The following is a 72089-nucleotide window of genomic DNA, read 5'->3' as shown; positions in this document are numbered from 1 at the left end:
TGTATTTCTTATCTTAGAGCTCAAAAGTTGATTTCCAAGGGTTTTCTATATCACTTAGTTTGGGTTAAGCATTCTAATTTTAAGAGTCCCTCGTTGCAATTCATCCCTATGGTCAATGAGTTCCTTGAAGTGTTTCTCGAGGATCCTCTTGGCATTCCTCCTAATAGGGAAAAAGACTTTGGGATTAATCTTCTATCGGATACTCGTCCTATTTTTATTCCTCCTTATAGAATGGCTCCTACAGAATGAAAGAGCTTATGGAGTAGTTGAAAGTTCTTCTTGATAAAGGGTTCATACGCCCTAGTGTTTCTCCATAAGGTAATCATATTATTTTATGCAAAAGAAAGATGGGTCTCTTCAGATATATATAGACTATCATTAGATGAATAAGATGACAATGAAGAATAAGTACCTTCTTTCTAGGATTGATAACCTTTTTGATTAGCTTTAGGGTTCTAGACGATTCTCTAAGATTTATCTTTGTTTGGGTTATCATCAGTTGAAGATTAGGGAGGTTGATATTCCTAGGAATAAATTCTAAACTTGATATGGGCATTACGAGATTTTGGTTATGTCTTTCAAATTGACTAATGCTCTAGCTGCTTTTATAGATCTTATGAATAGGGTGTTTAGCCAATTTTTGGATTTATTTATGATATGTTTATTGATGATTTTTGGTGTTTTCCTAGAGTTAGGAGGATCATGTCAATCACCTCTAAATTGTATAGCAGACTCTTAAGGGTCAGAAGTGGTATGCTAAATTTTCAAAATACAAGTTTTGGCTAAGTATTATGACTTTTCTTGGGCATGAAGTGTCTAGTGAGGTGATAAAGGTGGATCCCCAGGAAGTTAAGGCAGTTAAGAGATTACCTAAACCCACAACTCCAACTAAAATTAGGAGCTTCTAAGGCTTAGCTGGGTATTATAGGAGGTTTATGAGGAGTTTCTAGTCTATTGTTGCTCCATTGATAAGGTTGACTAAGAAGAAGGTTAAGTGTCTATGGTCTGATGCTTGTGAAGGTAGTTTAGAGAAGTTGAAGGGTAAGTTCACTTCTGTACCAGTTTTGACCCTGCCTAAGGATACAGATAATTTTGTGGTGTATTACGATGTGTCTCATCTAGGACAGGGTTGTGTTTTGATATATCATGGTAAGGTTATGGCCTATGCTTCTCGGCTGCTTAAGGTTCACAAGAGGAATTAACTAACTCACGACTTGGAATTGTTGACTATGGTTTTTTCTTTAAAGATTTGGTTCCATTATTTTTATGGGGTTCATGCAGACATTTACTCCGATCATAAGAGCTTGCATTATATGTTCACTCAAAAAGAATTGAATCTTAGATAGAGGTGATGGCTTGAATTGCTTAAGGATTATGACATGAGTCTTCATTACTATCCTAGAAAAGTTAAATTGTTGTTGATGCTCTTAGTATGTTATCTATAAGGAGTTTATCTCACATCGATAAGAAGAAGAGAAGATTAGTGAAGGACATTCATCGACTGGTTAACTTAGGTGTTTGTCTCCTAATATAGAGGAGTCATTATTCAAGAAGTGGTTAAATTATCTCTTAGTGCTAAGGTGAAGGAGAAGGAGACTTTGGATCCTATACTTATGCCAATTAAAGGTGATGTGGGTCAGCAAAAGGTTATGGCCTTTGAGATTGGTGGTGATGGAATATTGAGGTACCAAGGTAGGGTATGTGTTCTTGGTATTGATAGGATGTAGGAAAGTATTTCCTAAGTCTCATGAGTCCAAATTATGGTTTATCTCGGTTCGACGAAGATGTATCCTGACCTAAAGGAAATTTATAGATGGAATAATATAAAGAGGGATATGGAAAATTTTGTTACTATATGTATGGATTATCAAGAAGTTAAGGTTGAAAACTTAAGGCCCAGTGGCATATCTCAAGAGATAGATTTGCCCATATGGAAGTGGTAGGTGATCAACATAGATTTTATTATGGGTCTTCTGCAGTGTCGTAATCAGTATGATCTAATTTGTGTCATTATGGATAGGATGACTAAGTTTGCTTATTTCTTACCAATGAAAACTACCTACTCTGGTGTGGATTATACCAAGTTATTCATTGAGAAGATAATTAGATTGCACTGAGCACCAGTGTCTATCATTTCAGATTAAGGTACGTAATTCTCTTCAGATTACATGGAGCACTGATCTCCATTATTTCAAATCAAGGTATGAAATTCTCTACTCCTTTTTAGGATTTGTTTTAGAAAGTTTTAGGGACTAAGGTAAGCCTTATTACCATTTTCCACCACCCTCAAATGAATGGGAGAGTAGAATGGACTGTTTAGACTTTGAAGGATATGCTAAGGGCCTATGTGATTGACTTTAAGGGAAGTTTGGTGGATCACTTACCCCTTATTGAGTTTTCATATGATAATTGTTATCACTTGAGTATTTAGATAACTCCTTTTTAGGTTCTTTATGGTAGGAGGTATAGGTCTCCTATTGGGTGGATTGAGGTTGGTGGGGCTAGGTTGTTTAGTCCAGACTTGGTTCACTACACTATAGAGAAGGTGAAGGTAATTAGAGAAAGGCTTAAGACTGCTAAGAGTCATCAAAAGTCTTATGCATATGTAAGGAAAAGAGAATTGGAGTTTGATGTAGGTGATTGGGTTCTTTTACAGGTTTCTCCTATGAAGAACATAATAATGTTTGGGAAGAAAGGAAAGATCAGTCCTTGTTATGTCGGTCCATACCAAATTTTAGGGAAAGTTAGAAATATTGCCTATGAGTTAGAGTTGCCTGTGAGTTTGGGTTTCATTCATCCAGTGTTCCATGTGTGAATTTTGAAGAAGTGTTTGAGTTATCCTTCTTTGGTTGTTCCTTCAGAGGTATTGGTATTTTGGATTCATTGTCTTGTGACGAAGTCTTGGTTGAGATATTAGATAGGCAAGTCCATAGGATGAGGACTAAGGATGTGGCTTCGGTAAAGGTTCTTTGGAGAAATAAAAAGGTGGAAGATGCTACTTAGGATGGTGAAGAGATCATGAAGTCCAAATACTTATCCTTGTTTCCGGTGTTAGATGAAAATACGTAATGTACAAAACTTACTTCTCTTCATGTCATATTTAGAGTTTTCTTGTGTCCCTTTTTATGTACTTCTTTATATCGTTTTATGGGTATCATAATCACTCATTCAAAGATGAATGATTCTAAGGGGGTTAACGAATACCCCAGGTGTTATATAGTCTAAAAACTAGCTTAAGTAAGCCTACATAACCCCTATCTTGAGTGTGAAACACTTCAGAAAGAGTTTTGGTGCATTGGGGGAAGCACAACCAGGTACACTGGGGTTTGCCGTGGGCTTCGCACAACCTCCCTCCTTTTGTTAGTAGGACTTTGTTTTAAAAGTGCATTAAGGTTATTTTGGATCTTTTTACGTCCTATAACCCATTCAATCTTTATATAATCCATTTCTAAGCCTTAAAACTTTTGTATTCTCTCAAAAAGGGTAATTCTTCATTCTAAAGCTTAGGTTGAAAGTCAATGAGGTTAGGGTTTGACATTGGGGGTTCTTTCATTGCTATTTTCAAAGGGGATCTCTTCAATTAAGGCATGTATCTTGTCCCTAAATTTATTTTATGTAAAAATATGTATTTAATTATTATCCATGTGATTTAAATTATTGGATTTTGAAAATAGGTTGAGGGGTTTGGAATGGTTATTACATGAATTTAATTTCCTTGGTTTTGAATTGGTTGTTTATGCTTTAATTTCATAATTTTAAACTAATTAAATGCATGGGTGTGGGAATTGGAATAACGAACATGGGTTTCCCAAAAGTTTATGGTTTAATGGTTTAGAATTGGTTTTAACTAAACCCAACTTGTGAAATTGGTTTTGAAACATGGATATATACATACTTCACTTTTGAAGCCATGCATTGCATAAAAGGTTTATGGAATATAAATTTGTTTTGAAAGGCCTTGGTTGCCATGATTTGGTATTAGATTGGACACTTTGGAGTTAATTTGGTTAACTTACAAGCTTAACTTTATTTGGTATGACGATACCAATGATAAAAATGCCTTATTGAAAGATTCCTTGGTTAATGGATGTGAATGTGTGTAAATGGTTTTAATTTGGGTTTAACGAGGGTTATGTAGCTTGTTGTGGAAGGTGGAAGTCCTAGAGGTAGTAATACTAGAAACCACATTTGCCGGTGTAGGGTTTATATGACCATGTGCATGTGTCACACTATATATTTATATTTTGGAATGGTTGGAGCCTGGGGGGATTTGTCGCTTTCTCAGTTTTCTTTAATTTTTGAAGCTAACATGCACTGGGGCCCTTTAGGTGTGTAAGCTGGACCCATACAACCCATGGGTGTTTTTAGGATTGTTAGAGCTACACAGTCTAGGTTAATGGTTTTAAATCCCTTGCTTAAACCTTGTTCATTGTCCCAACATCTTATAACTATAAATGTGAACATGTCTATGTGGTTTGACTGATTTTGGGCATGACATTATTTTATCACTTTCACTTCCCTAAGTTACATGGTAGTGCTTACCTCACTACCCATCCCAAGAAGCTACACTAGTTTATATTGTAGGGTCTAAAGACACCTCTTTTACCCATGTGTAGCATTAGGTGAATTAGCACGTCTGTCAAGTTGCTTTGAAGTGGTTAGCTTCTAGTCATAAGAAGTCTCATTATTTCATAGTTTTTCCCTTATGATTTAGACAATCTTTGGATTCTTTTGGTCATGGTCGGGGGCATGTCCCGACCGATTTGGTATTCTGGTTTTAAAGGATATTATGGGAATATGTGGGTTAGTTTGGGTGTTGTTTGACTCTTAATTCATTCAAGTTATTTACGCATCTCTTTATTTTATTTTGAGTTGGATTCCGCACTATTATTATTATTGTAATTATTCTCTTGAGGTAAGGGAAGGGGGTGGTCTCCGGTCCATGGTGGGCTTGAGATACCTGTCATGGCCAGGGATTTAGTTTGTGACAAATAATTTATGAGATTTTGAAACTAAATATAATATTTTGGAAACTAGACCATGATTGATTTTGGTCTATGGTTTATCCACTATTTTACCACTACTATTTACTTCAATCAAGAGAGATTTCGACCCTTTAAATGATTTTATGTTGATTTAGTTTTGGAGTTCATCTTAGGTAATAAATTAAAAAACTTACTCTCTTTTAGTCATGGTTAGAGTCTGTGTACTTATTATATACATCTTTCTGGTACTAGATGGAGTAGATTGAAAATGATGATTAGTGAAAGTCCTAGATTGAAACCAGACAGTGTATATAAATATTCTCTAATCGCTTAGGGTCCCCTTCATCCATGAGCTGCAATGCTAGAGAAGAGAGATCGCCTCAGGTCCTGCCATTGTGAGCTGTTGAAATGACCGAGGGTATAAACTTGGTACCTTATGGTACTTTAGATTTACTTTACATTCATTAATTTATATGCATTGCTTGTCACCAGTAATTGTTTGGTGCTTATATTTATAAATCCTATGAGGGTTTTTAGGTTTAAGCTATACTTATTGTTTGTTGAGTGGTTGATTGAACCTTTCGGGACTATGGGGGCTTGGTTAGGTATTGTCTGTCTAGACTAGCCTGTTACTTTATGGTTGTTATTATGGTTAATTCATGCCAGGTTGATTATGGATTGTTATTCGAGCCCGTCAGATGTTTTTGAGCCCTTTTCCTTATTATAGTAAATTGCATTATGGGTGGTTTATTCATGGTGAGATACTTTGGTTAGAGGCACTGATCCTGTTAGCATTAGCTTTGCTACTTGTTTAGGATTTCCTAGAGATATTAGGTTGGCTACCTTAGGTTGTTACCTTTGGGTTGGTCATATATACCTATATATATGTATATGTATACTTAATATGGTATTACTGTATCCCTCTCTTCCCTTGTTTATTCATATTGTATACATATTCCTATGCCTTGTATACTTCTATATATCCTTCTTCCACTCTTTATTTGTATATTGGCTAGCGATATATGATATGGTACTTTAGTTTTTGAATACTACCAGAATAGGATAGTTTATCCTTTTGTTCCATTAGCCTTATTATGTATAGTTTTCTGGATGGTTGTTTGTAGTTTATATTCCTTTTTTACATGTTATTTATGCTAGCATTATCTTTTGGAGCTCAATCAGCCGATGCCTACTAAGTACAAAGTGTTTAGAACTCATAATACACTTCTATAACTATTCCTAATCTCCCTCGTACTGATTAGACTTACGTTTACTTTGTATTTTGAAGATGGTTTGTATATGTATATTTATTAAGTATCATACTTTGTACTCTAAGTTTAATAGAAGCTCTTATATTAATTTCACCAGGTCTTGGGGTTGCTTTACACACACACACACATATATATATCATTATCATATTTATTCCGCTATTTTCTTTCATTTCTTTAAATAGTCCATTACTAGCTATTCCAGACTATGAGTTGGTTTACCTATTGATAAGTCATAGTGGTGCCATCATGACATGAGAAATTAGGTCGTGACTAGTTGGTATCAGAGCCTAGGTTTATCTCTGTGTGTGTACAAGAGCTAAGTGTCTACTACAGTCTTGCGGATTGATACATATATGTTTGTATCCTATCTTCGAGAGGCTACAGGATATTCTTAGGAAATTCTATTCTTTACTCCTTGTCATGTGTTCGTATTCCTACAAACCTCCATTGCTTTTATTTTACTCCATTCTTTCTCAGACGGATGACATGAGGTTATCAGTCGATGAGATTGGGACTTCAGTGTGTGTTACCAGAGTTTCAGCTCAACGTCATCTTTGAGATTCAGGGATTGATATCATCAGCGTTGGCCAGAGGACTTAGGGATAGCCTAAGCTCTGGTAGAGTTGGTGACAACCTTAATATTTTAGAGTTTAGCATTAGGGATTCTGATCCTTTTTGTTGACACCTCATTGCCAGACATGATATTCGATACATCGAGAAATTATCAGACAAGAGTTAGCTTTGTTAGTGCTCAACAGGTTTCCTTGATGGTTTCAGAGTATAGATTGTTTTTTTGAGTTGTCCAGACATACTCTTATGCTATATTATTTAGAGCATAAGATGAGCCATGGATTTATTAGAGGATTAACTTTTCCACTCCATTTAACATCAGAGTAATTGATAGCGCCTGGGTCTTCTTTCTCCCAGATTGTTGATCATGTGAGGACCACATAGAGAGCATATATTAAGACTTATGGAGATTGTGGTAAGAGGTCATTTCATTAGTAAGTGTTATTGGTATTTCATTGACACACCCCAAACCAGGGCCTAGTCATGTCAGGTATCTCTGATGCATCCTGGAAACACGACACATTTGATGTCAAACAAAAAAGAATTTATGCTTACACTTAGGTTATTTTGGTGGATATGAGGTGATTGTTGCTTGATTGCAAGAAAAATAGGTAATATTTTTCTTACTCCAAAAGCGAAAAGAACCTCATATAATTGATTATACTATTAGAAAACACAAAGCACCTTGGAAGAAAATTACAATAAAAAGATCTAAGAAATGAAGTTTGTTCATTCTATGAGTCATCTTACAAGTCGTCAACACACCATACGACTTGTAGGTTTGCTCATAAGAAGAATAGTAACATAATATAAGTAGAGAAGCTAATAAAAGTTTGCCTAAAACTAGAGAATCAGACCGTATGTTGTGGATACAAGTCAGGAAGAGCAGTCGTTGAGAGAGTAGAAACCAATGTTGAAATTCAGACTAGAGTCACAGAAGAAAATGAGTTGTAAGACCTGAGTATGAATCATAATGATAAGTCGTGAAGAGACCATTGTCTAGAGAATTGAAAGAACAATGCCCATGTGGTAACGAGTAAAGTCCACGAGTCGTAAGTTATGTTAACAGCTCATAAGGATGAATCATAAGGATAAAAAGAACCAAAAGCGTTTGAAGATCAGTCACTAGAGTACTTAAGACAAGGACGGTACAACTCATAAGTCGAAAACACGAGTTGTACCTTATGCCGACGTACTTTTCCTTTTTAGTTTTAATCAGGATTTTTGGGTTATTTTGAGATACTATAAATACCTTGGAGCTATTCCTTCATTAGGTTACACATTTTTTGTATTACTTTTACTACTTTTAACATACTTTACTCATTGAGATTTTGTTCTTGATATTTTGGGTTTTATTCAATTGAAGACTTCTGATTTTCTTCCTCTTACTCTTGTGTAATTTATTACATGTATTATTTATTTACTATCATGGATTATTTCATGAATATGAGCAGTTAATTTCTTTAACTAGGGTTGTGGGAACCCTGGTGGATTAACTACGTAAAGGAAGTAGGAGATTCATCTATTCTATTGTGGTTGCATTTTTCTTAAGCTTTTTCATATCAATTGACCTCAGAGCTACTGCATAATCTTGAGGATTTCTTGTATTTGAAAACATCCCCATAAGGGAGTTTGAGATTAAGAAAAGGGATTAAGATAGTAATTTGGGATTCATGACCATTTCATAATTTTTCCATCTCCTCTAATCTACCTGAGACCCAAAAGGTTAAAGTTGAACTGAGGTTATAGGCAAGGAGCAATAAGGCGACACCTTGAAACTCACAAGGTAAAGAGTGAAATTTATCATCACGTTTACAAGACGGCTGATAAAGCATAGCTTCTCTGCTTTATGTGTAGAGAAAGAGAATAGGTGAGTTGAACACATGAAGTTGATGGAGTTGTGAATATAGGGACAACATAGTCCAAGTATTCTTCTTCTATTGTTTGCAAACCCAAAAAAGTTTGGTTACTACTTACTATTCACTTCAAGATCCACCCATTTACATTTTCGTATTGGTTATGGATTTTTTCAAGTGTGAGAGATTGTTCAATGTTTTTGCTCTGGGTTCGACCCCAACCTTGTTTTGGTTTCTATATTTGACAACGACTGCAGCATACTTCTTTGGAGGTTAGTTTTTGGGCGGCATCAAATTTTAGAGCTGTTGCTAGGGAAGATAGTGTGAATCATTTATTGAATTTGGTAAAGTTCGTGGGTTTTATTTTTGTTCTTGATTTGTCAAACGTCGGTGTATGTAAAACACTAGGATAAGAGGCAATCGTTTACTCCCTTTTGGTCTAGATCCTGAAAGAATTCTTTAAACACCGTAAAAGATGCTAGAGCATGTTCGTGATGGTGTTCCTACTGGGGTTAGATACCCTCAAATTGTACCCCCTTCTCAACCTGTTGATCCCTATGTAGCACTTCTCCATGATCCAAGAGATCCACAGAATATAACAGATAGAGAGATGAAGCACTTATTAGTGGAAGTAGCAGAGGAGGCATGTTTAGCTGAAAAAGCTAGGGTAGCGCAACAAGTAGAACTAGACAGACAAAGACTAGTAGTTGAGAGTCAAGTTAGAGTTCAAAGGGAAAGATCTCTAATTATTCCTGCCTATTATCATGTTCAGCCATATAATAAAGATGAGGAGATGGGATATGTTCAACCTACTGAGATAGGAGCCATCATTCCTCCTTCTCTACCCCCAATGTTAAATTTGACATTACTAGTGCAATGATACAATTGCTAAACATGAATGATGTGTTTTCGAGATCTGCAATAGATGATGTGAACATGTATCTCACTAATTTTACTAGGATCTATACGTATTATACTATTTTGAGGGTGAACTAGGAAACTTTGAGGTTGAGGTTATTCTTGTTTTCGCTGACTGGAGAAGCATCAATTTGGTTAAGGGAACTTCTGAGAGGTTCAATCACTACTTGGTATGAATTGCGTAGACAATTTTTGAATAGGTTCTTTCATCTTGCAAGGATATTATAGTTGAAAGATGATATCTATAATTTTAGACAGCTACCTACAGAATCTATGTATGAGGCATCGTTTAGGTTCCAAAACAAGCTGGGAATGGTACCTAATCATAGAATCAAAGGATCTAATCTGTTTGAAATCTTCTATAGATCACTAAATCTCAATTCCATAGCAATGGCAGATACGATTTCAGGAGATCCATTTATGAGTCCTTGGTGGGATGCTGCGCAAGAGAGGCTAGATGATATTTTTATGACCAATCGAGGTTGGTATACTAGAGATGCTGAGTTTGATACAGGTACATATTATATTAGAGTAGCTAATGATTATAGGGTTTGTTAGGATTTGGTAGCAAAATAGGTTGCATAACTTTAGACTTATATTGGGCTTCTCACAAAACAATTCGCAATAGTGGGTGCTGAGAAAGTAAATTCAGTAGGGGCACTGAATTCTACTTCTAGAACTTTAAAGACTATGTTTTAAAAGGAAGCAAAGTATCTTAGTCGCCAGTTAACGGATTTCTGAGCCTAAGGGCAAGGGAATCAAGGCCATAATTATTATAATGATAGATATAGAGACAGAAGCAAAGATCGAGATGGTGATTGGAGATGCAAAGATACCTACAAAGAGAAGAGTGACAAATATGAGAGATACTAAGTCTAAAATTGAGGAAATATTGTCAAAACTAGTGAAAGGACAAGAAATTCAAGAGAGTTATCTTAAGAAGATTAAGGTAGACTTGTTACGACTGAATCAGAAAGTTGAGTCATACGTTACCACAATCAAATAACTAGAGCAGTAGTATGGCTGGATGGCATCAATATTTAATTAAAGGCAACCTGGCACTCTTCTTATTAATATGGCGGTGAACCCAAAGAATGATACTCATTTCCATGCCATTACCACTTGGAGTGGTAAAACCATCATAGATCCACCTGTACCCACCTTGATTGATTCAATGAATAAAAATGATCATGCTAATATTGATAATAGTAGCGAGCAAAATAAAAGAAAGGTTAAGGTCACAAAACCTATTTTGATTTCTATCCTAAGACCTTAACCTCCTTTTCCTTAAAGATTGAAAAGAAGCAAAAAGATGGTAAGTATCAGAAATTTCTGTCAATGTTAAATGTGCTATCTATCAATATTCCACTAGTGGCGGCATTAAACCAAATTCCTAGTTATGTTATGTTTATAAAGGATCTAATCACTAAGAAGAGGCCAGTCAATTATGATCCAGCTAAAAATATTCATCACTATAGTGTTGTTGCTACTAGATCATTCATAGAGAAGAAAGAGAGTCCTAGTGCTTTCACCATTCCTTGTATCATTGGGTCTTTCAACTTCACTCAGGAACTATGTGATTTAGGAGAAAATATCAACCTCATGCCACAATCTATGTTCATATAATTGGGGTTAGGAGCTCCTAAAGTAACCACCATAAAACTAGTGATGATAGCTGGGATAGTGAAGAAGCCAACTGGTATTCTCTATGATGTATTGGTGAAGATGGTTTCTTTTATCTTCCTTACTGATTTTGTGATATTGGAGTGTGAAGTAGACTTCCAAGTTCTAATTATTTTACAAAAACCATTCTTGGCTACAGAAAGGATTTTGATTGATCTGGAGTTATGACATCTGATACTAAAGACTCAATGATGATCAGGTAATATTCAATGTATGAAAGTCTATGAGGAACCCAGATTGAGTTAAGGGTGATACTTTAGAGACAGTCTGTGCAGCTAATGGGACTACTGTTGAGGATGATGGGACCCAATCTGATGGCCCACATGATAATACAACAAGAGCTGGCACCTTGAGCGCCCAGGTATGTCCTCAATATTTTTATTACATTATTAGATGTACTAGGGACAGTATATAGGTTTTTAGTTAGTGGTGGGGGTGTATCAAGGTTTCCACGGCTTACACTTGTCGTGTTTCAAAACCCATAGGCCACAATCTGAAAAGTTTGTGAACCGACATGTTTTGTTATTATTTTTTTTGTTTTGTTGTTATTTTTTGGTGTGTTTTTGGATGCTGAAAATAGGAAGAAAATTAGCATTTCTGGTAGTAGACATGGTTTTGAATAACGATGTTGAACTTTTGTTATTTTAAGAATATTGATACCCTTCCTAAAATTTTGTTGATTGTGTGATGTGTATATGTGTGAGGTACGACCATGAATCTAATAATGGCATTAGAATTAGGGATAGAACAACTATGGCAAACAATTGTAACTGGATAAGTAGTAACTAGCAGTATGACCCTATACGAGGTGTGTGTGAGGCGTTACCTATTTCCCGGTGTGTCAAAATTTAGAACTTGCTCAGTTGCTCTTACTAGGGTTTAGGGTAGTCGATTTGGAGATGATCGTAGGCCATTTTTTTATTCCAGTCGAGCCTAAATTGCCTTACCTAATGATATATGAATCCCTTGATCCAAAAAGGTTGAGCCTAATTGACTTATTTTTTGTTGTTTACACAATACAATGAACCTGATTTGGCCCTGGTCCTCCTTGGACACTGTGCACCTCAACTCAGGTAAATCATCTAAGTTGAGGGTATATATTATAGGGGTAAATAGGAAAAAATGAGTATGAAGAAAAAAGTGTAGAAAGAAAAATAAAGGACTGGTGTGGTAAAAATAAAAATATAATAAAAGAAAAAAAAGAGAAAAAAGAAAAAGAAAAAGAAAAATACACCTTGCCTAACCTGAATTTGCTTTATAATAAAAAGGGAGAAACAAGGGGAGAAATAAATAAATAAAAATTTGGAAAATAAGAAGACCCCAAAAAAACCATAGTGACAAGGAGGCTTAGTCACTGAAAAATCCCAAAAAAAGATACCATACCATCCCTAAACCTACATTACAAGGTTAATAAAGTTCTATAGCGATCCTATCCCAACTATCTAAAAACTCAATAAGAGACCATATGGGCAAGCCTATGGTATTTGATATACACCGATTGATACTTTTTTGTGAGCGAGAGTGACTTTTGAAATGTCCTGGAATAAACACTATTGATCTAAACTATGTGAATGGGATATCTTTGATTGTGAGCGTACAAGGGCAATGCTGTTAGGTTGCTAGATGTTTGATTAGTGTGATTTGTATCTTTTCCTAGTTGTCTATTACTAATGTAATGCCATCATTTGATTCCTTTTTGTCACCCCGTGTACCAAATCGATATACATATTTGGGGTCTAAGTTAACACTAGGAGAGGGAATAAAAATGTTTAAAACTGAACTAAAAAGTCATGCCATAGGTATCTTAGGATCTTCTTGTTTAAGCATTGGTGTTGTGTTATAGTTTTGTTTTGTTTTTCTTGAGGACACACAAACTTTCTAAGATGAGGGTGTTGATGCGTGGTGGAAACACGACACATTCTATGTCTAACAATAAGGTATATATGCTTGCACTTAGGTTATTTTGGTGGATATGAGCTGTTCGTTGCTTGATTGTAGGAAAAATAGGTACGAAGCACCTTAGAAGAAAATTGAAAGAAAAAGATTTGAAAAAGATTAAGTCTGTTCATCCTATGAGTCAGCTCACAAGTCGTTAGCACACCATACAACTCGTAGCTTTTCTCGTAAGTAGGACAGTAATAAAAGACAAAAAGAGAAGCTAAGTGAAGTTTCGCTATGACTGGAGAATACAAACCATAAATTGTGGATACGAGTCAGGAGGAGTAGTCGTTGAGAGAGCAGAACCAAAGTTGAAATTCAGAGCTGAAGTCACAGAAGAAAATGAGTTGTAACACCTGAGTATGACTCGTAATTACAAGTCGTGAGATACCAGTGTCTATAGCATTGAAAGAACAACGCCCAAGTGGTAGCGAGTGAAAACCACAAGTCGTAAATTATGGTTACGACTTGTGAGGTTGAATCGTAAGGATAACAAAAACCTAAAGCCCTAGAAGATCAGTCACTAGAGTACTTACGACAAGCACAGTACGACTCTTAAGAAGACTATATGAGTGAACAACATGAGTCGTACGATATGCCGACAAACTTTTCTTATTCCATTTTAATTACGATTTATGAGTTATTTTGAGATACTATAAATACCTTAGGGTTATTACTTTATTAGGATATGCATTCTTTTGCGTTACTTTTACTACTTTTAACATACTTTACTCATTGAGATTTTGTTCTTAAGATTTTAGATTTTATTCAATTGATGACTTCAGATTTTCTTCCTCTTATTCTTGTGCAATTAATTACATGTAATATTTATTGATTATCATAGATTGTTCCATAAACATGACCGACTAATTTCCTTGACTAGGGTTATGGGAACCCTGGTGGATTAACTACGCAGAGGAAGTGGGAGATTCATTTATTCTATTGTGGTTGCATGTATCTTAATCTTTTTTATTTCAATTGACCTCAGAGCTACTGCAGAAGCTTGAGGATTGCCTGTATTCGAGAAAGTCCTCGCAATGGAGTTTAAGATTAGGAAAAGGGGATTAAGATAGTAATTCGGGATTTACATCAATATCATAATTCTACTATCTAATATAATCAACTTGAGACCCAAAGGGTGAAAGTTTTGGGTCTCAAGTTGAACTAAAGTTGTAGACAAGGAGAAATAAGGCGACACCCGGAAACTCACAGGGTAAAGGGTGAGATTTATCAACACGTTCACAAGATGGTTGATAATACAAATCTTGTCCACCTTGCATGTAGAGCGACAGAATAGGTATGGAGTTGAGAAGCCAGGGGGAACATAGTCCTAGTGTTCGTATTCTTCTATTTACAAACCCAAGAATTTAAGTTCGGTTAATGCATACTTTTTACTTCAAAATCCCACCATTTAATTTTCTGCATTGCTTGTGGATTTTGTTAGGTTTGAGAGATTGTTCAACGTTTACCCTGTGGGTTCGACCCCAATCTGGTTTGGTTTACAATATTTGACATTGATCGCATGATACTTCTTTGGAGGTTAGTTTATAGGGGATATCAATCTTAAGTCCAAATAGGATGGGAGACCGCCTCCAATATCCCACCGTTAACCACCCTATATCCCATGTCGGATTAATTCCAAACATATAACAAGATAAAGGAATAATAATTTAAAGACATTAGATGAATTTTATAGCCATAACCAAAAAACCACAACCAAATGTCCAACCAATACCAATAGCAATACCAATCCCAAGCCAATACCAATACCAAGGCTAACACTAATACCGACATTGCCCATGACCATAGTAGTCTGATAAAGCCTCTAACAAGAATAAAAGAACATCTATCGGGACATGCCCCTGACCATAGCCAAAATCATAACCAAAGTAATAATAATAATGAAAAGAAGTCCATATCATGAAATGGAGTCTTCCAGAGTATGGAAGCCCACCAATTAGATCTGACTCAAAGATGTCCCCGAATCCAAGTCACTGAGTTGGAGGAATGGTAGTATGGTCGGTTTCTGCATCGCGTAGGATACAACACTCAAATACGGTTAGCAGAGTGAACGTTAGCATGTAACTTAGGGATAAAGATAAAGTAATACAAATATTCAAAACCAAATCAAAATAACCATATGCAAACACATATATATACATAAATACCATGCTAGGGTAGGGAACCGGGTTTAGCATGTATTTAAATCCTTAAACCTGGACTATGTAGCTCTGTCGTTCTAAATGTCCAGCCACGGGCTATTTGGGTTCAGATCCCGTTGGTGAAAGGGCCCTGGTGTGTGTTAGCCGCATGAACTAGAGATAAACCTGGGATGACTAGTACATCCCCCAAAATATAAAGTGTGACATCATGCACACGGTTACCATGAACAAACCTTACATCGGCAAACATAAGTTTCCAATATCGATCCCCCTGGGACCTCCACTTTCTACGGCTTTGCTACACAACCCTCTTTAAGCCCATATTTGAACTAATTACATATTCCAACCATTTACAAAGGAGTATTTTAATTAGGCACTAACCGTTGGTATCGGCACACAAAAATTAGAGCTTGCAAGTCTATTACCTTATGACATATAAACCATTTAACCAAATTAGATACCATTATTTCCAATTAACCAAAACCATTTATAATAGAACCATGGAAACCAAGCCCTTTCCAAAACCAAATGAAACCAACCAAAACCTATTCTTGTTCCATCTACCATTAATGTAATGCGAGGACTCCAAGAATAATTAAACTATGTGACAAAACCATTCTCATTGACAATTCCATAAACAGGTTGAGAGCATGCCATTACCAAAGCCAAAACATATCAAATTTAGGTCTCAACTAAGACCCCTTCATTAAATCACCAATACTATGCCCCCTCATGTGCAAAACCATAATAAAAATATTTATAATCACAATTTAAACCATAGAAAGCAATATTCAATAATATGAATTCAAACCCCTTAACCTTGATTTCAAAACACCCATTAATGATCCATGAACAATGCTTTAAATATATGATTTTAGTAAATTAACAATGAGGGAAGAGTCACGTGACTTAGACACCAATGAATACAGAGAGATACCACCCTTGAAAGCCTTAATTAATTATCTTTAGAAAACCCTAGCCTTTGCTTAAACCAAGAGTTTGAGAAAGAAATAAGAGTGTTTGATTGAGAATAATATGTTAATGAACTCCCAAAAGGTTTTTTAAGTCATGGTGTCAAAGGGAGTTAAAAGTGGGAAATGTCCAAAATGTCCCCAACTTAAATCTACAAAAAGATTGTAGGTGGTTACGAGTCGACCCTGTGACTCATGATAACCACATATGACTAGTACCATTGAGTCATCACCAAGACAGTGAGTTGGAAACCCATACATTATCTAACATATGACTCCATGACTCCACTTGTGACCACACCATATGACTTGTATTGCCTTGTCGTAACTAAGGTAGAACCCAAGGGATTAGACACTGGATAACATACAACTAAAAAATACAACTGTTACCCTATCCTTTCGGCTCTTTGTGAGCCACTCATTCGTAGAGGCAAGTCAAGTCACTAAGTTTTTGATTTGATGAAGGATCGTCCTAATGACTCATTATACCACCTAAAAACAGACACTTAACCACCATTCACTGGATACCTAATGGATAGGGTCCCTTGACCCTTATCTACACCATAAGATTCATATGGTTAAGTCGTCAACAGGACAGTGAGGTCAATGCTCCAAAAATTTTCAAGGGCCAAAACCTAGGGCGTTTCAATTCTTTCTCACTTGGATAATTCATCCCCGAATGATGGGATAAGGGATTGACTAACATGATTAAACCCCAAACACCTCTAATTTTACCTATATCTAAGATAGAAAACAAAGATGTTAAGAATAACACATACCTTACGCATGATCTTCCAGAGTGAAAAACAAAAATGGATACTTGGACTTTAGTTCCATTTCAGCTTCCTAAGTAGTCTCTTCAACCTTGTGGTTCCTTCATAGAACTTTTACCGAAGATACATCCTTCATCCGCAATAAAAAAACTTGTTGATCCAAGATCTCAATAGGTACTTCCTCGTAAGACAAATAATTTAAATACCAATATACTTGATAGGAATAATTTGCAATGAATCACCCACACACTTCCTTAACATCGAGACCTAGAAAAGTTGGTGAATGGAGCTCAAACTAAAAAGCAACTCCAATTCATATGCAATATTTCCATCCCTTCCCAAAACCAAGTACGAATAACATACTGGGACTAAGCTTCCTCTTCTTCCTAAATTGCATCACTCTTTCATGGAAGACACCTTCAAGAACATCCTATCCCCAACCTCAAACTCTAAATCCCTGCATCTAACATCTTTATAGTATTTTTGGAAACTTTGAGTGGCATTTAAGCCTATCCTGAATCACCTTCACCTTCTCCATGGCCTGATGAACCAAATTCAGACCAAATATCTCAACATCACCAAGCTCAAACCCCCCAATAAGAGAGTTTTCCTCTTATAGAGTTTGCATATAACAATAACTACCACTTTATAAGAGGCAAATGCTCAACCCAACAACCACCATAGTCAATCACGCAAGATCTAAGCATATTTTCCAATATTTGAATAGCCCTTTCCGCTTGACCATCCGACTGTGAGTGGAAAGCAATACTAAGATGCATTTTTGTTCCCAAACCTTACTGAAACCAGCTTCAAAAGTATTATGAAAACTGCGTACCACAATTTGAGATGATAGAAACTGGTACCCCATGAAACTTTAAAATCTCTTGGATGTACAACCTCGTATAATTCTCTACTAAAAAATTAGTCCTAGCTGGCAAAAGTGAGCAGACTTTCATCCTATCAATGATGACCCAAACCAAATCAAACTAATTTTGATACCGAGAAAGGCTAGTAACAAAATCCATATTGATCACCACCCACTTCCATAAAGGCAAATTGATCTCTCGATACAATCCTTTGAGCCTCACGTGCTCAAATTTCACTTGCTGACACACCATGCACTTAGCTACAAAACAAGCCATATCCTACTTTATATTATTCCACCAATACATATCCTTATAGTTATGATACATTTTTACTTAACTAGGATGAATTGCGTGACGCAACTCATGAGCCTCATCTAAGATCCTCTCTCATTATCCATCTATATCTAGAACACATATCCTCTCTTAGTATGCAAGGTACCATTACCACTAATCTCAAAAGTCATTACATTTTGCCAACCTACATCACCCTTGATCTTTATCAGTATTGGATCTAACAATTTCTTCTCCTTTACCTCAAGACCCAAGGACGACTGGGCCACCTTCTTCACAAACACACCACCATACTCAGAGTCCAAGAGGCAAACTCTAAGGTCAGCCAAACAGTTAACATCTTTGACCAACTCCTACTTTTATTTATCCACATGAGCTAACCACTCTATGGATAACCTTCTAAAAGCATCAACAACTACGTTAGCTTTACCTAGATAGTAGTGAAGACTCATGTCATAATCGTTGAATAGCTTAAGCCATCTTCTTTGCCTAAAGTTCAGCTTTTTTTGAGTAAACACATATTATAGGTTTTTATGATTGGAAAAGATATCCACATGTACTTCATGCAAATAGTGACGCCAAATTTTCAAAACAAGCACCATGAACAAAATCTCCAAGTCATGAGTCAGATAATTCTTCTCATATACCTTCAATTGTCTAGAGGCATAAGCTATCACCCTGCCATGCTGCATTAAGATAAAACCAAACCCTACAAGGGATGCATCATAATTGACCACAAATACATCCATGCCTTTGGGCAAAGTAAGGACTAGAACTGAAGACAACTTATCATTTAGTTTCTCAAAACCACCCTCACAAGCATCAGACTACAATAACTTCACTTTCTTCTGGGTCAGCATAGTCAATGGGGCAGCTATAGAAGATAAACTTTCCATAAACCTTATATAATAACCAACAAAACCTAAGAATCTCTGAATATCGATTAGAGTTATAGGTCTAAGACACTTCTTAGCCACTGTAACTTTCTATGGATCAGCCATGATCCTTTCACTAGAAATGACATGACCTAGAAAAGTGACAGCATTTAACCAGAATTCATATTTCAAAAATTTGGTATACAACTGCTGATCTTTTAAGGTATGTAACATAATGCGAAGGTGATCGGCCTGATTTACCTCACTCTTAGAGTATACAGAAATATCATCTATGAATACAATAATGAATAAATGTAGAAACTAATGAAACACTCTATTCATTAAGTCCATGAATGTCATTGGGGCATTAGTCAACCTAGAAGACATAACTAAGAACTTGAAATGCCCATATCTAGTATTAAAGTTAGTCATAGGAATATTCCCTAATTTTTAACTGATGATACTCAAATCGAAGGTCGATCATGGAGAAAAATATAGCAACTTGAAGCTAATCAAACAAATCATCTATCCTTTGATAAGGGTATTTACTCTTTACTATTACCTTATTCAACTAATGGTAGCCAATACACATCCGAAGGGAACCATCCTTCTTAAGAACAAATAACACCGGTGCAACCTATGGTGACACACTAGGATGAAAGAAACCCTTGTATAACAGATCTTTTAGTTGTTCCTTAAGCTCATTTAACTCAGCTGGAGCCATTCTATATAAGGGAAAAGAAATAGGATGAGTGCTTAAAACAAGATCTACCCCAAAATCAATCTCTCTATCGAGAGAAACACCAGGAAGTTCATCAGGGAAGACCTTAGGAAAATCATTCACCACCGATCTAGAATGTAAAGAAGGACCCTCTAAGTTAGAATCCTTAACCCAGACCAGTTTATAGAGACACCATTTGGAGATTAATCTTTAATCCCTAAGATATGATATGAACCTCCCCTTAGGAGTTAGGGAACCACCCTTGCATTTAATAACTGACTCATTAGGGAATTTAAAAACGACCTTATGGGTTCAACAGTTTAAATATGTGTAGCATGAGTCCAACTAATCGATCCCTAATATGATATCAAAATCCACTATCCCTAACTCAAATAGATCCACCAGAGTCTCCCGACCACCCACAGATACTACATAACCTCTATAGACTCTTCTAGCCACCACAAAGTCACCCATGGGGTAAAAATATAAAAAGGGTATGAAATATACTTAGAACCAAAATCGAAATAGAATGCCACGAATGGGCTTACATAAGAGAGAGCGGACTCCAGATCAAGCAAATAGTACACATCACGAAAAAAAGTTTCAATATACCAGTAATAACATCAGGTGATGCCTCAGACTCCTAATGGGTAGTGAGAGCATAAATAGTTTCGACCAGCATCAGAGCCAAATGGTGCACCCTTTGGTGCCAGTGCTAAAGAAGAGGCTACTGGAACCTTATTTTCCCCAAAAGTAACCTTACCAATAGGACAGTTCCTAATTATGTGCCCTGGATGACCCAGTTGAAGAACTTGTCCTTTCTTTTATCACAATAAACCCGATGCAAACAACCATAAAATTTGTAGGGGGGATAGGATAGAGTTGATTAGGCCCCACTAGCCTGAGATTAGGCACTCAGTTCTCTATAATTATCGCCACTCTAAAAATGCCTTTCACCAAACAACTTTGGGTAAGAAGCACTAGTAATTGAGTAAGACCCAGAATTGCCTTACTTTTTTGGGGCCACTTTCCACCATTTCTACCACTCTATTATTGGCCACCACCCTACCCAGAAAATCTATAGTTTTTGTTCTACCTCTTCCGTATTTTATCTTACTTTTTTTTCTTTTTCTCAATTTGTTGCATATATATAACCAACCTGGATATATCTATGTCCTTATTTAACAAGGCAGCCTTACTCTCCAAATTAAGTCTAGGGATAATCAAAAGTGAACTTTCTCGTCTAGCCCCCATGCTAGAAACCAACTCTAGAGCATACCGCGATAACTAGTAAAAATTCAAGGCATACTCCTTGACTAATATCTTGCCTTGCTTAAGGTTAACAAACTCTTCTACCTTTGCTTCCCTTAGCTCCTAAGGAAAGAAGTGGTCTTCAAAAGTATTTAAAAAATCATCACACAAGGCTAACTTAGCATCATCATCCGTAGACTGTTCTTATTCCTCATACCATTTGTATGCTACATCTTTTAATTGATAGGCAGTAAATTTCACACCCTCCACCTTCATAGCATACATAACATGGAAGATCTTCTCTATATCATCAATAAAACCTTAAGGACCCTCCTTAATCTTAACACCAGTGAACACAGGAGGGTTCAACCTCATAAACTGGCCAACCGTTATGGCCTCAGAAGATGGAGTAACATAAAAACTATGCTCAGCCTAAGAAGCTACCAACTGAACCAACATATGAATAGATTGAGGAAACTCAGTATTCATCATATCAGCTTAAGGAGCTCGAGGAGGGCTGGAGGGAACCAGTGGAACTCTGGGAGGGAATTCTAGAACTGGGCCCCTAGACTAAGTATGGACCCTATAAGTAGGACAGGTCTTATTAATATTATGCTTGGGTGGGAAAAAGGGGTTCCCATGTTCTTTAGATCTTCCAAAAGGCTTGATCTAAAAAGCAAACAAATGGGTATTAGAGAAAATTTCAGGACGTTAGACTCTACATCTTGAAAACATAACATAAGAAAGGAAAATATTCCTAAATGCTTTGTAGCCTCTCCCTTATAAGTGTGGTGCGCTACACACCCTTAAAAGAGACTCTACTCAACACTGCTTTATCTGACACTCATTTGACCATGAACTTAGGGCTTTGATACTAATCTAACATGACCCAAACCAGGTCTTAGTTATGTCATACATCTTAACTACAATAAATATCAGAGACCACCCCTATTACCCCACTATTAACCATACTACATCCTATGTTGGATGAATTCTAAACATATAAGAAGATAGAACAATAATAATATAAATACATTAGATGAAGTCTATAACCATAACCAAAGAGCCACAACTAAATGTCCAACTAATACCAATCCCAATGCCAATACAAATACCAAGGCTAACACTAATACCAACATTGTCCATGCCCGAGTAGTCTGACAAAGTCTCTAACTAGAATCTATAGAACATCCGGTCAAGACACGTACGACCATAGCCAAAACTATAACCAAAGTAATAACAATAATGAAAAAAGTCCATAGCATAAAGTACAGTATTTTGGAGTATGGAAGCTTACCACTTCAATCTGAATTAAAGTTATCCCCGAATCCAAGTCACTAAGAAGGAGGAATGGTAGTAGGGCCGGTCTATGCATCGGATAGGGATACAGCTCTCAAAGATGTTTAGCAAAGTGAACGCTAGCATATAACTAAGGGATAAAGATAAAGTAATGCCATCAGTTAAAACCAACTCAAAATAACCATACACAAACACATATATATACATATATATATTTTTGGGGTAGGGAAGAAGGTTTAGCATGCATTTAAATCCTTAACCTAGACTATGTAGCTCTGCCATAAGAAATGTCCACCCACAGGCTATATGGGTTTAGGTTCCCTTACTGAAAGGGCCCTAGTGCATGTTAGCCGAACAAAATAGGGATAACCTAGGATGACTAGTACATCCTCTAAAATATAAAGTGTGATATCATGCGCATGGTCACCATAACCAAACCTCACATCGGCAAACATGAGTTCTAAGTATTAGTCCCCTCAGGACCTCTGCTTTCTATGGCTTCGCTACACAACCCCTTTTAAGACTATGTCAAAAACAATTACATATTCCAACCATTTACCAAGCTTTTAATTAGACATTAATCATTCGTATAATCATTAAAAAAATAGTGCTTGCAAGTCTATTACCTTATGCTATATAAACCATTTAACCAAATTAGACTCCACCATTCCAATTAACCAAAACCATTTATAATAAACCATCACCACCAAGGCCTTTCTAAAACTATATGAAACCAACCAAAACCAATTAATGTTCCATTTACCATTCATTCTATGCGAGGACTCAAATAATAATTAAACAATGTAACAAAATCATTCTCACTAACAATTTCATAAATAGGTTGTGGGCATGCCATTACCAAAGTCAAGATTTATCAAATTTGGGGCTCAACTAAGACCCCTTCATTAAATCACTTTTCCCATGCATCACATATGCAAAACCATAGTTAAAATATGCATAATCACAATTTAAACCATATAAAAAATATTCAATACTATGCTTTCAAACCCCTCAACCTTGATTTCAAAACCACCATTAATGATTTATGAACAGTGGTTTAAACATGTGTTTTAGTAAAATAACAATGAGGGAAGAGTATTATGCCTTAGACACTAAGGAATACAAAGAGAAACCACCCTTAAAAGCCTTAATTCATTATCTTGAAATGCTAGACTTTGCTTGAACCAAGAGTTTGAGAGAGATTTTAGGAGTGTTTGATTAAGAATAATATGTTAATAAAATCCCAAAAGGTATTTTAATTTGTGGTGTAAAATGGAGTTAAAAGTGGGAAATGTCCAGAATGCCCCAAACTTAAAACTGTAAAAAGATTGCACGTGGTTATTAGTCGACCTCGTGACTCGTAAAAACAAAATACGACTCATTCCATTATGTTATGACTAAGATAATGAGTTGGACACCCATACACTATCCACCAAATGACTCCATGACCCCACTCATGACCAGACCATATGACTCATACAGCCTAGTTATACCTAAGACAAAACCCAAGGGATTAGACAATGGACAAAATGCGACTAAAATATACCACTTGTACCCAATCTATATGGATCTTAGTGAGCCACTCGTACTCATATCCAAGGTAATTCACTAAGTTTCTGATTTAATGAAGGATCATCCTAATGACTCATCACACCACCTAAAGACTCATCACCACCAACCCATAACTACTATAGAAACCCGATCACCATTTACTGGACACCTAAAGACTAGGTTCCCTTGACCCATATCTATAACATACGACTCGTATGGTTAAGTCATTAATAGGATAGTTAGCTCATAGCTTAAAAAATTTCCAAGGGTCAAAACCCAGGGTGTTTTATTCACCCAGTAGTAGAGTTCCTCTAAGTAGAGGTCAACATTACTTGAGTCCTGTCATCTCCACACATATAGAATCTCAAATTATAGGTGGCTCTCAAATCAGTCATGGTGATCAAAATGGGTAGAGCTCTCTAAGACCTTGTAAAGATCTCTAAGACCTTGTGGATTGTTCTTTATAGATTTTTAGGCCATGGAAGACACTTTGGTTTAGCAAGACCTCAGCATATTCCAAGGGCTTATTTTGATTATAGCAAGATTGGATATTGATCCAGGGAGTGCTCTAGGTGTGAGTTGGTCAGCCAGTTGGGGAGAACTCATATTTCTCACCAGGTTAGAGCTTTAGAGGTTTGTTATGACTTCTCCTCAATGTGGGATTATTAGTAATTTATCTTATCCAAATCAGTCTCATGGTGTTGTGAAATATTCATTTAGCGGTAGTTCACTTAGTACCTGAGTTAGTGATTAAGATGCCCAGTCAGGGTTTAGATACACATAGATTTGTGCTCTTTCGGGTACATAAAGACTATTACTTTGGGTTTCCATCATGATAGGTGCACCATTTATTTCCTATCTTCACCTTTTATTTGATTGGAATTGGGTTTTCCATACCCATTAATTATTATATGCCTAGGTGTTTTTATATTGGTTATTGTGTGCCTTGGTTTAGAGTTTGTGATTGTGTGACTACCCCCGTAGATAATTGTTTAAGTAGTCGATGGAGTGTTTCAATATCATATTTTTATAGGGGTATACTATTTGGGTTGAAGTCCCTCTACTTTAGAATATTGGCATTCTTATGGCCCTAAAGTGGTACTTGTTATTGATTTTTATGTTTGGTACTACTTACACCATATACTTGTGTCATTATTTGTCGTGTCCTATAGCACACACAAGTGTACGTGGTCTCTCAAGTAGTAAAGTGTCCTTCAAGATCCAAATATCAATCCCATAGGTAATTGTGCTCAGCAGCAATCTAATTCTATTATTCCTAAGAAGATTAAACAAGTGTAAAAGTAACCAATAATGTTTGAGATTTGAAAATGTAAAGTAACCATAAATAATGCGATAATACAAAGTACTTGAACGATAATGGGGAAGAATCTAGGGTCAAGGGACTATGAACGATCCCACTTAGCTATACATTTTTGTTGTTTAAGTTAATTACCTTGGTTGTTTATTCGCGAGGTTGATAACATAATTATCATATGATCATCCTCTAACCATTTATCTAACTCAGACCTAAAACTACATTACTGAGTAGGAATGTGAAAACTAAGTTAAAAGCATTAGTATTTTATCCAGTATATTAATAAAATAGGATGAATTAGGTATATTCCTATCCTAAATTCAAATTTTAACTTCAATCCATCTCTATATAATATCCCACTCCATATATCCTATGTTCTAATCTATTGTTCCTATTTTCGGGCTCACAATACAAATATAGACTTATCCTAAGGGTTGGAAATCCATAGAATAGTAATAACGACGATATATGAACAATGAATAATGATAATAAACATAAACCAACTCAATAATAAGCTTAAGTAATCATGTTCCTGGCCCTAACCCTAGATGAGAGTGTTTAGCCACTAATGCATTTACAATGAATCACAAGATTGAAATTCATGAAAATAAACTAAAGGAAAGATTTAGAACAGTAAAATATGCCTTCTGAAGTGTATTTCCATCCCAAAAGCTGTCCAATATGCATACAACAAGTCCCAAGTGTTGTATTTATAAATGGAAGCCCATAGCCCATTTTGAAATCAAGGGAGCATCACGCTCATGTGCTAGTAAAATAAGAGTGTGGCATACCCTTATTGTGAATTATACTATAATTTGAAATTTTGGTTTGTGTCTGAACGTATGGGACGCCGTAGAGCTCAGAAATTTTAGATTTCATCCATGTTAGGTCCATCCATTTGGCTTAGAGTTCCCTACTTAGTGGTTGTCTTTTCTCTTCAAATTCAGCTTGTGTAGCATCCCATAATTGAGTTTAAAATCAAACAAGGCTTCCTATATCATTAAAAACTACAAATAAGTGCTTAAACACAATAGAATCCAACAAGATCAACTAGAACAACACATAGCTTAAGCTAGTAATAATAGTTTTCTCATCTAAACTCTAGGTGATCATTTTCATTCCAAACTTGCTTTGAACATACCTTAAACATTATAATAAAGTACTTTAATAGTTAGATGCACAATTGTATGAATATCAACTCATTATGCACACAAGAAGTACTCAAAACTAGGCTAAATACATAGAGATTATGACAATAAGATGCATAAATCCACCTAAGATCATCACCCCATACTTGTAGCCTTGTTCGTCCTCGAACAACTCTTTACATTAAGCACCGTAGTTAAGAAAGAATACAGTATTACTAAAACAAATAATACACTTAAGCTATCACTATAATAACAACTCGAATAACAAGTTCCACACCTTGAATGTCACATACCCTTAAAAACTCATGAACATTACTTCAAAACATCCTAACCTCAAGAATTGACTCCACCGAGTTGGCAAACTCATGCACATTACTCTATCAAATAGATCATACAAGTCAACAAAATATCATCAAATATGTGCCCTCAGCCTAGAGAGTTACACATAGTCACTCACCTTTATACAATTCATCAAAAAATAGGTACAAGAATCAAATGTTGCTCACTCTCACTAGGAATTCACAAGTCACATAAGATGAACCATAGGCTTGCCTTTAGTGTAGTACTCTACTAATATCAGAATATGAAAGTTCAAGATCAAATAGGACTTTATGGGTTATAATGTAGGCTAAGGGACGTGTGGGAACTATTTTAGCCAGTAATAGTGACTATGTTCCCTAAGCACTTTAATAAATCACCTTATACATTGAACTTTTTTCTAAATAATTAAACTTTCACCACCTCTACCTTTGCACATCTATTTTTCTTTGTTTGAGCACTTTAATATTTTTTGCACATATTATGGAGGGAGTACTATCAACACATGATTTATGTTTACATAGTTTTCTTTCTTTTCATTACATTACTCCCAACAACAACACATCAAATTTTTTTAGCACCAATAGCTACTATTTTGGGGCTTCACTTTCACCTTTTTCCTCTTTAAATTTTGCACTCCTTAACCATATTTATTTTTTAATTAATTCACCTTAGGATCTTTGGATCAAATTTAGGTCAATCAAAAAAAGAAAATAGGCTACAAATGAGGCTACCAAAGAATAAGATAAAGGGTCAACGGTGCTAACTAAGATTATTCACAAGGGTAGATAATAGAGGATATGAAACATGACTATCAAAGAAATGCCTATATCATCTTCTCTTAAATCCAACATTATTTATTTTTATTTGTACACACACCTGGCAAGTCTAGACATCAAAATACAATAAGGAATATACAATAAAGCCTCACATCACATATGGAACATGCTCAAGTCCAATAGAATCATTGTAAACTGTAAAACAAGAAATAACACAAATTCAAAATTAAGCCAACAATGTATAAGAGTCAAAAACATGATCCTAGGTTTCTCAAAAGCAATCATTCAACACAATCAACATGCTTTCACATTCAAAAACATTTCCATCATGTACTCACACATAGTGCTAGGAAAAATATTTTACTTATTTCTAATACAAAATGTTAAAATTTTATTCCTAAAAATAAAAAAGGATATTAGGTACAAAGGGTTGCCCCTCAAAAAAAGAACCAAAAAAAACAAGAGATGGCTAAAGTGTGCCCCTACTAGACTGATACCACAAAACTAAAAACTATAATAGCACCTCACCCTAAATCATGGGAAGATTCTCCACCCCGTACATAAAAATACCTGGTCCCCAAAGTATAATTCAAAATCAAGGATAAAAATACTCCCTAAGGCCTCTAGGCCTTGCTAGCAATATCTTTAGTCAACAATGAGGTCTGTTGAACTCCACACCCAGTCTTTTCGATAGTCCTTATCTTAGATCTCTAGTACTTAGACTTTTTGTCAACCTATGGTTCAAGAAACAACAAAAACAAATGTGATACTAAAAAATGTAAGAAAGTTGAATATCTACCTTAACCTGGGTTGCCTCCCAAGCAGTGCCTGATTTAGTGTCACAGTACGACTCACATTACTACTTCAACTGTATTCTTTTATCTTCTTCCTTCTACTCAGAGGCGATATTCTCACTCTTTTCTAACCTCTTATGCAACAACCCAAAATCACCTCCCAAAACATCACATGGTACTTAAGGCTACAAGTAGCCCCAAGCTAACCTTTTGAGCCTGTTTCTACTAATAACACTTATTTCAAGATGAGATAATTCAAACACTAGCATAGTCATTTCATATGAAAGGAAATACAGAGAAAATACTCCGTCCAAACGACCACAATACTGGAAACATCAACATAACCACAATCTGATAACTAGTCTGACAAAGCCTCTACTAATTCACGAACTAGAGAGCCATTGGGATAGGTCCCCAACTGATGCAAAATGAACTAGAAATAACAACATAGTCTCTTAAAATATAGAGATGTCTGAATATAGGTCCTCAAACTATGAGGACTCACCACTGTAGGAAAATAGAAAAAGGCACTCGAAAATCACTGATGAGGTTGGGACTAAGCACCTGAACCTATATTATAAGACAATGTAGCACATAGACGTATATGTAGATCAGCACTTGAGAATGTACTGAGTATGTGGGGGTGCATGCATTTACATAAAACAACATCAATACTCTTTAATCAAATCATGCATGTAAGAAGTAATGACTCACACAGCTTGAATAAGTATAAAATTCAAAGCTCATGCATCATGTAAAATGGAACATGTACACAATCTCGTGAGTTATTATACTTTTAGCTTTGAAATTTATACTCTTCTCTTATTCTCATTACTCAAGGCTAAAGTAAACTTTAAGCAATACTTTCAACTCATGCATATATCTCATGGAGAGTAAAACCTATTCAATGCTCAATAACTCATAACTCTTTTGAAATCAAATACTTGGAATTCGGAATCATATAACTTTGGAACATACTTGAAGGCATTTCATTCACGTTTAGAAAATATCTCATTTCAAGCTTTAGGGAAAAATACTCATATCAAGGGAAAGTATTTTAGTTTTAAAAGAAAATATCTTATCACAAAGCTTTAGTTTTAAGGGAGATTCTCTTAACCGACATAAACCATGTGAGCTACATAAAGTCCAACATTTTGTCCTCCTGAGGAAGAGACCCCTCATTAGGGAGAAACATCATATTCTTTGCCAGGAAGTATAACCTCAATTCAGTGATCACTTATCTCAGCCTCAGGCCTAATATCTCAGCCTTAGGCCCAACAATCATCTCTGCCTTAGGCCCAACCTATGCTGGCACATAGTTTTGGGGTAAGAAACTGTGGTAACTTACCCAAATTGGTGCTAAATACTACTCCCTTTATGTTATCTCGCTCATCTCATGAAAATTCACTTTATAATAATCTCATGGTTCAATAAGAACCTAATAATCAAATCTGTAATCTCATGTAGTAGAGTGGATTTCAAAACTCAATGACCATTAGGTCAAAACATTTCTCAATAATCTCAGAATACTCAAATCATGGGTGCTTATAGAATAGTAGTTCATAAAATCTCAAGTCTCAAGTAGGGCTTAATAACCCATATTTCTATCTCAAGTAAAAACTCATCAAAATCATAATAGATAGCATATAGATTCATAACTCATGTAGAAATCTGGAAATTTTAGCAATTTGTCTCAAAATCTCAACAAACTCATATACTTCAATATCTCAAATATATTAACTATTAACTTCTCAAGGATTAAAATCATGGGGTATAGACCCAGCTATAATTTTTCAAGAAAACATGTAAAAATCATGGCATTAGACTCTCAATTCAAGGAAAACATCAAAAACTTGCAATAAATAACGATGGGTTAAAAACCCCAATTTAATTTCATGTAAAATCTCATAAATTGCACAGAATTATAGTCTAAATAAGCCTTTGGCACAAGGGTGAAAGGGTTACCCTTGTTCAAAACCCCACATACCTTGTATTAAATGATTTAGATGAACTCTTGCTTTTGGAACTCTATCCGTACTCTTGTTTAAGGGTTCTTAAAGCCCTTGACTTGGGAACCTTGAATCTTGACTCAATTTATAAAATCTATGGTGTATTCTTGAGATTCTTGGAAGAATTTTTGAATACTTAGGGTTGTTGTTGAGAGAAAACTTGAGAAAAACTTCAAAGAATACTTGTAAGTGACTTTAAGTTGGTGTTTGCACGGTTTAAGAGGCTTGGAAAAAGTCCAAAATACCTTTTTTTACTTCTTTACGAAGCTGGAAAAATTGCACTGGGAACCTAATTTTATGGGCCACCGCAACGCGCCACTATCGTAGTGGCTCACTGAAAATTGTCAAATGGGAATCTGGGAGTCACTGCAACATGGAGTCATCGCGTTATCCCGCTGGTTGGGACCTGGAACTTCAACACGACGCATCATAATTGCGCTAGGCCATTGGAAATTAACTATTGAGAAATTGGGATCATCCACGATGCACCAGTATCATGGAGTTCCCCTAGAATTAAAAATTGTCAAATAGACCCTCTCTGCGATGTGCCAATCACTAAAATGATGTTATTTTATGAGTAGGGCTTTAATTAGCCATAACTTCTTACCTAGGTATCAAATTTGGTCGAATCTTATATCGACAGAAAGCTTATCAAATTTCCCATGTGATAAAAAGTCAAAATTAGGGAAATTCTATATAATTAACACGATACTCACTTACAAAGTCATTTCTCAATCTTTTAGGGCCGGAATATGCCTCGCTTGACACGCCCTAAGGCTCATTCTATGAGAATTTTTTTTGCTGGGTCTTACATCTTAAGTGTGTACTCTTAAGGTTGTCATCTTTTTCAACAATATCCTTTCCAGGCTCTTCTTTCTACTTCTCAACTTTAGGTTTGAGTGGTGGCAAGGATACTCCATGAGATAGTCTAAAAAGGTCTTTGGTGGTTTGAACTCTACCACCCTACACTCATCTATTTCATAGCCTTAATCATGCCAAAATCCTTAGAGTGTGAAGGAGGATTGAGAGGTTTGTAAACTTTGAAGACCACCTCTTTATTATCTAATATTATTTTTAGAGTGTTGTCTTTAACATCAATCACTGCTCCTCCTATCACAAAGAATAGGTGTCCTAGTATGACCAGGGCATCCCAGTATGATTGGTACCTATTATCTGCATCATAATCAAGAACAATAAAGTCGGTATGAATAATAAACATACCAACCTTAATGAGCATGTCTTTTATGATTTCTTTGATCTATACTCTGGTTTTATTTTATATTTGGAGTATCATAGGCTATACTCTAGTTCTATCATCTATTTAGAGCACCAAAGAACATGGCCTCGGGTTATCCAACCTAAAAATATTGAAACCAAATAGGAGCATCAGTTTTATTCTTTCCTCTAATTTACTCAAGACATACACCACATCGCTATCACTAATTTGTATGAGAAGGGTGAAGCTCCCAAGATCCTTCAACTTTGTTGGTATCCTTTTATTATAAGTGAACTACACTTTTAATAATTGGCACTATCTCTATATCATTCATCTTTATCTTATTGGTCATCACATCCTTCAATTACTTGGCGTACTTAGGCATACCTGCATAACATCTAACAATAGGTGGTTAATGTGAAGCTCTCTGAATGTGTTAAAGAACTTCTTAACTCCTTGGATTTTTTGATATTTTGAGGGAATTTTTGTGGTGGTGTTTTTTTTACTCCCTCAGCTTTTTAAGGTTTTTGGTACTCAGACTTTCATGAAATTTTAGCATCTTTTACGGCCTCTTGTTTCTTCTCTGGTTGTTGTAGGACTAACTTTGCCTATACCTCCTGGTTTTTTATGAGGTTGATTAATAAGATCTCTATCACTCTTTAAGGTGATTTACAAGACCTACTTTGGATACTCTATGTCACTTAGAAAATCCTCTTGAGGTCTGGCATTATAGGTCTGAGCTAACTATCCTAACTGTGTCTCTAAATTTTTCTAGGAAAGTTGCTAATTTTTTATTTTTGTAGCCATTTGTTCTTGATTGGTTAGGATCTTTTTCAATGTTTCTTCAGTCTTACTGGCATGTATGTTTGGCTATTGTTGAAATGGTTAAGTTTGAACTTTATTTTATCCCCATAAATAATTTGACTGACTTTATCACTTGTGATTGTAGGAATTACCATAATTTCCCTTCTATGAATTGCCTACCAAATTCACTAATTCTAGATTTGCTCCACAAAATTCTATAAAGTAGACACTAATACCATAAATCTCACATCAAGATGGGTTTGTTGGACTATATTTACCTAAGAATTAGGTTGGTTCAAACCCAACTTTCCAAACTACATCAGTATTTGATTTTGCAAGGCTAACAGTTGAGGGGCCAAAGCTGTGATGCTTTCCACCTTGATCATACCTATAGGCTTTTTTGTCCTACTTCTAGAAATATCACCATGGTAATTAGGATTACCTTGTGTAATTTGATTCAAGAGGGTATATAACTCATCATATATATTCTTCAAAGCTTGACCAACTGCAGTTGAATCTAGCAAATCTTTTATGTCATTGTCAAGAACTTCAACAATAGTATGAGATAAAACCTCATTGGTATGTTAGTGATGTAGACAGTTTCTATGAAGAGATTTTAACTTTTTCTATGCATGAAATAATTTCTCATCCTACTTTGCTTAAAACTTAGAATTTCACTGTGTAGCCTTGAAGTCTTTTTATATAGGAATAATTAGATGAGCAACTTCTTTGCCAAATCATCCCATGTATTGATAGAGTTTAAAGGTTCTACCTTCGACCATTTCTTTACTTTCCCCAAAATTCAGAAGGGGTAGAAAGTGAGTCTCACATAGTTTATAGAGACTCTAGTAGGGATAAAGGTGTCACTGATATCGAAAATGTTCTGTAAATAGGCCTATGGGTCCTTATGTGATAGGCCTATAAATTGCTTGTAATGTGCAATAACTACATTTTCTTCTATTTTAACTTAAACCTACCTCCAAGTTCTGGTCTACAGATGATGGAGGTAACATTAGTTATGAGTAGGATAGACACTTTGTGTACTATTCTATGGGTTGTTGGATATTTAGCCATTAGTGTAGGAATAGCTTTTTCCTAATGAATTTGAGGTATTTGATAAAAAGGTACTACTTCTCTCCCCATCTAATATAAGAATCGCTTTGATTTATGAAATAGGTCAACTAAATCCCTTTCCCTAGCAAGCTTACTTGAGTTTTAGACCTATACCTACAAATTCCAAAGCTAAGATCAAGTTGTTAGCTGTTATGAAATAGAATAGCAAAACTAAAACTAAGATAGTTGTCAATTTTTATGTCCCCGACAATAGCACCAAAAACTTATTGCCTCCTAGTGAACACGCAAGTGTATGTGGTCTCTCAAGTAGTAAAGTGGCCTTTTAAATACAAATATTAATCCTACAAGGAATTGTGCACAACAATGATCTGGTTCTAGTATTACTATGAAGAATAAACAAGTGCATAAGTAACCAATAACGTTTGAGATTCAAAAATGCAAAGTAACTGTAAACAATATGATAATATAATGTACTTAAATAATAATGGAAAAAAATACAAGGTTAAGTCACTATAAAAAACCCTAGATGAGGGGGTTAACCCACTCATGGATTCACAACGAATCACAAAATTGAAATTCATGTACAAAAACAAAAAATAAAGTAAAGGAAAAATTTAGAACCCTAAAATAAATCTCCTCAAGTGTATTTCCTGCCTCCAAAAGTCGTCCAAGGGGTGTACAACAAGTCCAAAGTGACCTATTTATAATTGGAAACTAAAAGCCTGTTTTGAAATCAAGGGTGTGTCACACCTATGTGTTGGTATGATAAGGGAATGGAATGCCCTTATAGCAGATGCTACTAGAATTTGACATTTTGGTTTGTGTCCAAGGGCATGGAACACTCTTAACTCAAACTCTATAGGGCGTGGCACTCCCTAGTGCTTAGAAATTCTAGATTTCATCCATGTTTTCTCCATCTATTTGACTTTGAGTTACTCACTTCATGATTTTTTTATACTTCAAATTAATCTTTTGTAGCATCCCATAATTTAGTTTAATATCTCACAGTCCTTAAAAAAAATTGAATTCAACAAGAATAACTAGAACAACACATAGGTCAAACCAGTAACACTAGTTTTCTCATCTAAACTTTTAGTGATCATTTTCATTAAAAAATCTTTTTGAATAGATTTTAAACAATATAATCAATTACTTTAAAACTTAATTTATAAAGTCTTCTTTATTGTGGGAGATTATTATAACCAGTCTAAACCATGTGATCTAGCATGGATTCTAATGTCTGACCCACTTTAAGGAGTTGTTCCATACCTTGAAATTGGTACAGAAACTAAACTAGAGTGATCACAAAATTGGGACCATTTGGGAAAGGAAAACGCTCTTTATTGAGGCCCCTTAAACCTATGGTGTCATGTAATTTTGGGAAATAGGATGCGCTGAACCTACATTCCCCTCAATATAAATCTACTCCCAAAATATATACTTATGAAATTCACCGTAAAGTAGAAAATGGGTTTATAAATTGAAAATCAATTCTGTTTCTATTTCTAAAATCATACTCATAAAGAAACTTGATAATTTCATGCCTTATCTGAGATCATAAGATCAAACTTGTAACATTAATCATGATGTAATACTTTGTAACTTGAACTTCTTCTAAATGTTGTGCACTAATCTCGAATTTGCAATCATTCTTCTATCTCTTAGAAATTTCATATCAAAATACCAAACTCAAAGCATAAGATTAATTTCATGGATAAAAATAGAAGTAAACATGAAATCTTGAAAATAAAGTTCAACTTCATTAGAGAACATCAAAATCTCAAAGAATAAGAAAAGTATGTATGAACCCTAGTTATCAATTTCTTAAAATTCAAATAAAATTCAAGATTTAGGGCACAAAGATGGAAGATATCCTTGTTCAAATTCCACATACCTAAACTTGATAAACTTTCTTGATAAGAACTTGAATTAGAGCCTTAAATGCTTGAATCTTAGAGAAAAATATTTATGAAGTGTTCTTTAGAATTTAGGGAGAAGATGAATCACATTTTCTGACTTATAAGGGTGAGAATAGTGTTTACTATTATTGTGTGATTAATTAGGAGCTAAAAGGCCAAAAAGTCATCGAAAACTGAAGGAAAAACTAAAATTAGCATCATCACTGTATCCTTGGGCATGGAACACCCTTATCGCACCATACCAAGGGCATGGCATGCCCTTAGAGAGGCAACCAGCCGACATGGCATGCCCTTATTGTGCCAGACCACTGGTTTTCATGCCATGGTGTGTCATGCCTTTGTTGAACACCATAGTAACAGACCCTTACTATTTTGAGGTCCCAAAATATCCCAAACGCATTAAGAAAAATTTTAAAACACTTCCCAATGGTCTTGTTAACATTCCATATCATTAGTCAACTTAAAAATTTCATTAAAACATAAAGGACTATCAAAATAAAATTATTGAAATTTTTAGGTCTAACATTATCTCCCCCTTACGACCATTCATCCTCGAATAAAGGTTGTGATAGAGAAGGATATATTTTATGAACTCTATAAGCCAGTGTATGAATCTTATCTAGCTCTACAACAGGTCTACTCACCTCAAACATGAACTTATAACTTAAATGTCTTATTACCTTTGAACTTCGTAGGATAAATTGCTATGAGTAAAGATGACAAAGAGTAGAATATATTAAAAGGGATTTCTTGCCTTAATCTAACTCAGAAGGGGAGTTAATAGATGAGAATATCAGCCCATTATGTATACTTCTACTTCCTATGTTTCTCCCTCGACTAATTGATTTCTCTAAAGAACTTTCACCAAAGACACTTCCTTATTCCTTAGTTTTTGAACTTGTCGATCAAGAATTTCAACTGGGATCTCCTCTTAGGACAAGCTATCCTTAACTCCAATACTTATATGGGCACAACTAAGGATGGATCTCCAATGCACTTCTTCAACATAGACACATGGAAATGGATGAACGATGACTAATTCTTATAGAATATCTAGTTCAAAAGCAACACCTCTAACACAGTTTATGATTTCATAATGACTAATATATCTAGGACTGAGCTTTACTTTTATTCCAAACCTCATCACTCCATTCATAGGTGACACCTTTAAAAATACTCAATCATCCCGATTAAACATTATTTCTCTTCTTTTCACATCTGTATACAATTTCTGATGACTTTGAGCAGTTTTCAAATTTTTCCGAATCAACTGAACCTTCTCCATATCTTTGAGAATAGAATCCAACCCAACCAAAGTTGCTTCACCAACTTCAAACGAACCTATAGGTTATCTACATCTATGCCTATACAAAGATTCAAATGGAGCCACCTAGACACTAGCATGGTAGCTATTGTTTAGAAAACTTCATTAAAGGTAAATGATTATCCCAACTTCCCTTAAAATCAATCACACAAGATCTCATCATATCGTTTAGATTTTGGGTGGTTTGTCGACCAGACCATCTATATGAGGGTGAAAAGTGGTACCAAACTTTACCTTTGTACCAAGGCCTCTTTGAAAAGATTAGTACTTAGATCAGAGATTATGGATATAAAAATCCCATAGAACCTTACAAATTTGTAGACATACAACTTGGCATAATGTTCAGCTATATCTGAGGTCATTATTGGTAAAAAATGGGCTGACTTGGTCATTCGATCCACGATGACCCAAATTGAATCATAGTGACGTTAGGTGCGAGGAAGTCCCATAATGAAGTCCATATTAATGATTTCACACTTCCATTTAGGGATTCCAATGTCTTGAAATGTACCTCATGGTCTTGGATGCTTAACTTTCACTTGCTAGCAATTGGGACACTTAGACACACATTCTGAAATATACCTCTTCTTACCATTCCACCAATAAACTTATCATAGGTTGCAATACATCTTGTGGCACCAGGGTGGATCAAATACTTACAATTATGAGCTTTCTCTAATATCCTTTCTATTAACCCATTAACATTAGTGACACATAACCAACACTAATAACAAAGGACATCATCTCCCTTTTGGGAGAAAACCTCAACCTTTTATAGATGAATTCCATCCATTAACTAGCTAAGTATAGTATTATTATGTTGTTTCTTTTTCATTTCAAACACTAAGGATGACTCTGAACCATTCTAAATCACTAAACCACCATTATTTGTGCCAATCAAATATACTCTAGTCGATATAATCTACTTAACTCTTTGGCTAAATTCCTCTTCTCCTCTTCCACATGAGCTACACTACCCATAGACAACCTACTCAGAGCATCAACTACTATATTTTTCTTAGTCAGATGGTAGAGCATATTTATTTTATATTCCTCTAGTAATTTCAACCATTTCCTTGAGGAATATTTAACTCTTTATGCTTGAACAAGTATTGGAGACTCTTATGAATATCTACATGCACACCATATAAATAATGTCTCCAAATTTTCAAAGAAAATACTACCGCTACTAACTCCAAATCCCGAGTCGGGTAATTCTTCTCAACACACAACCAAACCTAAATTTGGAGGCATAATAATATACAACAAAGTTGTCTAACCCATAGAAAAATCTAGCACTAGTGATGAAGTCAGTCTATCTTTTAATTCATGAAAGCTTTTCTCGTATTTGTCTAAATATTAGAACTTGACCTTCTTTTGTATCAACTTGATCAATCGTGCAGCTATGGAAGAAAAATCCTCAACTAATCTCTTATAGTAATTAACTAAACCTAGAAATCTCCTAATATCAGAAAGAGTAATGGGCCTAGGTTAATTCTTCACTACATCCATTTTCGAAGGGTCTATATGAATACCTATAATTGAAATCACATGCCCCAATAAGGAAACCAAATCTAACTAAAATTCACAAATAATAAACTTTGCAAGCAACTGGAAACCTTTGGGGGTCTGCAACAGTATCCTTAATTGGTTTTCATGCTCCACCTCACTTTGAGATTAGAAAAGTATGTCATCTATGAATACATTGACGAATATGTCTAAATACTACCTAAAGACCATATTTATCATATCCATAAAAGTTGCAGGAGCATTTTTTAGCTTAAAAGATATAATTGCAAACTCAAAGTGACCATACCGAGTTCTGAAATAATTATTTAGAATATCACATTCCTTGACCTTTAAATAATGATATCCCGGCCTAATATCAATCCCTGAAAGCTAGTGAGCAACCTAAAGCAAGTCAAATAAGTCATGGGATACTTATTTTTAATGGTCACCTTATTTAACTACTTATGATCTATACACGTTCTAAGAGTTTCATCAATTTTGAACACGAATAAGACCGGAGCACCCCATGGAGAAACACCAAGTTGGATGAACCACTTATATAAGATATCCTTAAGTTTCTCCTTCAACTCTTTAAGTTCAGCTGCATCCTTCTGATAGAGAGGATTACAAATAGGCTGGGTATCTTGAAGAAGATAAATCCTAAATTCTATTTCTCTATCAGATGGGTACCTGGTTAAATACTTTAGAAGACTTCATGAAACTTATTGACTACATGGATTGACTAAATTAGTGGGGTTTCAAACTTAGAGTCTTTAACCTATACACACTTTTCAGATTAACTTCCTGGATTTAAGATAGGAAATGAAATAAACCTTAGGGGATACTAATAACTGACTCACCAACGGGATTGAAAATTGGACAAGGTTTAGAAAGGCTCTTGGGATATACACCAAATTTCAAACAATAAGTGGTGTTACAAAATAAAGAGTTGAACCTAATATAACAACACATTAGCATCAAGGTGAAAGACACGAAGCATACCAGTGATCACATTTAGGGAGCTCTCATTCTTCTTAAAAAAGGTATAGCATAAAACCTATTTTGATGTTAGATGCCATGAAACTATATTATACACCCTATTATGGAGTCAGGCAGCCTGACTGAGCTTGAGGGTGAGCATCTTTATTTTCCTGCTTAAAAAAAGGGTATTCCTTGATTCTATGGCCCATCTTAGCACAATCATAACAAATATATCTACCTATCACTTTCACCCTGATGATTTTTACCAGACTTTCTACACACAAGTCTAGTTATTCTTGAGAATTGCTACCCTTATATCTAGTAATTGATGCCCATCCCTACTACTCTTACTCAATCCTGGGTATGGTAGAACTAGCTAAAGACAGTGCAAGTGCCAATGAATGGCTCTAAAACTAAAAGTAATTTCCCCTTTGTGGCTAAGGCTTACCATACTCAAACTGTCTAGTTCTATCCCTCTTCGTATCTCTTTCTCTTTCCTTTAATTTTGCTACCTTAATTTGCTAAGTATGGGTCACAATCAAGAAATATCCATATCCCTAATCAATGTGGCAATCCTAAACTCCTTGACTACCAAGTTAGATACTTCAGTGACAAATTTACTCATAAAGCCCTGGAATCTGGATCAACTCTAGTGTATTCTTAGAAAGCTGAGTTAACTTGAGGCATTATTTTTATTGACATAGAACCTTGCCTGAGGTTCATGTACTCCTCTACCTTGACCTCTCTCACATCATGACTAATTAACCTATCCAATAATGTTATATAAAATATAGCCCAAGTTATATGGTTTGTATTCTCAACCCTACCTTTATTCTATATAGTAACCCATTCATAAGCAATATCGTTCAATTAGTAAGAAGCTAATTCGACACTCTACTCTTTAGTAATATGTATAATCTGAGTAATTTTCTACCCCTCATCAATAAAAAATTATGGATCCTAATTCACCTTTGACATAAAAAAACTCACATGGATTAATTCTCATGAAATCTTAAACTCTGGCTGCAGCTAGTTACCATTCTACTAAATTGGGACTATTGCTGTCTAATTACCTTAAGCATTAGCATTCACATCTTGAGAAAACACTTAGAAAGTATCACAAAACTTAGCATGGAAGACATTTTAATTCAAAGGATCTATAGGTAGTGGTGGGGTTGGTTGGTTCCTATTTTTATGGGCATAGGCTCTGGGAGGAGTCGTTTTTTGTCACGTGAAAGCATGAGTTAAAAAAGATACAGAGAAAATCAAAAAATGATAGAGATCATGAGAAAAGGACTAGTTCCTAATATGTTCCATAGCCTCTTTCTCATAAGTGTGGCCTGCTTCACACCCATGATCAAGACTTTATGTAATGTGACTTATCAGACTCCCTAGAACTCTTATTTTCTTAAGCTTTGATACCAAGTTTGTAATGACCCGAGGCTACCCCTTGTACATCACATGATTCTTAGGACTAAAAGTAGCCTAAACGCTAACCCATGATATCTACTCAGCACTAAACCTTAATAAAGTAAATAAAAATATGATCAAAAACTTAAAAAATTATAAACTTGGTTCAACTTGATGAACAATCATAATAAAACACTGCAGATTAACGTCATTTCAAACTAATGGGAATCTGAAGAAAACAATTCATCTAACTAGTCTTGACAAACCTCTAACTAAATTTGAAGAGACACTGGATAGACCAAAAGTGACCTAAAACAAATATAAACATCTGAACTTCTACTTATCATCTCAATATCTAAAACAACCATAAACTTAGCCCTTAGAACTTGAGGACTCACCAACTATCCAGATATAGGAAATGGTGATCACAGCTAATCGTACTACTAAGGACGAACACCAAAACCTATATGATGAAATAATGTAGCCACTCAGACATATATATAGTTAGTACTTTTGAAATATATCGAGTTATGTGGGGGTGAATGAAATATGTAAAACTAATATTTACAATAATCATAAAACATTCCTACTAAGCATAAATAAACTCACCATGATTATGAGAAGAACTCAAACTGAATCAGTATTAACATAAATCATAAAACAACATTTGATTAGGGTTTGTGAGAAATTTCACTTATTTTCTAAAATATCCTTTACTGTGGGAGATTCTTATAACCAACATAAAACGTCTGAGCTAGGATGGAGTTCAATGTCTGACTTATGTTGAGGAGGGTTGTTCCATACCTTGCTAAACGTACAAAAGTTGAACTAGAGTGATCACTATATTGAGCCCATTTAGTCAAGAAGACATTCTCTAGTGAGGCCTCTTAAATCTACAGTGGCCATAGATTTTGGGAAATAAGATATGTTGAACGCACATTCCCCTCGATGCTAAATACTACTCCTAAAATATACACTTATGCTCATACTTATGTAATTCACCTTAAAGTAGTATATGGGTTTATAATCTGAAAAAAAATATGCTACACTTGCTAAAATCATACTAATTAGGAAACTTGTGAATTTCATAACCTATTTGAGACCATAAGATCAAAACTTTAACTTTAATTCTGATGTAACATATTATAACTTGAACTAGTAAACTTGAACTTCCTGTAAACTGATTCCATTAAGTTTAAATTTATAACCATTTATTGTCTCATAGAAATTTAATGTCAAAATATCAAACTCAATGCGTAAAATTAATTACATGGATGAAAATATAAGTATACATGAAATGTTGCAAATAAAGTTCAACTTTATTAGAGAATATAAAAATCCCAAACCATAAGATAATTGGGTATGAACCCTAGTTATCAATTTCTTAAAATTCAAATAAAAATCAAGATTTTGGGCACAACAACAGAATAATATCCTTGTTCAAACCCCACATACCTGAACTTAATGAACTTTCTTGAGAGGAACTAGACTTGGAGCCTTGTAAGCTTCAATTTTGGAGAACAACCCTTATTTGGTATTCTTAAGAATTTAGAGAGGAGATGAATTGCATATTCTGATTTAGGAGGTAAAAGACTAAAAATCCCTCAAACACTAAATAAAAATAGAAAATTGGCATCACTCCTCCCTTGGGGGTTCCAAGCCCTTATCGTGCCACATCAAGGGCATAGAACGCCCTTAACAAAGAAATCAGATGGTGTGGCATGCCCTTTATATTTTTGCATCAAGGTGTGCCATGCCTCTGTGGCACATCCTAATTATTGACCTATACTATTTTGGAGTCCTAAAATATCCCAAAATGCATTTTAAAAATTTTAAAACACTTCCTAATGGTCCCATTAACATTCCTTAATAATTATCAACTCAAAAATCACATTAAAACATGAAGAAAGTATCATAATTAAATTATTGAAATTGTTTAGGTCTAACATGAGACTTTATCTATAGGCTGACTAAGTCTATTCTTTTTCTATGTGTTCAGTTTAGTTCATATATAAGGAACTTTACTTGATAGTGGCCCAAATAATAGCTCGTTTGCACGGTGTTGGTTTATTTTACTTTTGACCTTGTTCTTCATTTATTTAGAAATTTAGATTATCCGCTCAGTAGAAGTAGTGAGATCAGGTTGATCTTAGCATATTTTCACCCTTAGATGATGGATCATGCTGAAGTGGATGATTTAGTCTAAGAGTTTATGCTTTAGAATGTTGACTGTCAATTTTAAGGGTTACTCAAATTATTTGTCATTTTTGCTCAAAATTACAGGCTTTGACCATCTCTAATTGGGTGTCCAGCTCACACCTTATAGGCTTGTTTTTATGATTTTCACTATGGATTTTCAGTGGATTAGCTCCAACCTTGAGAGGATAATGTGATATGTTTGTGCCGACTAGAATCCAAAGATATTTTGCATAGTTTGGAATAGATAATAGGTTTGGAAAGTCAAGAAAAGGTCAAATTTGGATAATGGAGTTGGTTACAAGATTCATGACATGGATTACTTTATCTTGGTTGAGTTTTTTCTTAGTTTTACTTGATTTGGTGTGATGCAAGCATGTTATGGTTTGGGTTTGCATGCATCAGCCATTCTCGATCTATTAGATACCATTTGGTTGGTGAGGTTGAGTTTTAGTTATCAAGGAAGTAAAGCAAGAAAGTTGGTTGAAAAAGGGATTCATATGGAGAAACCTCTTGGAAGCATTGTCTCTCCTTTAAGGTTAATTGAAGATTCATTCTTGGGGCATTCTTTTGAGCTCTTCCTAACCATTAACTTTTGTGTATGAAAGCCCTTTTAGTAGTGAATATTCTACTGATCCTCTAGGTCATTTCCTTATTTTTTCAGGCATCTATGGAATTTCAAGCCTTCCTATAGTAGCTACATAAAAATTTTTACTTTTGAGAACAAACATTTTAATTATAAGGCACTTTGTTTGGGTTTTAGGCCCATTTCCCTATTTTGGAGCTATCGTTGCTAAGGAATTGGTCTCAGATCAAAGCTCATAGTAAATAGCCTCTAATGAGAATCTTGACTGCGCCATCAACTCTAAAACACTGGTTTTAGGCTGGGGGACTCTCTTTTTAAGTGCCAAGGCTTTCAAACTTGTTTTAGGCTAATGGGCATTAGTTAAAGTAAAACTATAGGTGTGGGGCCCATATTTAGTTGAAATGATATTAATGAAAGTTTTGATGGCTTTATTGAGTCTGAAATGTCAAAATTTGGTATGGTAGCACAGTTTATTTGTGTGCATAGGGTTCAGAACAAATCTCGAGCACCTGGTTGGAGTCTACTTCTACTTAGAAAAAAAAATTAGCGCCTGGCATCATCTGGTGCAATTTCTTAAGAAGACCTTTGGTCACTTAACCAGTGGTTACTTAAGTGACCAGGGAATCTTTTTAGTGATCAAAGGTTTCTTAAGTGACACTGGGGAGCTTAGATAAAGATTGGATTTTTGTGGTGGCTCACTTAAGCGATCATTTGATCTCTTTATTGAAAATTATTGGGCACAACTTCCCTTCTTCATTCCTCCCTCATTTCTCAACCTTTTTCCTTTATTTTTTAGAGACTAGAGCATTGGAAGTGTGAGGATTCATCTATTAGAGTTAAGGTAAGTTAGCCCAACACTTCTTGGTCATTTCCCAATATTTTCCCTGTCAAATTCCATCCCCTTTAATGTAAGTTCATAAAATTTAGGTCTTAAATTTCTTAGACTATAAGGGCTGATTGGTCCTTTATTTGTTCTCTATTTGTGCTCAACTTTTGAGCATACATTTCTCCTTTGAGAGATCTCTTGACATATTCAATTTTAAATTTTATTTGTGGGCCCTTTGGGCCTATTCTTGACCTGAATTTTATCCAAATATTTTTATAGCAATATATATATCATTTTACTCTGGTTGACCTATAGTTTATTATTTTAAAGTGTGTTAGTATTTCAATATCATGGTGCAAATATAAGTGATTGGTGCACATTCAAGAATTTTGACTCAGTGTTGAGGTACGGTCCGTTCTACTTTTATTCATCAAATAATGTACATTATATATCATATACTACGTAAAGATAATAGGATATGTTTTTTACTAGTATATCATGACTTAGCCAAATTAAGAATTTTTTGATAGAAAGGTGACCTGACCCTTAAGACGAAATGCTTGTTATGTATATAAACTACTATCACATAGATTATAAGCATGTTAACCATCTGTTAAGGATCCTTTAGTATAAGGTTTTTCTATTTGAAAGTGAATTAGATCATAGTTTCTCAAATTATGGTCTTACTATTATGCTAGTTATATACTATTATGCCCGAAGTCATGGTTACGATACCAGTTAGATGCCAGGTGAGTGTTCTATCATTTTAAGGGACATAGATTTAATGTATATATGGTTAGATGCTTATGGTTGTATTTTTTGGATAATAGTGATGGCATGCATACTTTTATGTGCATTCATGCTCATTTAGTGGTATGATTCCAACAAAATCCTTGAGTTTTCTACTATTTTCAAAGAGGGATTTATTCCAACTTTGCAGTCTTAAAAAATTTATTTATAATGGGAATCTTACCATCATATTTAATGATTTATAAGCTTTTGAAACTAAATATGATATTATGTAAACTAGATTATGATTGATTCTGATTCGTGGTTTATCCATGCTTTCACCACTACGATTTACTTTGATCAAGATTCTAAACCTTTCTATGCATTTATTCTAATTTAATCCCAGAATGAATCTCAGGTAATAGGTTCACAAGCTTATACTCTTTTAGTCACGGTTTGTTTCTATGAACTTATTATATATACATCTCTCTGGTACTGGATGGAGTAGATTTATTATGATAATTAGCAAAGGTCCTAGATGGAGATCTGATAGTGTATACAGATATTCCCAAGTCCCTATAGGCCCCTTCATCCATGAGTTATAGTTCTAGAGAAGAGATGTTATTGTTGGTCTTACTTTTGTTAGCTATTGTATAGGAGGAGATGTGTACAGTTGGTACATTATGGTACTTTATATTTACTTTGCATTGATTCATTCGTATGAATTACTTGTCAACAGTATATTATTTGGTGCTTATATTTATCGGCCTTATTGGGGGTCGTATAGGTATAAGTTGTGACTATTATTTGTTTAGCGCTTGATTGAACTGTCTGAGAATATGAGGGCTCGATTAGGTATTTTTTTCCAGACTAGTAGGTTACTTTATTGATGTTATTATGGCAGTTTATGGCAGATTGATAATGGATTGGTACCTGAGGTTGTTGATATGTTTTTTAAGCCCTTTTCCTTATTATAGTAAAGTGCATTATTGATGGTTTATTTGTGGTGAGATACTTTGGTTAAAGACTCTAATCATGCTAGTATTAGCTTTCATACTCGTTTAGGATTTTTCAGAGAGGTTTGGTCAGCTACCTTAGGTTGTTACCTTTGAGTTAGTCTTATATACATATATATATGTACATAGATATATATGGTATCACTATATTTCCCTCTCTTCCCTATTTTATTCTTATTGTATATGTATTTCTTTCCCTTGTATACTACTATATATCTTTCTTCCACTCTTTATTCATATGTTGGCTAGTGATATGTGATATAGTACTTTGGTTCCTGAATACTGCCAGAATAGGATAGTTTATCCTTCATCTTTATTAGCCTTATTATTCTTAGTTTTCTAGATAGTTCCCTATAGTTTATGTTCCTTGTGTACATATTATTGATGTTGTATTATCTTTGGAAATCATAGTACTAGTTCTTGTTATTGGTGTGTGCATCATGGGAGCAGCTATGGATTGGAGATTTGAGGTAAGCTCCTGACATTTGGAGTATACATTCTATATCTCATATTGATTAGACTTATCTCTATTTTGTATTTTGAAGATGGTTTATACATATATTTGTTTAGTATCTCACTTCATACGCTGATTGTAATAGAAGATTTTATACTAATTTCACTTTTTATATATATTACTTTTTATCATAGTTATTTTGTTGTTTTCTTTCATTACTTTTGATAGTCTATTACTAGTTATTTTGGTCTATGGGTTGGCTTACCTACTGATGTTATATAGTAAGTGACAACATCACCTGAGAAATTTGGTTGTGACTAATTTGTATCAGAGCCTAGGTTTACTGATGTACTGGTACAAGATATAAATGTCTTATATAGTCCTATAGATCAATACATATATGTCTCTATCCTATCTTTAGGAGGTTATAGGATATTCTTAGAAAAGTTTATTCTTGACCCCTTGTCGTGTTTTTGTATTCCTATAAGCCTCTATTCTTCTTTTGACTCTATTATTCCTAAATGGATGACATAAGGTTATCAGTAGATGTAGAAGGGACTTTGTTTCATGTTACCAGAGTTTTAGCTTAGAGTCAACTTTGAGAGTCACACATTTATATAAAAGATCTTTAGTGTCATCCATAGGACTTGCAACCAACCCAAGCTTTGGTAAGGTTTGTGGTGGCCTTAAATTTTTAGAGTTCCGCATTGGGGATTCTGAGCCTTTTTATGGATACCTCACATCCAGAGATAATATTTGGTAAATCAGGTAGTTCTCAGACAAGATTTAGGTTTATTGGTGTTTAGTTGGGTTTCTTGTCAATTTCAGAGTATGAGATTGAGTTTCTTAAGTAGGCCAAACATACTCTTATTTCATATCCTTCAGAGCATGAGATGGTGCATGTATTTATTTGAGTATTATCTTTGCCACACTATTTAGCATTAAAGCAACTGATAGAAGCTGGGTCTTCTTTATTATAGGTTGTTGATCACACAAGGACCACAAAGAGAGCATATATTGAGACATATAGAGATAGTGGTAATAGGTTATGTCACTAGTAGAGTATTATTGGTATTTAGTCCAGGAGTTGAGGTCCTCTTAGTTGACGCCAACATCACCTATAGCCTGTTAGTTCCACACAGGTAGTATCTCAGGCTATTGGTGACTATCAGATTAGTTATGATGGTCAGAGCGAGCAGAGATCTCATTAGACTTTGTGGAGTATTCTATCTAGATCTTTAGGTGATGGCTATTGTTCTAGTTTAGTAGGTGTAGTACCTCGGCGTGCTACATGATCTTTTTTTTATTATGGGGAGGTTGGTCATTCATCTAAAGAGTGACCTGGGGTAAGTTGGTCAGCCAGTTAGGGATAACCTATGTTTCTTTCTAGGTTGGAGTTTCATGGGTTTGTATCATTTTCTATAGAGTGTCCCCGGGATGGGATTATTAGTCATTCAGCTTATCAAGATCAGTCACATATTATTTTGGTGCCATTAGTAAGAGGCATTGCACTTAGTGCCTTCGTTGGTAGTTTAGACACTTACTCCAAGTTTGGACATGCTCAAATTCATACTCCTTTGGGATTATTAGGACTATGAATTTGGATTTTCACTATGATAGTTGTTCCTTTTATTTCCTACCTTTACCTACTATTTAATTTGAATTAGGGTTTTCATAACCATCGCTGATTATATGACTTGGTGTTTTTATATTAGTTACTATCTGCCTTGGTATGGAGATCATGATTTGTGGACTAAAACTATAGATGATTTTTTAAGTAGTGGATGGAGTGGTTAGTATTGTATTTTCCTATGGGTGTAGCATTTGGGTTAAAGTCTCTCTACTTTGGCATATCGGCATTCTTATGTCACTAAAGTGGTAAGTGCTATTGATTTTCGTTCTTGGTACAACCTACAACTTATACTGATGTCACTATTATTGTTGTTAATATTGTCATTGTTTTGATGCTGATCAATCCTTACTTGATAGACGACTAGACTAGCATTATCTAGTTAGAATTCCCTTCCTCGTTATTTTTGTTCAATAGCCTCACCATCTAGCTCAGTTGGATGGTTCTCTCTTTTTGGGAGGTGAAGTTGGTCATTTTCCTCTTCTATTAATGAGGCTGGATTGGTTGTTGAGTGGGCTATGGCAGTGAACATAGATTTTCCTTCCATGGTCTTGTTGTGGTTTTAAAGTTGGCTATTTTGTTTTATTGGCCATTTCTAAGTTTGAAATTCTAGGACTTACCTTCAGGTTTGTTGAGACGTTTTGCATTGGTTATCCTTCTCCATATCCCATATCTGACATTGATAAATTCGAGACTTGTTATTTTGATTTTTCTAGTTCATCGCCTAGTAATAGTCTTGATGATGATGTTGGAAGGTCTAAGGCTTGCCTTTCTGATTGTTCGGTTCATCATCTAGTGATAACTTTGATCTTGGTATTGTGTATGGTGTTAGATACCTCGTTCTCTCTACGATGTGATTCTTGGTCCAGATGAGTTATGGGTATTAGTGGCCATAGATTGAGTATTAGATTTTCCAAAAGTTAAACTAAGATTGGGTATTAGTAGCCATTGATTGAGTATTGGATTGGTCAAAAGTCAGGCTAAGATTTATTCTTCAGAGTTTCTTGAGTTTTGGCTACTATTAGTATCCAGCCTCGACGTGTTCTTGATTATGCTTGATTCTTTATGTGAACTAGCAGATGCAAAGTTAGTCGCTTGTGTCTTAAACTAATGGTTTTCCCCCCATTGTGATTTTAATTCTCAGCTACATTTCAATTTTGGCTCTGGTGGAAACCAGTAGAGGTATGCTTGATTTTCGATAGTGAGGTTGACTTGGGTACTTGGCCTTGATTTAAACTTGATGCCTTGTCATGACCCAAAATCCAAGGGTCATGATGGCACATGTCGTGGCAAGCCTTAATAAGTAAGCACATAATCCAAACTGATATAAAAAGTGAAATAACACTAATACCCAAGGTAAGGCTTCTAGAACGAAGCCGAACCGCACAAGTAAGATTAGAGCAAGATAGACATATAACCAAGGATACCATAAAATAATCCCAAAACCTGCTGCCACAATGTAAGAACTAACTAGTACAACTAGAAGTCAAATACCTAGGATACCCAAAAAGAATAACTTTGCCTTTGAATACAAATAAAGAAATAGTCTAGATAGGAGAAGGTAGTTGTCAACTCTGGAAGCAAGGATCAACTACTAACTCGAAGTGGGCTCCAAGTATCAACTGAAATAATCTGTCGTGAGGGGTACTCAAACTAGGATCTGCACCAATAAGGCGCAATAGCAGTGAGTATAGTCCACTTAAACTTAGTAGGTATCATAGTCTGACTGAGAAAAGTGGAAAAAAAACATACAAAATACACACTAAGGCCACATCCGACTGAGCAAAGTAGAAAACAAAACATACAAAATACAGAAAATGTCTCAAATTGTAGCCCGCACCATCTCTACTAACAGTTCTATAACATTCACAGATATCACACGCAAATATAAAAAGGTAGCATAAGTATACAAATATCACCCATACAAGAAGAAGAAAGTAATACACGTAGGCAAGAGTCATATAAAGGACAAATAATACACCTAAAGAAAACACAAGTTATATAAGAATGTGACCATGACGATGATGATAATGAAGATGTGATACATGAGATTGTAGCACAACCTCCATATACACCTACCAAGCGCTGCACCCAGGTAGGACTCATGAGGGGTTCGTCAACCCATAAACAAACAATATCTAATATCAATATCCATATCGCCTCTCCGGCGTATCTATCGGTAGAAGGTTTTAAGGATGTCACATTTTCTATCAAAAAGAATAGTGCTTCCAATATTTCCAAGGTGGTACCAATGTTTCATGAATGCATATGATATGATGATGTAATGTTAGCAATCAACCAGAACGAGAATTTCCATACCCAACCAATAGACCAACAAAGTAAAACAAAATCCAATCAATATTTCAACCATCAATAAAATCCAACATAAATCCATATGTCAATAGGGTAAAATACACCAAAATATACCATTGATACAACATTAGTCTTTTTCTCCAAATAAGATACAATAAATTTCATAGACACAAGGACAACGATATCATATGATACCCCATACTTTCACACATAGCAAATAATATCTCAAAACCATCAATTAGAACCAATAAAAACCCCCACACAGGCACGACACAACAATATAACCATTTTCATGATTGGTTCCCATACCCTTAACATGATTTTTGTATTAATATCAACTACCCAACCTAGTTTGAAGAAAGTTAATCCATAACCTACCTCGAATATCATAAAATAGTACAAAAGCCTTCAACATAGAGCTTTTCCCTAATGAATGGACCCAAAACTGGATAAAACATACAAATATACAATCTATCCATAATAAGAAAGCCAACGTACCTATATTGCCTATTTTGGGTCGAGGTCTAAATGGACCTGCAAAAAGGGTTTTTAAAAAAGAAGGATAATATTCCCCATACATATAGGAGTCTACAATTGAAACCACCCCCTCTCCCCCCCCCCCAAAAAAAACCAATTTTGAAACTCAAGAATTTGAATTTCTTTTGAAGATAGAATTGAGAGAAAGATAATAATAGTAGAAACTTGCCCAAGTGATAACGGGTGGAATGTGGAGTTTTAAATTGAAGAAATACAATTTGTAGGCCTTATGGGCCAAAATCCCGAAGCTTCTCTTTGAAATCCACATTTAAACAAGATTTAAATAATAAAATTGAAAAAAAATAGTTGAAATAGGTGTTTCGGAGCTTAACCAAGCTTAGAAGGAAAGAATTACTCAAGAGCTTGAAACTCCAAGAATCAAGTCTCAGAAATGGTGAAAATGGAGAAAAGGAGTATCTCAATGACCTAGGCATCGCACAAGCGATCACCAGTTTGCTCAAGTGATAAGGTGTCATATACGTGGTACCTTGCCTTAGGTCATATATCGCATAAGTGATCCTATCGTCACTTAAGCTATGGTCACATAAGCAACACAGATGTCACGAATATGATATTTTGATGCACTGTTGGGTCATGTGTGCGAGTGCACCAGCTGAGTGGTGCTCCAGGTGGTAATTCCAAAGTAAATAGCAATATCAGATTATTAAGAGTTCCAAGTTTTTGCAGACCCCTCGAGATTCATTTAGAGTCTCTATAATGCAAACGAACTATGCTACCCTATCAAATTTGGTGCTCTAGACTCAATGGCGATAATCAGATTTTTAAAAAAATATTGTTTTCACAGAGTTAACCCCCAATACCCAATTTTACAACTTTTTGAATCGAGGGTTGAAATGAGTTTTAAATTCATAAAATCATACCAACTATGTTACCATCGAAAAATCAATATTTTAGATCTGCTGGCGCAGTCTGTTTTTCCATGAGATACATGGATCAATAAATGCTAACCAAAGTCAACTATAAGGCTTGTCAAGCCACCAAAAACCATAAATTTTTCATCAATCAACTGAAATGCATTAGAAACCATGCCAATCACCTCCATACAACAGAAATACAACAAAAAAACCACAGGGAGGAGTAAAATGGATAAATCATATAAAAATTAAATATTTCACATAAATCACCAAATATCAAGTCGTTACATCATCCACTACTAAGAATTTAGTTCGTTCCAAAATTAAAGGCAAGAGGAATACCTGAACCTACGAAATCCTGAGGGTAACTTTTACATATATCAAACTCGACCTCCTAAGTAGGCTCATCTATAGGTCGATGACTCCACTAAAATATCTCTAGAACGTAACCATCTAATATCACTAGCCAAGATGGAGATAGGCTCCTCAAGAAAAGACATCATCTCATCTAACTAAACTGAATCCCAACAAATAACATAAAACACATCTGAAATGTATGGTCTAAGCATGGAAACATGAAAAAATGGGTGAATAACTGATAAATCTGGAGGCAAAACCAACTTATAAGCTGCATCTACAATAGTCTGAAGGATCTTAAATGGGCCAATATACCTAGGTCTAGGCTTTCGTCTCTTCCCAAACTTTATTAAAACTTTCATAGAAAAAACTAGAAGGATAACACGATCACCAACACCAAAACTCAAGGCACAAAGTCTACGATCTGCATTGCACTTCTTCCTACTCTGAGCTGTTCATATCCTACTCTAAATGATCCAAACTCTATTCAAAGACTCACAAAGAAAATTTATACCTTGAGGTGTAATCTCAAAAACCCTAAACCAACCAACTAGAGAGCGTCAATGTTTACCATACAAAGCCTCAAAAGGATCCATATCAATACTAGAATGGTAGATATTATTATACACAAACTCTGCCAAGGCTTGATACTGCTCCTACTGACCACCAAAATCCATCACACAAAAATGGAGCATATGCTCCAACAATTAAATAGTCTGCTCTGACTGACTGTCAGTCTGGGGTGAAAGGTTGTACTAAGATAAGGTTGTACTAAGATCAACCTGGGTACCTAAATCCTCCTGAAAAAGTCTTTTGAAAGTGTGATATGGTCCCTTAACCTCGATCTGAGATAATAGATATGGGCTAGCCCCCAGCATGAAAAGAAACCTAAATTATAATAGAATAAGTAAATTTGATCAATTATTGTGCGATAACCCAAACACTATCAGAACTATGAGAAGTACGTGGCAACCTAGTCAAAAAGTCCATGGTGATCCATTCCTATTTCCACTTGAGAATGGATAACCTCTGAAGCAATCCACCAAGCCTTAAATGCTAGGGCTTTCCCTGTTGGCAACAAAGGCAACGAGCTACAAATTCTACTATATTCTTCCTTATACCACCCCACCAGTAATGTTGTCTAAAAATATAATACATCTAAGTCAATCCTCAATGGATAGAATACTTGGAATGATAAGCCTCCTCCAAAATTAATCTAATTCTATCACCCACCCTTGCCATAAAAACTCAGCCTCCAATTCTCAAAATTCTATCTGAATCAAGTGAGGCTTTCTTAGCCTCACTACTTAGAACCTTATCTCGAATAAATTGCAATCCTAAACTAATAAGTCTGAATCTGCTCTATCAAAGAAGACCTAGCCTCTACAAATTTCAAAACACGCCCAAGTGTCAAAATATCAAGCCTAGCCATCTGGTTAGCCAAAGACTGAACCTCTAAGGCCAAAGACCTCTCTTGGGTTAAAAGATATACCAGGCTACCCATGCTAGTCAACTTTCTACTTAAGGAATTTGTAACCACGTTAGCCTTACCTAGATGATAAAGAATAGACAAGTCATAATCCTTAACTAACTCAAGCCAACAACATTGCCTCATATTAAGATTTTTCTAGGTGAAGAAATAATAAAGGCTACGATGATCCGAGAAAATATCACAATGGACTCCACACAAATAGTGCCTCTACAACTTAAAAAAATAAACAACCGCACATAACTCTAAATCATGGGTAGGGTAATTCCTCTCATGGGGCTATGATGACTTATGATTTTACCACTCATGCACTCACTAATTTTTTACATTACTATGATTTGAAGAAATAAATGAGACAACTTGGTAATTAAATGCACTAAACTCCATATTTTTTAGGTATACAAGCTAGATGAGTGAAAGATGTAGATTTAAGTTGAATTAGATCAAAAAAGGGAAAAAAGTGCAACTGAACAACCTGAGGGAGTCATCAACCTTAGTTACCGTGATCATAGTCTGTAGTTCGCGATCGCAGTTAGTCAAACAAATTTAAGAGGATGCGATTGTGAAAGCACTACCTCGGTTGTATTGATTGCGATTGCAAACAATCTCATGCGATCGCGAATTAGTGGAAATGTTGCCCAGGGTTGTTTTGTCAATTCACTTGGCTAAATATAAATTCCTTTATAGGGTAAAACCCTTTTTTCTTTAGGTATTGCTTACAAAGTAGACACTTTTGAATTCAAAACAAGAACCCTAAATTGAGCAAGCTTTGTAACTAATTTTGGAGGCTTTTATTTTTAGTATTTGTGAAGGATGGATGCTTTAAACTATCCATATGATGGTATATCTTTCTCTGTTTTCTTCACGAGTAGCTAAATTATTTTAGTCTTGGAATTAATTAAACTAAATTCTATTTGTGTTATGGGTGTTGATGGGTTTACATGATTTTTAGTTGTAGATTATAGATACCACCATTTCTTGAGCTTAATGGTTTAATGTTATAGGTTAAAACCCAAATTGTTCAAATGGGTATGATGGGTAAAAAAACCCTAAACTCTTTAAAAGCTTCATCATCCTTGAAAGAGGGATGAGGGTGAATCTTAGAAACCCATGCCATCCTTGAAAAAGGGTTAGAGGGGGACAAGGCAATAGTGAATGATCAAGTATGTGATTTACTACCTTTTTCAATCTGAGAAATAAGTGTAAATAGAGAGCAGGTCATGTTATGGGTTTTTTTCTAGAAATAGGGATGTATAATTCAGGTTTTTGGGTGACGATGGTAGATACACATGTTAGGTGCTTAAAAGAGACAATGGGTGAAATCTTTAAGGTTTGGTTGAAAAACTAATTTCAAAGACTTTTGACCTAGCCTATCTTGTATTCAACAAATCAATTTCATGCTAAACTATCATGATCCCACGCACGCATTGTGTTTAGGTAGACATAATCCTATAATTTTCTCAAAATTTGACTTTACATCAAAAGTGTTACGTAGCTTATTGTGACTCAGCATTGATACAATCCAACTTCAAACCAATCTACCACCACTTTACATTACATGTTTCCTTTTACACGCACTTTAGGTATCCTTGTAAGTTACTAGAACACCTATAGGATTCGAAGTTCAAATTTAACTCCTTGTGGATTCAACCCCAACGAGAGTTGGTCTATTGACAACGACCGCCTTACCATTCAAATCTGAGAGTAATTTGAGCATTATCAAAATAGCATCATTGCAAGGGAGTAGAATCTAGATTTCTCTTGTGTAGTATAATTTTATTTGTGTATAACTGGGGTGATTTTGATTTACTTTATTTGTTTTTTTTGATTTTGTATAGGTAACTATAGCATAAATGGGACAATGAGTAATAGTGCTTATTACACGGGACCTTTTGATGCCCTTCTAGATGATGAGGGATAACTCAACGATGTAGGCCTAACAAGTGTAATTTGTATACCACCAACTCAAAGGAATGGTGTTTTCCATGTGACAAGTGTCATGATACACATATTACAAATGAAGCGGATATGTAGGGGTGAAGATTATAAGGATCCCAATCTTCAATTAAAAATTTTTGTGGAGGTGTATGCATCATTCAACATCGTACACAACACTAAAGAATTTATACGTCTTTGAATTTTCCAATTTTTTCTAATAGGTTCACTCCTAGATGGTTTAATCACTTCTTGGAAAGAGCTTACTATATTTTTTCTTTATCGATACTTCCCACCATCCAAAATTCTCCAAAAGAGGGAGAAGTTCATAAACTTTAGGTAATTGAATGGAGAGCTATTGTATGAAGCATAAGAAATATTAAATGGAAAATTATCACAATGTCTAAACCATGAGATCCTAGATAAGATGATTCTCCAAGTCTTCTACCGAGCCCTTGATTCGCTCAACAAAATTATGGTCGACAATGCGGCAGGAGGTTCCCTTATGAAGTTAAACTATCGTGTGGAAATGTATTTTCTTGGAGAGGTGGCAAAGCAAGATCCGGGTTAGAATACAAGATACGTCAAATTTCCCAAAAACTCTTTGGTTGACAAGGAACAAACAAAACTGGATAAAGAATGAGAGAAGAGTATGGCAGAGATAATGACTTAACTCGAGCTTCTGATGAAGTATATGATGGGTGCACCTGTGAAAATGGTGAACATCATGGCATCAAAATCCTATGAGGGGGAGGAGGAGACTAAAAAGCTAAATGAGGAAATTCGATACTTGGAAAAAAATTTGGATGCTCCCACCCCGCCTATCAAAGGCTAGGTGGTAATCAAGGTTTGATGGATTATGGTTGTGATAGATATTAGAGATATAGAGAGTGTAGCTATGGTTTTTATGTGAATCCCCATGATGGAGCAAATTACAAAGAGCCAAGCTCTATTGATCCTAAAAAATTCAAAACCAAAGATATATTGGAAAGAATTTTGAATAAGGTGAAAGGTACAGATAAGATGGTCTATGAGCTAAAAGGAGATTTCTCTCAACTCTCTCAAATCGTGGTGTCCCACTCTACCTCCATCAAGCAAATGGAGACCCAAATTAGGAAAATCTCCACTTAAATAAATGCTAGGCCTAGAGGTGGACTTCCAAGTGACACTATTAAAAACCCAAAGAATAATGCTCAAGTTTTAGAAATAGTCCCTAGGAGTGGGAAGACACTTAATGAGCACTTAAAAGAGTACTTGAGTGGAAATATACCTAAGCTTAAGCCAAATGAGGTGTTACGTCAAAATCAAGAAGAAAAAGATGAAAAAAAGGCTAGTGAAAGTTGATGAGGAAGTAAATGAGGTTGAAAAGCTAAAAAATCAAGGAAGGCCTATAATCCAACTCCCTTCGCCATTTTCTCAAAGATTGCATAGAAAAGATGAGGGTAACATACTCAAGAATTTTATTGCCAAGCTTAGCAATCTCTCGATCAATATCCCATTGCTTGAGGTGATCCAAGAGATCCCGAGATATGCAAAGCTAATTAAAAATTTGTTGTCCAAGAAGAATCCTATCGAAGGTGACACAAATTAAGTCACCCATGGTTGTAGTGTTATCATGACTAGCAAGATTATTGTGAAGAAGGATAACCCCAGAGCTTTCACTATTCCTTGTACCATCAAAACACATATGCTGGTAAAAGCTCTATGTGACCCTTGTGTGAGTATCAACCTCATGCCCTTTATCATCTATAAGAGTCTTGGATTGGATTCCCAAACCCCACATCTATGAGACTCTTAATGACAGATCGGTATATCGAGAGGCCAGTTGGAATTTTTTTTAATGTCCTAGTCAAAGTGGAAAAATTTATACTTTCGGCAGACTTTGTTGTTTTAGATAGTGAAATGTACCAAGAGCTACCAATCATTGTTGGTTGTCTTTTCTTAACCATTAGAAAGGCCATTTTTTTACATAGAAATGAGGGAGATAAAGTTTAGAGTGCATGAGGATGAGGTCTCTTTTAAAGTTTGCGAGACAAGGAAACAACCCACAGAACTTCAAGTGATATCCGTGGTTGATGTTGAGCTTGAGGAGGTGAGGAAAATGGAGCTTGAGGACCCACCTTGAGAAAGAAAGAAGGAAGGAATTATGCCACAATGATAACTAAGGTACTAGTTTATTTCATTTTAATAACTCCTACATTTTTTTTGCATTATAGAGAGCATTGGATGAGCTTAAAAGGAGAAAGAGTGAAATTCTTGTATTAAAAACTAAATAAGGAAAAAACTGTTAAATCGTGAGGTAAGCTGATTAGGGGACAGTAAGGGAGCAAAAATACCCTCAGTTACTGAGATCACGGTCTCACATGTATTCGCGGCCACGACCACCTGACCACAATCATGGTCACTTCATTTGTATAACCAGCTGATTGCCCCTATATCCCTTAAGCTTTCTTTTCAAATCTTACTCTCTAATTGGACCTAATTCTGGCCAAGATTGTGAGCTCTCCAGCTGTATCTTTGCATCCTTCTTGCATCACGTATCAGGTAGGTGCCATGAATATATGATTTGATTCTTAAAAATAGGCCATAGAATTCATGATGTAGAGAGGGATTGAATCTTTAATTTTTAGGCTTATATGTTTTCATACTTTGTACTTGTATGGTGTTTAGCTGCTAGATTATGGTGTGCATATAAGTGGGAAAGTCTTGAGTACCCAAAAATATGTGAAAATGAAAAAAATAAAGAGTGCATACCAAGTACTCAATATATTGCCTAGATGAGAGTTCAACAATGGTTGTTTCATTATTAAGGGCATAATCGAGCACCTAGCAGTCTTGTTCATGGGTCTAAATGTGAATCCTTGTTGTAGAACATGCTTGTGGACTAAAAAATTTGGAAATGTTGAACATAAAATACTGGTGTAGAACTAGTCTAAATTACCGTGATCGCAGCCATAGGGACTGCGATCATGGCAATGCGAATGTGACTATGGCCTATGATCACGGTAATTGATGACAGTTTCCTATCTTGCCAAAAAAATCTTGCACTTTAAATTTGTAGCCATGCACCACCAAGTACCCATCTAATGAGCATTAGTAGACCATGTAGCATAGTTTTTTCATGAAAATATCAATGATTAACATCGTATGTACCTAGTGCTTTTAGGATAATCTCATGGACAAGTATGACCGCATTCAATTCATGGTACCCGAGTATCTTAGTCATTAATATAGTGATCTTCTGAGGATAAAGCTGCTCCTAGAGAGGAATTTTCTTGGAAAATATGCCAAAAAAGCTTTTGGTATTTCATGACCAGCTTGAGGCCATAAGGTTGTGATTTTTCACCCCAAATCTATATAAAGAAAATGGGCAATGGGTCCATGAATTCTATGACAGCACTGATGAAATGTCTTTCTCGAATCCGTTCAATATGACTGTTAAGACCCATGGGGAAATGGTGAACTTTGGGGTGAAGTAAATATTAGTCAGCTAGTGGTTAGTGAAATAAACCACTTCAAGGACTAGAGCGATATGCATCTCTTTTTTCCCTCTTTGATTACTGGGCTTTATAGAAAAGCTGGGGTTGAGGAGTATGCTGAAGATATATGGGTGCACCATGGCACCTCTATCTATCCCTTGAGATTTTATGGAAAGACACACTAGGAAAAGGCAAGAAAAAAAGATCGACTCGAGGAGTCGACATGTGAGAAGGCTAAGTTTTATAGGCTATCCACCACCAGGCCTCTTGAGGATATTGGAGTTGATACTATAACTATCAGGGAGCTCGTGTCTAGTTTGCCCCAAGGATCAGGAGAGCCCTCCACCACTCATCATTTATATGTGTCACGATCTGATTATGAGAAGTACAGAGAGGACCAAAAGAAGAAGGGAGCTACCATTGCTAGGCTTGAGAAATCCTACTCATCCTTGAAAGAGTCACATTGAGATCTTCATGTTTTACATGTAAAGATGGTCATAAGGGCGAAGAAGAGGGAAATATTCTTTAACAAAATATGGAAGAGGGTGAAGGGCTTATGAAAGTTCCTAAAATCCTGAGATCAACTTCCTTCCTCCTGAGTGGAGAGTAATGGTGAGTATATACATAAATATATGGATATATATGATCTTATGCCATATGTGGCTAAGCTCATTTATGTACTTAGGATAGATGTCTTCCTTGGTAAATTGCTATACATTCTTATCATTAATCACTAGCTAAGAGGTGTGACAATTGTTAACTCTAATTAGTAACTAGAAGTATATTATGCCGAGTATTGGGTTAAGGATAATTGATATGTGTAATCTTATGTTGAACCAAGGGCTCACCTAGTAAATCTACTTGACTTGGATAAATGGTTACATTATAGAATTTTTCCTAGTAAAGTGGCTTATGTGATAACTAGTTGTCTCTAATAAATGACTATGACTTGTAGGCTAAAATCCTAGTGAACTAGTTGGGGAAGCTTACTTAGCTAGTATACGAAAACTAGTCCTTACGGTTGTGATATACTCAACAATAATAGACTTAGTATTGTATGATGAGTGGTTAAGTTGACATCTAGTATATGATGTTGTGGTGGCTTAATTGATGACTTATATAATGAGGAGGCTAACTAGAAGATGGATTTATGATGGGTGAATAAAAAATAATGTGGGTAACTTGTAACTTTTCCTTATTTGATTGCTAGTAAACTACTAGACTTGCAAACTAGTGGCTCATGAAAATGGAGGCTAGCTAGTATAGGCTGACATGAAGTCTATTAATGAGTTAGTGATTAAATAACTATATAACCATGTTATGTTGATATCGGCTTTTTTGTCTCAAATTATGGTATTGATGATGATTGTAGACCTCGGTGAAAGGCCATGGTAGGAATGTACAACCTGCGACCGAGGTGAGTTTCTTATGTAGTTGTACATTGATATATTGATGATTGTTCTTTTGGTGTACTCTCCAGTGGTATGGGATGCCATCATGAGTTCTTTCTTTTTTTTCCTTGAGTGTACTTCCCAGTGGTATAGGACGTCGGGTAAGTTCTTTTGCTTTATTCTCAAACGATGGTAGTTGTGTTGATTATAATATTACATGATTGTTATTGTATATATATGTATTTACACTTCCAAAATGATTAGTCATGTTGTATGAAAGTTATGGTATATGCGTCTATGGAATATCGTACTATTATTCCAATTTATTAGTTATTTTATACAGTAATATCGGAGAAGATTCAGGTTCAATTTTTTTACCTTGACATTAAGTTATTGTCTTGCTCTATATCATCCTTTTATTATAATTTATCTCAGTTGGTCGATGATGCCTATTGAGTATCCATGTTTTGGTACTCATAATACTCTTTTGTACCTTTTCGGTGCAGACCCAAGTTCTAGTTATTGTTGTTGAGTCGATGTCATCCGGTGTTGAGCATCAGGAGATAGGGTGAGCCCTTGGAGTTCGATTTGCCCTTTTCCCTTCTATCCTTATTTGGTCTATTGTATTTGAGACAAATGTATAAGACTATATAAGACTAGTAGACATTGATTGTAATTTCTATTGTTGAATGTACAAATGCTCTTGTACTAATATTATTAGGTCATGTTATTGGTAATCAAATGTTAGTTGTTTCTTTGTTGAATTTCGTTGTTATATTGAGTTCCCATATAGGGTCCATGTTAAAAATTCCTACCAATGTAACCTATTGCATTAGCTTCAAGTTACGGTACTATCTTACCTACTAGTGGGTTATGGTTGGTGCCATAATGACTTGGAAATTGGGTCGTGCCAATATACTTATGATCATACTTATGAAATTCACCTAAAAGTAGCATTTGAGTTTATAAACTGAAAAAAAACTATACTTATGTTTCTAAAATCATACTCATAAGGAAACTTGTGAATTTCATGCCCTATCTGAGATTATAAGATCAAAACTGTAACTTTAATCATATTCTAATACTTTGTAACTTGAAATACTAAACTTGAACTTCTTGTAAATTGAGTGCATTAAGATCGAATTTATAATTATTTATTTTCATAGAAAATTTATGTCAAAATATCAAACTCAATGCATAAAATCAAATTCAGGGATAAAAACATAAGTAAACGTGAAATATAGCAAATAAAGTTCAACGTCATCAGATAACATCAAAATATCAATGCATAAGATAAGTAGGTATGAGCCCTATTTATTAATTTCTTAAAATTCAAATAAAAATCAAGCTTTTTGGCAATAGAATGGAAGAATATCCTTGTTCAAACACCACATACCTAAACTTGATGATCCTTCTTGGGAGGAACTTGAATTAGAGCCTTGGAAGCTTGAATTTTGGAGAAAAATCCTTATTTGGTGTTTTTGAGAATTTAGGGAAGATATGAATCATGTATTCTAACTTATGAGGGTGGCAATCATGTTTAATATTGTTGTGGGAATAATTAGGAGGTGAAAGACCAAAAAGCTCTCAAATAACTGAAAATTAGCGTCACTGTGCCCTAGGGCGTGGCACACCCTTATCGGTCCACCCTAGGGCATAACACATCCTTAACGTGGAAACCTGATGGTGTGGTATGCCTTTATCATACCAGACCACTGGTTTTGGCATCAAGGCATTCCATGCCTCTGTGTCACACCCTAATTGTGGACCCTTAATGTTTTGGAGTCTTAAAATAGCAAGAAATGAATTTTGAATATTTCGGAACCCTTTCTAATGGTGCCATTAGCTTTTCTTAATCATTGTTCAACTCAAAAAATGCATTAGAATATGAAGGAAATATCAAAATAAAATCATTGAAATTTTGGGGGTCTAACATGAGACTTCATCTGTAGGCTAACTAAGTTTATTCTTTTCTAGTTGGTTTATTTTACTTCAGTTAAGATAAATTGTATTTGATAGTGGATCGAATAATAGCTCATTGGCACGGTGTTGGTTTCTTCTACTTTTGACCTTTGTTCTCAGTTAATTTAGAATTTTGGATTATTTGCTCAGCAAAAGTAGTATGCTTAGGTTGATCTTAGAATGGTTTCACCCATAGTTGATGGGTCATTTTGAAGTGGATCATTTAGTCTTGAGAATTTGTGCTTCAGAATCCTAACTATCAGTTTTAAGGTTATTTTAGATCAGTTGTGGTTTTGGCTAGAAATCACGGGCTTTGACCATCTCTAATTGGGTGTCTAGCTTGCACCTTATAGGCCTATTTATATGATTTTCATTTTTGATCTTTAGTAGATCGGCTCTAGACTTTTAAGGATAGTGTGATGTGTTTTCTTGGAACGTTGACGTTCATTTCCTATCTTTTTGAAGCCATAGGACATTCTTAGGTGTCCCTCACCTCTTTCACTCATATCGTGCTAAGAATCTGAGTTGGCTTGTTGGATATTCTTTTGACATTACTCTTTTGTAGATGCCCAAGAATCGAGCTATAGTTATATATGGGGAGGGTCCTGAGACACAAACTCATGATGTATCCCCAGTTAGGGACTAGGGTGAACCTCCCTCGAACCCTATTCCTACACCCAATCCAGACACTCCTCAACCTCAGCCAGTGGTGGGCTATGGATCAGCCCAGGATCCACCAAGATTCATCCCCTTTTTTCTTAGAGATGCTTTAGTTTAGCTGTTGGATATTGTTGATGGTTCGCAGACTACTGGGGTAGGAGTGTAGCCTATAGCTATATCTCCTAGAGTTAAGGTTCCTCGTATTCCAATAGTTGGTCAGCTGATAGTTACTCAACCTATTATGACGTAGAGTGCTATGCCTGCTGAGGAGCAGAAGATGTTGGGTAGATTCTTGAAGTTGGCTCCACCTAGGTTTTCTAGTTCTCCTAGAGAGGATGCATTTGTGTTTCTGACTACTTATGAGGATAAGATTTAGGGGTTAGACCTTTTTGAGACCCGTGGTTTGTATTACACCATATTTTAGGTAGACTTGTCTTCTTGGCACTAGTGGAAAGGTTTGTAAGTTCTACGACAGTTGGATCTTCTCCTCTTTCTTGGGCTCAGTTCTCTAAGATATTCTTAGAGAAATATATGCCATGAAGCCACAAAGATCACTTGAAAAATTAATTCTCTAGATTTGAGCAGGGTTCTATGACTGTCGCAGAATATGATGCTCGCTTCCATGAGTTGGATAGGCATGCGAATTCTAGCTTAGACATGGAGTATGAGAGAGTTTGTTGTTTTGTGTGAGGATTTATACTTTCTATTCAGATGGCTACTCAAAGTTTTGTTGTTGTGGGTAGGACTTTTACTGAGGTTTCTAATCATGCTAGAGTTATGGAGGACATGTAAAGTGAGGGCCATGATAAGAGGCCTAAGTTTTCGGGTCCATTTAGTCGGGTCCGTAGTAGTTCCTAATTTAGGGGTCGTATTTCTTATGTTGGACATTCTCCATGTCTATCTTTTCAGCGTCAAAGTCAGACTAGTAAGCCAATTCAAGCAACTCTTAGATCGCTAACGAGGTGATAATGCTCAACTCACTCCTATATTTAATGAATGAGGTAGAGGTTGTCAAGTAACCCAATGTAAATTAGGGTCGAATCACAAGGAGTGAATGCTATAGAATACCAACCTATGGGTGCTCAAGTTACTATAACGTTACCCTGAATGCTAATGGAAACAACATGTATAAGTAAATGGGGGGGGGGGGACTTTGTTGAAAATTCTTCACAGAAACTTTACTAGTATGGAGTGAATGCTATCTTTGGTCTAAATTTAAGGTTTGGAGGAATCTTGTAATTATGTCTCCTTAGAGGTAACGTATGTGGGATAATGTTGTTTTATCAAGGGATTTAGTTATTAAGTAATGGATAGGCTAGGTAAAATGTCATTGAGGTCAATCTTTCAATAAAACAACAAAGATTTCACCCATTGGCTCTTTTGAGCACCTAATAAGTGCGGAGGTTATGTAACCACCCAAAACCTCAACCAAGCATCCCTATTTCTAGGATGATACTATTGACATGATTTACACTTCCTAACCACTTATTTTTAAGATTTCATAGTGTAGTAAACCATAGACATAGTTGTTCACCATTGCCTTATCCCTCGATAACCCTCTTTTGAGGATGTTATGGGTTGCCTAATATTCACCTAAGTCCCTCTTTAGAGGATGACAAAGGTTTCTAGAGCTTGGAGCTTTCACCCATCAAACCCATTTTGAAATTTAGAGTTTTCGCCCATCAAATCCTAACTCATAAGCTTAAGCAATAGTGAAATCCATACTAAACAACTAAAATCTATGAAAACACAATAATACCCACACACAATTACACACTAATGCAACATAATCTCAAGACTAAATTACTTAGCTACTCATGAAGAAAGTAAAGAGAGATATACCTTGTGGGTCAACCAAAGCATATATTCTTCAATAAGAAACTAAAAAATTTGAATCTCAAAAGTTGATTACACACTTTCCCAATTAGGGTTTGAAGCTTAGAATTCAAAACTATATTGTGAGACAAGAAATACCCAAAGAAGAAAGGATTTTTGCTTATATATTATTTGGGATTTGTCTATGACATTTACAATTCCTCCCTTGGGCTAGTTCCCGCTGATTCGTGATAGCGTGTATTTGACTACGACTGCTCCTATACAACCATGGTTTGATTCTACAACTGCATTGCTATGACCATCCTAATTGATTGCGACCGCAGCTAGAGACACGTGGTAGCTGTAACTGGGGCTGATGCAATCCAGATCTTTAGCTGCACTCTTCTATGCTTCCTTTTTATCATTTTCAGCTCCAATCCACATATTTTTACCTCCTTATCTTTTTAACCTACATCGAGTAGATATTAGTGCATCTAAACACAAGTTTTTCTTGTTTATGCATTCAAATCAATGTATTGTGCACGAATAGTAAGTATGAATGAGTGGTGAAAACGCCACTCATTGACATCCCCAATTTAAGACTTTTCTTGTCCTTGAGCAACACTACGGCTATATTATGAGACAATGTGTAACCTTATTCTATCAATCAATGATCATGATGGCTAACTTGAGTGCCACCTCCAAAAGCATTTCACACATGGACAAATAAGATTCTAACAACTCCCCTTAATTTAAAGTGGAATAGTGAAGGATGCAATACACTTTGGTAAGTAACCATGCAACAACTACTTACAGTCTAAAAGTAACTTATACCCTTATTTACCTCATTGTGTGGGAGATGACAAAATCACCGACCTCAACAAGCCTGCATGCCTCCTCACGAAAAAGAAAAAATTCACACAGCTAGTTACTAATCATTCAACAAGGAACTTTAAGTGCAAGCCATCATTCTCTCTAGATATTCTCTATGTTAACAAGCACCATACAATAAGTTTTCCCAAATTTTCAATCTCCACTACAAAGAAGGCAAGCGATTGGTGATATCGAAGGACTTTCTAAGCTTGTAACATAGGGTAGGAATAGGGTAAGATATCATTTTGGAAACAACATGGCTACACCCTTCCTTGAACTTCTACATCACATTTTTCAAAGCTCTTTCTTTTTCACTATAACTATGGGCCACTCTCTTTGCTTTCTTGCTTTTACCATGTCTATTTTTTTTCTTCCTTTGCTCACCCAAATTCTCTTATCTAATTTTATTCAATGTTAAAGCTATCATTTCTTTGTTGGGTCCTTTCCTCTTTTATTCACTTCTTTTAAGAACTTAGGCACATTAGGTATACACTAACTCTTTGTGGCACCAAACGTTCTTCCTTTAATCTTTTCCACCCCTAACTTAGGATTTTTGTCTCAAATTACATTCTCAAGTTCAAGAAGGGTATGGTTCAAAAGAGGGATAAAAAAATGGTTCATGGCTTGTAATCTGTTTGCCAAAGAAAGGTCCAAAGGCTCAAAGTGAGTACGAGGGATTACACTTATGAAAAGGTAGGCTTTTTAGGCTTAAAGTGGGTACCAAAATCACAAAGATAGCCTAAGATCATTTCTACAACCAAGTACAATCTAAATTAGCTATGAAAGACTAGAGGTGCAAGATCTAGATAGCATAAGTACACAAGAGATGAAGACAATCAACCTTACACACATGTCATGCGAGTACCGTGAAAAGGGTTTAATCATTCTACCCGCTCAAGATAAATATCGGGTATTCATTAACTTTCCAATGACAAATGTTGAAGTCATAAAAAAAGGAAATTATCATTACAAAGTTAATCACATCCATGCCTTTGGATTTTGTAAAAATTTTTGGACAAAGGGGGTTGTTTGCCTTTGTATCTTCACCAAACATAATGTGTTAATTATCAAAACAACTCAAGCCATAGCCTCACATTGTGAATCATAGCACGATCTAACTACCCATATGGTTACTCAGACTTCACAAATTGATATGGATGTGATCCCAAATTATCAATGCTACAGGTGTCAGACTTTTTTTGCATTTTATAGCTTCAATGCCACAAGTACTCAAACTTCCTCTACACCTGCTGATAGAAACCAAATCATGGTGGCAAGACTCATCTAGTGTAATTCAAACTAAAATGGCCAACTAACAAAAACAAATAACTAGTCCAGGCAAATATGGGTACAATCGGAGTGCCTAAATATTACAAGTAAAATAAAAATAGAATTAAGGAATATCCAAAAGAGCAAAGAGGTATGAATAAATATCAATAATACAGGGCCAAATGTCATGAATAAGGAAACACCCCCAACTAACAAGGTAGTAGTGTCCCTACAGTATAAATAATCAAGGTTAGAAGAGATAAGGGTGCTCTCTAAAACCACATAAAGGGTAGTTGTTACTTGCAGAACTTGCATCATTACCATCCTACTCAAGATCTGACCACTCAGTCGGGGCCTTATCATCACTGTCCACCCAAGAAGCAGGAAACCTGCTTTGGGGCTTAAGAACTTTCCATAGACCCTTCACCCCTTTCCACATCTTAGTAAAGAACTCGTCCCTCTTTTTATTCTTAGTGATCATCTTTTTATGTGCACTCTAAAGATCCTGGTGTGATGTCTCTAAAGATGAGTAAGATTTCTCAAGACAATCAATAGTATCTTTTTTCTTCTTTTGGTCCTCCTTGTACACATCATAATTGGGACATGACACATATAAGTGATGGGTGGTGGAGGGCTCTCCCAGCCCTTGAGAAAAGCTATTCGCAAACTCTTTACTAGTTACAGTATTAAATCCAATCTCTTCAAGAGGTCCCATGGTGGTTGGCCTATGAGGCTCATGTTCGCTACATATTGGCTCTTCCAAGTTGATCTTTATTTTCTTACCTTTGCTTGGTGTGCCCTCTCCTTGAATCCTTAATGGTAAATGGGGGTACTAGGTCATACCCATGTATCACTAGCATATTTTTCCACCCCTGCTCTCTTGCAAAACTCAATGATTAGAGAAGGGTAAAAGAGATTTGTACCACCATGGTTTTTGAAATGATCTATTTCATTGACCACAAGTTGACCAATATCCAAAGGGATGCAGTCTAGAATACCAGAAACCATCCGAGCATGCATTTCACGGACTTCAGTCATGTGGTTCAAGGAAAAACTCAGCTAGAAAGGATGTCGAACCATATTCGGGCATCGAAAGTGAAGTCATTCATGGAGATGTTGCTTTTAGTTTTGGTCCAAGAGACTTCCTATTAGGGACATAGCCATTATGCCAATCAATTCCCCAATTTATACCTCTTCTCCTTGAATTCACCCATGTATGCCTACTTGAGCCCATAAACATCATTCATTTACTTAGCTGAAACTTTCACTGGCTTCCCCCATATTTTTCAATCACATTAAGTGGGTCTGAGAAAGTTACTTCACTAATATTGGCATAAAATCCATGAACCCATTGCTCATTTGCAAGACATGGATCTTGGGCAAAGCATCTCTACCCTGTGGCTTCAAGAGGTGATTAAACCTTATAGAAGTAAGCGGAGCCATAAAATCGCCTTGCCCATTAGTGAAAAGGAGAATAGTCAAAGTCGAATGGGATTTTATGTAATATATGCTATGTTAAATAGCATATAAACCTCCATAAAGTTTTCCAAATTAACATTTGAGTCCTCATATGCTTGACTCCCATATAATCCTTTTATTTATAATATGTGAAGCATAATGCTAGTCACATAAAACACACCATTTCCATTGGTTGGTGGGATACGGATAACACTTGTTTGCCCAGCTCCATTCAATTAGACCTCATCATTTAGTGGAGCATCAAAGGGGACAAAATTACTTGCATTATCATTCATCACTCTGTTCATAACTATGATCACCCAAAAAATAGTCAAAACAACAAATAAAGTAAATTAGCCCAATTCGGGTATTCCCAAGTAAGAATAGAACCACACAAATAAAATATATATTTCACTCCCTGGAAATGGCGCCATTTTGATAAACCTCAACTCACTCCCATATTTGAGGGATGAGGTGGTCGTAGTCGAGTAACACAATGTAAATTAGGGTCGAATCTCAAGGAGTGAATGCTATAGACTTCTAACCTATGGGTGCTCAATTTACTATAAGGTTACGCAAAATACTAATGGAAACAACATGTATAAGTAAATGGGGGAGGAATTTGTTAAGAAAATCTTCACACAAACTTTACTAGTACGGAGTGAATGCTATTTTGGGTCAAAATTTGAGGTTTGGAGAAATCTTGGGATTATGTCTCCTTAGAGGTAACATATGTTATATAATGTTAGTTTATCAAGGGATTTAGTTGTTAAATAATGGATAGGCTTGGTCGAATGTCATTGAGGTCAATCTTTTAATAAAACCACAACGATTTCACCCATTAGCTTTTTCAAGCACCTAATAAGTGTGGAGGTTATATAACCACCCAAACCCTCAACTAAGCATCCCTATTTCTAGGATAATTCCCTTTTATTTCTAGATTCAAACAAAAGAAAGGCTAGGAGAAGAATCCATCCCTTACCAAATAAAGATTGCATCGCTAGTTGACTCTTCCTCATCGATAGCTAGCAGTTTCCAAACTGCTTTTGACATGATTTACACTTCCTAAGCACTTGTTTCTAAGATTACAAAGGGTTGTAAACCATAGACTCAGTTATTTACCATTTCTTTATCCCCCAATAACCCTCTTTTAAGGATGTTATAGGTTACCTAATATTTACCCAAGTCCCTCTTTTGAGGATGATAAAGGGTTTCTAGAGATTGGACCTTTCAACCATCAAACCCATTTGGAAATTTGGAGTTTTCACCCATCAAATCCCAACTCATAAGCTTAAGCAATGGCGAAATCCATACTCAACATCTAAAATTCATGAGAACACAATAATACAAACACATCATTACGCATTAATTCAACATAATCCCAAGACTAAATTACTTAGCTACTCATAAAGAAAGTAAAGAGAGATAGACCATGTCGGTCAATCAAAAAATTCATTCTTCAATAAGAAACTAAGAACTTTGAGTCTCCAAAGTTGATTACATACTTTCCCAATTAGGGTTTCAAGATTAGAATTCAAAACTATATTGTGAGACAAGCAATACCCCAAGAAGAAAGGGTTTTTGCTAAAATATTATTTGGGATTCATCCAAGACATTCTACAATTTTGCCCTTGGGCCAGTTCCCTCTAATCTACGACCACATGTATTAGACTGTGACAACACCTACACGACCGCAGTTAGATTCTGCGACCGTATTGCTCTGAGCATCTTAACTCACCACAATCATATCTAGAGGACCACAGTTGCAGTAACCAAGGCTGATGCAACCCAGGTCTTCAGTTGCACTCTTCTATGCCTCCTTTTTATCATTTTCAAATTTAATCGGTATCTTTTGACCTTCTTATTTTTTTTACCTACATCAAGTAGATGTTAGGGCATTTAACCACAACTTTGTCTCATTTTTCATTCAAATCAAGGTATTGTGCATTAATAATGAGAATGAATGATTGCTAAAAACACTACTCATTATAGGGGTCAGTTCATTACTAGTAGTCACCCTAATAAGGGAAGTGATCAGTTCTTGAGAGGTTCATTTCTAGACATGTTAGGTGTGGTAGCTATGATGGATCAGTTGAATCTGTGAGTTTGGGTTCCACTCGTGATTCTTGTTTTACTTGTAGACTTCTTGATCATTTATCTAGAGAGTGCCTTAGTTATGGGGTGATGGTTGTTTTAGCCCTAGGAGCTACTACCATTAGGGCAGTTCATTCTTCTGGTAAAGGTGGTTTGCAAGGTTTTAGGGGTGGTTACCAGGGTGCTCAAGGTGGTACTCATACTAGCAGGATAGGAGATCGGTTAAGTACCCAACCAAGCAACGAGCTTGGTTAATTATATATAGTACTTGCTAGACCCGAGGCTGAGACTTCAGATATTGTAGTTACAGGTACAATTTTGGTATGTTGCAAGTCGACTCTTTCTTAATTTGATCCTAGATCCACTTATTCTTATATATCTGCTTATTATCCACCATGATTGGATTTGACTAGTGATTTATTATCTATTTATTTGCGTGTATATACTCCTGTAGGTGATTTTTTAGTAGTGGATCAAAGAATTTGATCATATGTTGTGACAGTTAGTGATGTTGACACTTGTGTTGATCTTATTATTCTAACTATGTTGGATTTCGATGTGATTCTAGGCATGGGCTGGTTATCCTATCATCATGAGGTCATGGATTATTTTGCCAAGGCCGTTACCTTAGCCATGCCTCGCGTACCCCCAATCATGTGGCAGGAAGCAATTAGTCATGAGCCTACAGGCATTATTTCTTATGTTTGTGCCAGACGACTTATATCAAAGGGTTGCAAGACTTATCTCACCTATTTATGTGATACCCATGTAGAGAGTCTGAGGCTTGAATTTGTTCCCATTTTGTGTGAGTTTTGTACTGTGTTTTTGGGCGATCTTTGTGGTATTCTCCTTAACCATGAGATTGAGTTTGCTATTAACCTTGAGTTTGGCAATGGACCTATTTCTATGGTACCTTACTGTATGAATCTTACTGAGCTTAAGGAGCTGAACTCCCAGCACTAGGATCTTCTTGGTAAGGGTTTCATTAGACCAAGTGTGTCCACATGAGGAGCCCCTATTTTGTTTGTAAAGAAAAAAGATGGGTCAATGCGAATGTGTATTTATTATAGGTAGCTTACCAAGGTGACAGTGAAGAACCGTTATCCTATGCCTCATATTGATGATTTATTCAACCAGCTTCAGGGCGCAACTATATTTTCTAAGATTAATTTGAGATCTAGTTATCATTAGTTGAGGATTTGGGTTGATAATATCCCCAAAACGGCCTTTAAGACCCGTTATGTTCACTATGAGTTCTTGGTAATATCTTTTGGGCTGACTAATTCGCCAACCACATTTACAGATTTGATGAACCATGTGTTAAAACCCTATCTTGAATCCTTTGTTATTATGTTCATTGATGATATTCTTATGTATTCGAGGAGTAGTGAGGAGCATATGCAGCACTTTAGGATTGTGCTCCGGGTCTTGCAAGAGCATGTGGTGTTTGCCAATTTCTCCAAGTGCGAGTGTTGGCTTTAGTCAGTCTCATCTCTTGGACACGTGGTGTCCAAGGCGGGTATTATGGTAGACCCAACAAAGAATTCAGTGATTCATGATTGGG

Source organism: Capsicum annuum, chromosome 10 (assembly GCF_002878395.1).
Source record: "Capsicum annuum cultivar UCD-10X-F1 chromosome 10, UCD10Xv1.1, whole genome shotgun sequence".
In the NCBI taxonomy this organism is placed as follows: domain Eukaryota; kingdom Viridiplantae; phylum Streptophyta; class Magnoliopsida; order Solanales; family Solanaceae; genus Capsicum; species Capsicum annuum.
The sequence above is the reverse complement of the archived record's forward strand: the minus strand, read 5'-3'. Positions refer to the sequence as shown.